We start from the raw sequence: 72089 nt of genomic DNA, 5'->3' as shown, positions 1-72089 counted from the left end.
AGGTGAGTTGACTCATTACTATGGATAGAAAATTTTATATGAGATACAAAATATAAATTATTTAGATCTGAAATTATTTTAATTTTTAAATAAATCTATCATCATAATATACTTAATTAAGAATTAAGACATGAATTTGAAATATCTAAAATTAAGAATATAAGATCTAAAATTTATTGCATAAAATATGGGTTTTAGGTATGGGTTGAACAAATTAGGTCTAGTAATTGACTACAATTAGGTTCTTTAATTAGATCAGATTAGAACCTTTATCGATTTGAGCAGTTGATCGTACTCGATTATTGACCAGAATTAGGTCAAAGGGGCTCAAAATCGAGTTTAATTGTAGTTGGTCGCATCGATTTATATTTTGATGTAGATTGATTGACTCAAGATCAAATTTGACTCAGTGGTTCAAGCCCAGATCAATAGGCTAATCTAATCAATTCTAATCAATCAATTTGATATCTAAGGTAAGTATTTAGATGGTAGTTATTTAATTGATTTCATTATCTAATCTGGCTAATTCGTTGGTGTCTAAGAAAAGCAACGGAAGGACCTCCACTCATCTTAACTTACCTTACCATTTTGGAAGATTATATTTTGTATTAGGCTACTTGTTGACTCAAGTTCACCCATGTCGATTAGGTTGGATCAGACATCAGATGTGCTGACCTGAACTAGGTTAGATCAAATATGAGATGTGCTAACCTAAACCAGATCAATCATTTACGTGAGATGTATGTGACTATGTAGAAGAGATCTAAATTAAAACATCCTTAATAATATTAAGTCGAGGGATCTTTCACTGTTGTAGAGTGCCATACCCTCTCCGATGTTGATTATTCTAGGCTAAATATAATGGTTCAGTTACATGAGGGGAGAATTAACCACTTTACTATTGCAGGGTGGAGATGGGGTTGGGCCCAAGATCTGTCAAATGAGGGTTCAATGATGGCTTCACTCGCACCAATGGTGGGTCTGACTTAACTAAAAAATGAGATCAAGATTTGTTAGATGAGGTCTCAGGACATAGAGACCTAATCTGATATAATTTGCATGAGATATATTGGACAAGAATTATCCACCTATTGACTGACATATTTATCAAGATCTGTAAGGTGAGGTGATGTGCCAATCGATGGGACCGTAGTATCTACTAGGAACTTTAACTTGCATAGAGATTTTTGTTTCCTAACCCGAGGAGTGTTAGGATCTGAAAAAATAGTGATAGTCTTAATTTATTTCTTAAAATCTCTAAAATAAATTTTTAAATCTTGTACAAACATCTAATTAGAATCCTCTTCTCTCTTCAGTTCATTACTCAGCTTCAAACCCCATAGCCCGAACTAAGTACAAATGGACTGGGAATCTCTCAAATTGCAATGGTTGCTAAATTATTTGATTTGATCAAATAATGAGATTGGATCCTGATCAAGTTAAATCAGATTTAATTTGATTAGATTCAAGTTTGAGTTTGACTCAGACTGAATTTCATTAGTCTAATGCGATTGGACTTGATAAGTGTTTAACTTATTTTGAAACCCAAATCCAATTTGATTGACCAAATCCAAGATACAACCAATTGACCAAGAAGAACTACAAAGAATTGATTTAGGACTTCAGAATGGTTCTAAACTCTGATAAGGATTAGGGTATGTTCTAGACTAGGATTCTCTTGGGTCACCAAACTGTCCAACCACGAAAACATTTAGTGTTTGAGAAATGGATGGATGATATCAATTAGGTTAGGCGCTATATCTTGGTTTTAGTGCCAACATGAGGACATCATAAATTTAGAGCTATGATAACTCACCTACAATAATTATATGGTGAGTAAAGCCAGACTACGCATTGAGTAGTTCATCTATAATCATTGTTTGACAATGACCTAGGACCTTGTGAATTCAAGATAACCATGCATGAGAAACTACATGTGGATTTGATCCAGTGGTCCCTTAATGGTTCATTTTGTCAGTTTAGAGTAAACTGCCATATGAACAAGTATGATAGCGTATTACCGAAATTGATGTTGATGATCACTAAGGAGGCCTTGAAAAGTTCAAGGGGTTGTGTTCATACTGTGAAAAATTTGGTTCTAGGAGAGAGTCTCTTAGAATAGAAGTCTACAAGAGAATGAGCAAAAGATCTTCTCAAAGAGTAGACATCAGGCAAGGAAAGGTGTTTCCACTACAGTACTAGCAGCCATTCAGATGAGAAGTGTTCTCCACCGAGATAGCCTAAGAAAAAAGGTGACACACCTTATGAAGGTATGTCAGATCTGTTTGCATATTGATGTATTCAGACAATGAGTATGCCACATGGTTTGAGAAATCTATAGATGAGATAAATCTAAGTACATGTGGTGCCTTAAGTAAAGTCATTTTGAAGAGGACAAGATATATAAACTTGGAAAGAGATCATCTCCTTGACACATGAATTCTGAGTTTGTGGGTCCTGCCTTCAAAAAAAATTGATCAAACTACCTCTTGTGGGATATGCGGAGAGGACCACTACATACAAACCCATTTGATAGAAAATCTCTTAAGATTCTTCGATTGGATCGAGGTGTATGCCTTAGTGGGAGTTTCGAATTATCTCATAAAAATAGTATAATCTCATAGTAGACTCCTCCTAGTTCATCTCAGCTCAACAAGGTATTGAAAGGAGGATTAGGACCCTATTAGATATGGTCTAGTCCATAATGAGGTTCACTCACTAACCTTTACTTCTTTAGGAACATACTTTAATTTGTTGAATAGGATACTTAATTCTACTTCTCAGCAGATCACAATGTGATTGAGATCCATCATACCATAATCTAGAAAAATAGTTTACCTAAGATGATGGTAGTGGGAGGAAATTGAGCTCGAAAAGAAAGTCTCTAAAATGCAGTAAATTGGAGATTTGATTGTACCTATTCATTTTGAGCTAGTAGTGTAGGACCTCCACCACCTTGTAGATCTAGTAAAGGTTTCCCATCCTCATAAAAGGTACTTGGATATGCTTTCAGAGGATATAGAGAAAGTGTTCCTTGATGGAGATAGAGATCAAGTAGTTGATCCTAAGACCTATGATAAGATGATGTATGATATCGATTTCGAGAAATGGATGGAAGCAATAAAGTCAAAGGTTGACTTGATACATTCCAGCGAAGTCTGACCTTAGTGGATCCACCAGAAGATATTGTACCCATTGGGTGTTAATAGATCTATAAAAAAAAAGTAGATACAGACGGATGTGAAAACTATCCCTTAATGGATATCTTCGGAAGATATCTACATGGAGTAGCCTAATGGATTTCATTTTCAGTGATAGAGATCACAAGATCTTTAAGCTACATGGATCCATTTTTGGATTAATGCAAGCATCTCGAAATTAGATTGATGCAATCAAATAGTTTGATTTCATCAAAAATAAGAAGAAACCTTGAGTTTTCAAAAGGATCAGTGAGAGGATGAGATTCTCCTAATTGAAAAAGCTGTTCCCATGCTAACTTCAGTCAAGAGTGAGTTGTTAAATAGATCCTCCAGAAAGTTCAAAGAAAAATATCTTGGATTGAAGGTTTGTGGAGACAGATCTGATAAGATGCTAGGCTTTTCATAGGTAAAGCACATAAAGGAGGTGCTGAAGGGGTTCAATATGAAAACTTTATAAAAGAATTTCTATCCCTTAGGTAAGACATGAATCTCTCCAAGATGATATATCTAAACAAATCTGAAAAGATTTAGCTCATGAGCTTGATCCCTTATGAAGTCTCATGAATGCCATACAATGTGCTTGATTTGATCTTGGTATGAGTGTCACAAGCAGAAATCAATCGAATCCAGGTGTATAACATTAGATAGCTGTGAAGAACGTTCTTAAGTGCTTGAAAAGTACTCAAGATTTGTTCTTGATTTTTTTAGGAGAATTTTGAGTTATAGGGTTTATGGGTATACTTGCTCGGATCTTAAGTCTGACATTGATGGTAGAGAGTCTACGTCAGGATATGTACAATATGAGAATTAGTAGATTTGAAAGAGTTTCAAATAATCAATCATTACAGAAAGCTGAGTTAGTCATTTTTTCAAAGGTACTAGATAAGGTCTTCTGGTTCAAGTATCTTTGTTGCAATTGATATCATGAGATGTCATCATAATAATAATATTGGCATCATAGCCCTTAGCTAATGGAGCCCTGATCTCACCAGAATATCTAACACATGGAAATGAGGATTTTAAATAATACGCGACTACCTTGACTTGAAAAAAATCAAGGTGAAGAGAATAGACCCCATGGAAATGTGGTGGACCCACTAACTAAGTAATTTGCAACTTAAAAGATTGAAATCCATCTTGAGAAGATAAGACTTAGGTTTGGATAGATTGACTTTTGGTCTTATTAGATGTGCGACCTAAAAAACTAATTGTTGATTGACACATTGTAATTTTTTAAGACATAAGCTTGTACTTGATTTAATGAAATTAAAATTATTGGACAATTATATGCATTCTAGAGTAATGTGTCTTAAAAGCATCTATGGAGTTAATGGTCAATAACACATATTCTCAAAGAGTTGAGAAATTAAGACCTGTCATTATAGATTAATTTCTATATGCTCCCAGTCAATGATCATCATAGGGATGGTGATTGATCTGAATAGACTAGTGCACGGATCATTTTTCTTTTGGATAGATGGATCTTGAGTCTACAGTGTGGGGACACTGGAGTGAGAGTATAGATAGCTGTTATAGAACAACAGTCTGAGCATGATCAAGAATGAGAAGTCATATGGATGCCTACTCACTCATCAGTGATTTTTTGATGCTGTAGTTGTATGAGTGGTTCTTTGACCCGTAATATCTCGGCTACTCACAGTGGGGTTACTGTAGATTAACTGCACATAAATATGGTCTCTAGTCATATGGATTATTGTAGTGGATGTTGGCTGCAGTAGGTTCACTGTAGGAGGAGTGCACTTATAAGGGATCTATCAGTTTTGGTAGTTGAGGAATAGTCCTATACGACCTAAGAGACTAAGTCTATAAGTCTGTGGCCACAATAGTATGATTATGAAAAGGAGTTTTTATGAGATTTATGATTGGATTCGAGCTAATTAAGTCTGACATATGATGGATGCTTAGGATTTGACGAGGTTCTATGACCTGCATCCTGTCGGGACTCTTGATAGAGAAACTTGATCACATGATAACTACACCTAAGGGTTCATCCTTCTATTCTATTGGATTGTCACTACATACTACTAGACATTATTGGTGGATTGTGAGAACTCACTAGGATTATTTTCGGATCAACGATCCTTGTTGGGGTGAGTTGGAATTGTTCCAGCCCATTGAAAGGAGTTTCGATGATACTGTGATGGAGATCACAATATATCTCACTACTAGACAAAATAGAATATGAGAGATCACACACAAAAGGAGCTCGTCCTGATCAATAGCTTGGATAATGATCAAGTTATCAATTGGATGGATGACTTGGATCAATTTGTAAAGAGTTACAAATGTAGAAACTGCTAATTGTTAGCATCAGGAACTTAATTACAAGTGTGACAATATAATTGGGCCTGATTAAATTATGGATCAAGTCTTAATTAATTTAATTAGATTTAATTTAATTAGTCTTGACTTAATTTAAAGCTAATTAAATTTAATTATCTAAATAGGATTTGGATTACAATCCTGATTGGATCAGGATTGACAGTCTTTCGAATCTAATTCGAATCAGATTTGAATTTGATTCGATTTGAACTCAAATTGGATCCAGTTGAAGAAGACCATCTGAGCCCACTTTTTCTAGGCTTTCTCTCTCTAATTTACCAACCAAAAAGAAGAGGGGCGGTGTTTTTTCTCGCATTTTCTTTTGGGAGCGCGTGTGAAATAAGAGGCGCCAACCTGGTTTGTTGGGACTCTTTCTGATAAGGCATGATTTAAATTTGATTTAAATCAGATCTTATCAGATAGGAAGATGTTTTGGCATGAAAAAGGAAGATTTTTGTGTAACAAAAATCTAAGGAGAAGAGAGAATGCACACCAATAGTTGGCGCCCCATCTTTCTAGGTCTCTTTTCTTTTTTTGGACACTTTTTCCATTTGAATTTGATTCAGATTTGGAAGAGTATCTTATCCCATATGGTAAGAGGTTGGGAGTTTTGTTTTGTGCAGCAAAACAATTAGAATATGTGGGTCGGGTAACAATGTGTGCGCAAAAACAAGAAGGGATATTTTTCTTGCCACATGCCCACAACTCCACCGGCCCAACTACCTTTCTTTGATGTCCCAACACCCCATCTCCTCTACATTTGATGTGAGAGAGAGAGAGTTTAGAGAGAGGAGAAGAAAATTTTTTCTTCCTCTTCATGGTGGTCTTAATCTGATCAGATCAGATCAGCACGATGAGATCGTGCTGCAGCCCCATTCTTCAAGGTATTGAAGAAGGAGTCTAGATCCTGACAAAGGAGTGAGGCCTGTAAGGCACTAGCACTCTGATGGCCTCGGTGTTCTGATCAAGATATCTCCGTATGGATACCAATGGAGGTCGGATACTTGCGTGGCTAATCAGAAATTAGAACATCCGTGAGAACCAATCCGACAGAAAGATGAAAAAGCGATTAAGGTAATCGATCTTTTCTTCTTCATTATTTCTATATTTTAGATCTAAATACTTTTCATACATGTCTAAACTAGATTCTTAGATGATTTTAGGATTAGATTCTTCTGCATGCCATAAATTAAAATAATTTTAATTTATGCTTCTACTGTCCTATTACATGAGATGTAGTTTTTGCATGTCGATCACTTGAATTTTCTTCAATTATGATTTTCGCCAGTGTTTTATGACTTTCAGCATTATTTTATTGATCAAAAATTTTTTTCTCAGATCATTGATGCTGGGCAAGATTTCATCGTAAAGAAATGAAAGGAATGATTAAGCTGTATCACAAATGCATTGTTTCGTCGGTTATGACAACCGGCATGTGCATAACATCCAATTCATCTATTCACGAGCTTGCTGGCACGGCGGATGGAATGATTTTTGATATAGTTAGTGATGAAGAAAATGCAATTTCAGATTTTTTTCAGCATCATCAACATTGAGAATGTGCACTGGTACTTGCTGGTTCTTAACATGCAGCAGAAGGAGTTCATACACCTGAATTCTCCAAAGTGGAATGCCAAGCAGAAAGCTAGTGCTAGAAAGTGGCAACAGATTGTTGGTTGCATAATGCACATTTACTGTGACAATACGAAAGTCATAAATTGAAAAATTTTAAATGATGTTGCCTGCCCATCCCAGCCTGTGGGTTCCCTCGATTGTGGTCTATATTGTCTTAAATATATAGATTATCTTGCTCGGAAGGACAGGCCAGAGCAATGGGATTTCACGCAAGAAGATATTTTTTGTTATCATGGGGAGCTTGGAGCCTCGGATGGGCTCACCTAAAAACTCCAAAAAGTTGTTGATGATGTTCTGTGATTGTTTTTTATTTTATAACATATACATTCAAGCATCTTTATAATGACAATGAATATTTATTTTTTATTTCATTTCTTTTAATTCACTATTGATGATGTTTGTTTTTTACAATGCTGGAAGTCATAAAATGGATATTATAAATAAAGAAAGAAGTCATGAAATGAAGCAGTGCCAAAAGTTAGAGGAAGTCATAAGGAAGGTATAAAATAGGAAGTCATTAAAAATATTTTGGAGCAAGTGAAGGTATAAAATAGGAAATCATTAAAAATATTTTGTAGAAGTGACAATGCTGGAGGTCACCAGAGGTCATGATAAAGAAGGAAATCCTGAAATTCACAAGTTTTGAAAGAAGTTTCAGTGGTTTGGAAGGAGCTTCAGATGTTTTAGAAGCATCTCGATAGATCCGATGATGTAAACAGTGACTTTTGAGACCATGGCGATGTGGACGGCGACTTGTGACTAAACCTACTAAACCCTTTGAGAATCCAGTTCAGAATCGGTTTAGTGCAAGGCACCTTCACTGTGGAAAGGGCTAAAGGTGCCTTCAGTGGAGGTGAAGGTTGAAGGTGCCTTCACTCCCAATGAAGGCACCTTCATTGGAGGTGTAGGGGCCTTCAATGCCACTGAAGGTGCCTTCTCAAGGCATCTTCAATGATCCAGATCCAATCTACAACCAAGTTCATCAAACTTTGGAATCTGACTGACCACACCGACTTAAAATTGACCAGATCTCTCAAAACTCCTATTCATCTTCTTTTTTTAGCTAAGCTTTTCCGTCTCTTCCCATAGGTTTCATTCCTCCTAGAATCCCTAGATCTAGCTCCCATCTCTCCAAACCCATCTTTCCACCCGACCTTGAGAGGACTGTCGAGGATAAACCTTCTCTTTTATCTCAAAAACCCTTCCTTCATCCCAAACCGCAAGTCATATAATTTATTTTTCTTTGGTCCATCCTCTCTAGATCTTATCATCTCCTCTCAAATCTTAAATCTCAAACCAAAAACCTCCTCCCCACCTCCTTCTCCTCTGATCTTTGGTGATTGGCTAACTTTGGGATCAAATGGCTCCAAAGATGTATCTTCTCCAACGCCAAAGAGTAACTAGAAGTACAAGAGAAAGAGGAGTAAGAGAAGCAACAACTCCAGCTTCATCACCTCCTTCAAGAACTCCAGTAAGTCTCAAAAATATTCTCTCTGATCGTATTGTAGATATGAATTTTTTAGATTCAAAAAAAATTTGGATTGTAAACTTGATTAGACGTATGGGATGAAAATTTATCTACACAACTAAAGTCCCAATATTTATGAAATTAGTTAGAGAATCTTACTAGAACATTTCATTTGGAGAAGGTGGGGTATCATCTTTTGTAAAAAGAAAGGAAATTGATTTTGATGATGAAATACTTGGAAAAATTTTAAAACTTCCAACCGAAGGAGACCTACTGGATAGTATAGAGGATAGAAGTGCAAGGATAGAATGTGTTCTTGGGACAAAGGACCACGGTCAATTCCATAAAATTTATGGACGATACTTAAATATTGACATGAGATTCTTCTATATCATTGTTTGTTGGATTATACAATTTAGAGTAGGAGGATTTGATATTGTATCGGATAAAGACTTAGCTATAATGTATCATGTAGTCCAATGCATCCTATTCAACTTTTCAAGAATGATTATCAGGACTATAAAAGAGGCGATGGATAGAACAGAGACATTCTTATCTTATACTATGATTTTAACTTATATCTTTAAACATTTTAAGGTAAGGCTTCAGAGAGAATAATCAACCAAACTAGGGAGAGGTAGCAAAATCAATGAAGGAGCCCTCCACAGAATGTATTTCTTCAAAATTGATAGTCAGTGGACTAGGAAAGGTGGAAGTAGAGATGTTCAAGAGAATATTTCAGCTGTTAAGGAAGAGAGACCTCATTCTACTAACGGTGGAACAGCAGGACCTTCTAGATCTATGAAGCTAAGAGATTTTAATGATCAAGTGGGAATGACTACTCCAGATTTGGTTAGTGTTATAGCTTAGGAGGTTGCATCTATTCTTCAATCCTCTCAGTCTTCAGGGGAGAGTTCTGCAAGGACCACATGTAGTTCTTCAGTCAATCAGAAGTTGAACAACCTTATTATTTCAATGGTGTAGGACATAAGACAGGACATTCATAAATTGATATTTCATATTGAGAAATTAGAGAAAAATTTACCTCACACAGACTTGCAACATCAGCTATCCGATGTGATATGTACTCTTAGAGTCCTCCAGACTATGGTACAAAGAGGCACAAGTGGGGTAGAAAGTCATGCCATTCTCTCTATTGGATTGGCTATAGTCTTACAGACTGTTGCCTGGATTGGCCAATAAATAAATATTCTAGTTTCGAGTCTCCCAAGTCAGGCTCAACCTAGTCAGCCTCCTCCTACTCAGCCATCCTCCTCTAGATCATGCTCATCTAATCCTACTCATACATGTAGTGGTCGTCAAGGTAGAGTTCCTCAAAGTAGAGCCCATCACTATTGTCCTATTGTGCAAGCTGATCTTAAGGATTAGAGTGTATCAGCATCATATCATAACTTTTGCTTTCAAATCTCTCATGTTTGTGTGTGTTGTGATGATGTAATGCTTTGTGTTTTATGTTTTGGTTATGCAGATATGTTATGTTATGAATGTACCAGTATTTGTATCAAACGTATCAAACATCCTCTGTTATCTATGATCTATCAGATCATATCTTTTTATGAACTGCATACTTATATTTTTATTTTCAAGCTTAATATCAAGTTTATTGGTGTTAACCAGCTGCATCTATGTTCTCATAATTGAACTCAGTGCATAACATTTAATTACTTGCTGTCACTTGGTATTTAACTATTTCAAAAGCTAAGATATTATATAATATATTCAGAAGCTTTCATTATTTTAGAGACCATTCTATAAGATAACTTGATGATCATAAAATAATACAGAAAGTCATGAAGCAGTGTCAGAAGTCATAAAATAGTGCATGATATGTCGAAAGTCAAAAAACAATGTAGGATGTCATAAAAATAGTATCGGAAGTCATAAAATAGTGTAGGATATCATAAAATTATTATAGTGAAACTCTCAAGGGGATTGTTATCCAACTGTAAAATTACTATAGTGCAAATAGCTATCCAACTGTAGTCTTGAATAAATTATAGTGAAACTCCTAAGGGATTACTTGGAGAGTAGACGTAGGTGCTGAAAGTACACCGAACCACTATAAAATTATTATGCCTTTGTGTGTGTGTGCTTGCTCTCTTCTTACTTGCATTCTCATTTGGCTCTCACTGCACTATTTCACTAAGAGTAAATTAGTTGATTGGGCGTATATCTATTTTAAATTTTAATAACCCAATTCACCCTCTTCCTCTCTTGAGTTGTCTAGCTGGATAATAGTAGCTCTTAATTATTTATGAAAATATTAAATTTTAAAAGAAATATATATCAAATTTTGCACAAAAGTATTGTTAAGATAATGTTTAAATAAGTGTAAGAGTGAAATCTTTACTAAATCTTCAAAAAAATTTCATAAAAGCATAAAATAGTAAAAGAAAATAAATTTTAAAAAATTCTCAGATAAATCTACAGCTAATTTTGTAGCAAAAAAATTTATAGTAAAATTTGCATGTAAATCCCTAGGAATAAAAATCTCCAGATAAATCTCTAGGAAAAACAATCTCCAAATAAATCCCTAGGAAACATATCCACAGGTAAATCCTGAGGAAAAATAATTCATAGGTAAATCTTTAGAAAATAAATCCTTAGGTAAAACCATAGCTCATATTCACAGAAAAATCTGTAGGAAATATTTTCTATAGATTTTTTTTGTGATTTTTCATACGGATAGAAAATCCTCAGGAAAAACAGTAGGTACTGCTTCATCCATCAAAATAATTTTTTTTTTTGCTGTATGGCAGGAATGTTTTCTGCAGATTTTTTTAAGGAATAAAAATATGTCGGTAATTACCTATATTTTTTCTTACGAATTTGATTTCTGTAGGAAAAGTTCAGCTAAACTCAATATACAAGCATATCCGCAAGAAAATCCGCAGATAAAAGCCATAGGAAATCGTGGCTTTTCTTGTAGTGAACCTTATCAGACCCCAACTCAGGTTCAATCCCAACTTGTCAATGAATGAAAATTATAGAGCAAGTCCAAGTTTGAGTTAGACCTAACTTGACTTGGTCATGACTAATTAACCATTTTATCAAAATCATTTCATCTTCAATCTATCCCACCTCACCAACCTGCTTGATCTTTAGGAGAACAACTTTTGTTGCCTGCATAAGCTATTGGAAGAGTCTCAGCACCATATCCCTTCCAAAAGGATAGGATTTCATTTCTCTTGCCTCTCTTTGATTGAAGGCCTTGATTTCCTCACCTGTAATATTAGTGTTAGTTGCAAACAATTCAACTTTTAAATTTTTGGCAAATGAAGTTTTGTTTTATAATCTAATGACATAGAATAATATATATCCAAAATAGAAACTTCAAATCCTTCTTTTATTCCAAATGACTATCAATGATTGTTAATGTCAAAAACCAAACATTAATTAAGAACAGTCGAAGAAGGGAAAGAAAAAAATCGTATCCTATGCATCATGTGGATTATATTATGCTTGACTATAATAATTGATACATAAGCAACAATGGAGCTCCTTGCTCCATCTATTGTCCACTTGTTGCCCAGCTATGCAACCCAAGAGAGGGGGGTGAATTGGGTTTTTAAAAATTTTATGCTCAATTAATTGCTTATGAAAAGTATTTGTTAAAAGCTTGATGAATGAGAAGAAAGACTTTAAATCAAGATTAATTACCTAAAGCAAGAATGCAAGGATATAATAAAGAAATAAAGAGAAACAATAAAGCACACCACAAACACAAGGATTTATAGTGGTTTGGTGCCAACCTTGCACCTACATCCACTCCCCAAGCTCCTACTTGAGAATTCCAATCCACTATACTTGTATTCAACCCGAATACAAACGTCGGAAACTCCGACACTAGCTATCCCAAGCTAGTCCACTTGTTTCCCGGGTATAAGCCAACCCAAAACACTCCAATTTCAGGTTCGAATCAACCTACCCTTGTTTTGGAAACCCTCCAAAAATAAGAACAATTACTCACAAAGAGTAAGACAGTTTAGAGCACAAATAAGTACAAGAATAGCTCCTTAAATGAGCGAATATAACAATAAAAATACTTTACTCAAATGAAGAATCCCCTTTTTGGATTTTCTCAAGGTGGATGAACGCTTGAGGAGGAGAAGGTGAACTTTGATTGAAGACTTCTTGAAGGCTTTGAAAGAGCTCTTGATCAAGGTTGAACAGTTGGCTTGAAAAACCCTCTCTTTGAATGCTCTTGAATGCCCTTTTGAACGCTCTTGCTTTTCTCTTTCACAATCTCTCGTGTATATTGTAGATCACCTGTCTCTCTCGTGTATATTGTGGATCCCCTGTCTTTTTCTCTCGTGTATATCGTTGATCCCTGTCTCTCTCGTGTATATCGTTGATCCCCTTTTTCTTTCACCTTTTGAAACCTTTTATAGCTTTAAGAAACAAGAGAAAATATTTTAGGCAGAAAAAGAGCCGTTAGAGTATTTTAAGGGAGCATAAAAGGCAATTAAAATGGGCAAAAAACTAGTCGTTGCGGATAATTCTCCTCGCAGGGGTCGACTCATGAGTCGACTCATGCTTCAGGAGTCGACTCATGAGTCGACTTCTGTTGCAACAGCCAGACACTTTGATTTCTGGATTTTTTGGCCCAAATCAGCAGAGGTTGACTCATGAGTCGACTCATGCCTTGTGGGTCGACTCATGAGTCGACTCACAGGTCATGCCAAGCCAAAAATCCAGCGTGCCAAGGAAAATTTTTGCGTGCCAATCAGCTCATTGTGCCATGAGTTGACTCATGAGTCGACTCATGCACTTCAAACATTCATAACTTCAAAAATATAAGTCCAAAAACAATGAAATTTTTACCAATAGATTACAAATCATTTGTTCTACCAAATGATACTATCAAATCAGAATTTTAGTAAAATTATGATTTTGCCCCTGAAGAGCATAAAGACTTTTTCAAATAAAAATATTTGTATCCCTTCAATCTGCTTTGTAATCATCAAAATCAATCTAGGAGCAACAATCTCCCCCTTTTTGATGATGACAAAACACTTGAACAAAAGCATTTATGTGAATGCATTATAGATGCTTGAAAAGAGTATGATTCTTTTGGCATGTAATATAAATGGTCATATACAAAAATAGTTTATCCATTTTCTTAAAGATTTAAAGATATGCTCATTGAATTATGTGATTTTGGTGTTAGAGCAAAAAACTTATTTTTGTTATCAGATCAAGCTGTATTTTGAAAATTTGCTCATTCTCATTTGATTTTAGTTTTAGCATCAGAGCAAAAAATACTTATGTGCTTTAATTGTTTTTGATACAAAAGAAATAATTATGTGTGCCAAAGCATGTTTAAGAGTTGATTTGGAAAGTGTATTAAATTATTTTGAGTTTAAGATGTATCAGAGCAAGAGAAAAATAAATTTTGCAATGTATCAGAGCAAGAAAAATAATTTTACAATGTTATCAGAAAAAATTTTACAATGTATCAGAAAAAATTTTGCAATGTATCAGAGCAAGTTAAAAAAAAATTTAAGATGTATCAGAGTAAGTTAAATTTCTTAAGATGTATCAAGGCAAATAAAAATTTAAAAAAATATATCAGAGTAAGTTGAAATTTTAAAGTATATCAGAGCATATTTAAATTTTTTTTTTTTTAAAGTAAATCAGAGCATATGTAAAGAAGTAATTTAAAAGTTACTTATTTGCATTGTACTTAGCATTGTACTTTTGATATTGTTCTTTAAATTTTCCAATTCATTCATTAATTTCTCATAATTTGTAGTTTTGTTTTTGATGGATTGCTTTTTCTTTAATTACTCATAATTTATGGTATTGCTTTTGTTGGATTGCTTTTTGTTTAATTTTTGTTTAATTTCTCTCCCTTTTTGACATCATCAAACATGGTTAACTCCTCCTTTTTCTGAAACATTCTTTAATTTCTCCCCCTTTAGAGTTTATCACTGATGTTTGCTCCCCCTTAATACAGCAATTATTAACAGCAAACAACAACAAAGAGAAGACAATATTTCAACAAGGAGAATATATATATAACCAAAATATGATCGTCATCATTACAAAAGGTAGAAATATAAGTAAAAAATGATACCATAAAACCATAATTGTTTCAATACATAGTTCATAATATAAAAGTCAACCAGCTAATTGTCAATATATGGCCCCAAAATACAGATCCTAGAACAAGACACTGACACCTAGGATCTAGTAAGGATCATGAGAAGTCATGGATCGGAGTCATCAGATATGGGATGAGAAGCTGATGGATCAGAAGTGCGTCCTCTACCCCGTCTGCCTCTGGCACGAGCAGGAGAGCGAGATGAACTGGGAGGCTGAGAACGCTGAGAGGCTAAGGACTGAACAGAAAGGATGAGTCTGATGGAATCAAGTACGTTCAGTGCTCTGGAAATAGACTGAAGTAGAGCAGTGAACTGAGTGGTTGCATGCTCACTCGATCCTCGGATCTCTTTCCTCAGTAACTCATATCCACCCTCTAGTGCTCCTCTGAGCCTGCCAGTCTCTGCAGTGAGGTCTGTGACCTCAATAGTGGACTCCTGTGGCTGAGGATGGGCCAAAGCAAGGACTTGCCCCTGCAAGTCAAGAACTCTGCCAGTCAGTCTCCAGACTGTGTCCTCAAGCTGCTGAATCCGGATGGACTGATCTGATATCATCTGAAACACAGTGGATATGTGGGGAGTCATGGTCTGATCAGAAGAAGTGGCTCCAGGTGCAAAAATAGTACTACTCCACTGACTAGATAGCAAAGAAGCCACACGCTGTGATATCTGTTCGATCTGATCGTCAGCCAGTCTGAACTCTGATTGAGGTGCTCTGCTCTCTGGCTGATACACTGGTGTGGGCATCCTAGTAAACTCTGAAGGGCCAGCCTCTGTATCAGGAATGAACTGGATATTTGGTGATGCTGCCCTGAAGTCATGGACAGGAGATGATGGACCTTCTTCTTCAGCTCTGTCTTCAGTTCTGTCTTCAGCTCTATCTTCAGTTCTCTCCCCAGCTCTCTCCTCAGCTCTCTCCTCAGATCCCTTGATCCAACCACCATCTGTCTTTGTAAATCCCATTCGGTGCAGGGTGTGTTGGTTGAAAGTGTCCACATGAGAGAGCTTAGTAGAAGCCTCCCCCTCACAGCTAACTCCAAACCTCCTAAATACTCTAGTAAGGGCCATACCATAAGGCAAGTGTGCCTTGGATCTGTTCAAAGTCTCTCTCATGGCCTCTATCATAAGTGCAGGGAGGTTCAGGGGGGTCTGAGTGATGACATGAAACATGATACATACATCTTTGCTGGAAAGCAAATCATGCCTACCACTCCTAGGAAAGAAGAGCTTCGTTACCATCTGACGTAGGATCCTCATTTCAATGGACAAAATCTTTGCTTCCAATTTGTTTAAACTTCCTGAGTAAGTTCCCCCTAAAATAACTCTGATCCCCTCTTCTTTTACTGGGAGTTCCATATAAGAGTAACCCTCACTAGGCAACTGAAGAATTTCTCCCAATATACTAGAATCCAAGCAAATATCAATACCCTTGACTGTTGAAGTCACTGACCCATTTCCATAATGTAGATTCTAGTAGAATTCTCTAACTAGGTCAACATAGGTGACTTCCTTAAGGGAGCAGTAGAAATCCCATCCTTGGTTTTTAATCTTAGTTGCAAATGTAAAGCCCTCTTTTTCAAAGAACCGAAAATCTATATTCTTCCCGGTTTCGACTTTTCTATCAGAAAGAGGATTCTTACTGGGGCTTAGGGAGGATTGAGGGGGACCTTGAGCAGATACTAAAGCTGGAGTGGGAGCAGTGGAAGACTGACCAGCTTGCCTTTTCTTTCGGACAATTTCTTCAGGCTCACGGACTGACTTTCTTCTTTGGGAAAGCTTCATCTTCGGAGCCATATTCACTACAGTAGCAGGCAAGGAGACTTGGAGGAACAAGTGAATGAGTGGAGGAGGGATCACAAGAGAGTGAAGAGGGATTTTGGTGAAGAAAAGAAGTGGATTTGGGAAGAATGGTGGAGTGCTAGGGCACGCTCCCACCGTGCCAAACAATGGGAGAAAGCACAAAAAATCCCTTTCCAAGGTGGCGATTTTTGGTGGAGAGGAGGAGGGAGAAGTGCCTCGAATTAGATCCTTGGATTTGGAGCAAAAGGAATTGGAGAAGTCGGCTTTTGGAAGGAGGAAGATGAGAGGATGAGTCATCTCACGAACAGAATCCCGTATAAAAACAATGAGCCCGTGGGAAGTTTGAGGAAATAACAAGTTTGCCATTGAGTCGACTCATGAAGTTCAGAAATTCAGAAAAAATGTGAATAAATTCCAAAAAAAATTGAAATTTTGGGAGAAGGAGTTTTGCTCAAAGATAAATTTTTAGAATGATAAATTTGAGCTTTTGAGACCAGGATAGATGTTGGAAATTGAGCTCTAAGAATTTTTGACATCAGTTCTTGGAAATTGAGAAAAATTTAGGCATATGGATCTAGAATTCCTAGATTTCTCCTAATTTCACAGAATTTATCCTCACTAAGGGCCTTTGTAAAGATATCAGCTAATTGATTTTCAGTGCAAACATATTCAAGAATTATATTTTTATTTTGAACATGTTCTCTTATAAAATGATGTCTTATTTCAATATGTTTGGATCTTGAGTGTTGAATTGGATTTTTAGATAGATTTATGGCACTTGTGTTGTCACATCTTATTGGTGTTTCATTAAGTTTGATTCCAAAGTCTTTGAGTTGTTGCTTAATCCACAAGATTTGAGCACAACAACTTTCGGCTGCAATGTATTCGGCCTCAGCCGTAGACAGTGCCACCGAATTTTATTTCTTGCTAAACCATGAGATTAGGTTAACTCCAAGAAATTGGCAAGTTCCACTTGTGCTTTTTCTATCTAATTTACATCCAGCAAAATCAGCATCTGAATATCCTAATAAATCAATTTGTGAGTCCTTAGAGTACCATAACCCTAGAGTTTGAGTACCATTTAAGTATCTAAGGATTCTTTTAACAGCATTCAAATGAGATTCTTTAGGATTAGATTGATATCTAGCACATAAACAAACACTAAACATGATATCAGGCCTACTTGCAGTTAAATATAATAATGAGCCAATCATACCTCTATAGTATTTTAAGTCTACACATTTACCTTCATCATCCTTGTCAAGCTTACATGAGGGACTCATTGGTGTGCCAATTGGTTTGCAGTTCTCCATTCCAAATCTTTTGAGTAGTTCCTTGGTGTACTTGCTTTGGGTGATGGAGATTCCCTCTTTTGATTGTTTGATTTGGAGTCCGAGGAAGAAGGTGAGTTCTCCCATCATGCTCATCTCGAACTCCCCCTGCATAAGCTTAGCAAAGTCTTGACAAAGGGATTCATTAGTAGACCCAAAAATTATGTCATCAACATAAATTTGTATAACTAGCATATCATTTTGATTTCTTTTAATAAAGAGGGTTGTATCTACATTACCTCTTGAAAAACCATTATTTAGTAAAAATTTGCTTAGCCTATCATACCATGCTCTAGGTGCTTGTTTTAATCCATATAAAGCTTTATTTAATCTAAAGACATGATTAGGAAAAGCATGATTTTCAAATTCAGGGGGTTGTTCTATATATACTTCTTCAGCAATATATCCATTTAAAAATGCACTTTTAACATCCATTTGAAATAACTTGAATTTCATAAAGCAAGCATATGCAAGTAGAAGTCTAATAGCTTCTAATCTAGCAACAGGTGCAAAGGTTTCATCAAAATCAATTCCTTCTTCTTGATTATATCCCTTAGCAACCAGTCTTGCTTTATGTCTAATTACATTTCCATGCTCATCTAATTTGTTTCTAAAGACCCATTTTGTGCCAATTATTGAATAATTTTTAGGTCTTGATACTAAGGTCCAAACATTATTTTTTTCAAATTGATTAAGTTCCTCTTGCATTGCATTAATCCAATTATGATCATTTTCAGCTTCTTCAAAAGTTTTTGGTTCAAGATGAGATACAAAAGCACAATGATTAACTATATTTCTAAGTGAAGAACGGGTTTTTACCCCATATATAGGATCACCAATAATTAACTCCTTAGGGTGGTTGTGAACATACCTCCATTCCTTGGGTAGGTCATTTTTACCTTGAGGTTGTTCTTGAATTTCTTCACCTCTCTTATCTTGTTTGTCTTCTTGATCCTTGTCTTCTGGAGTTGCTGAATCTTTCAGAGTGATCTCCTTCATACCTTCTATTAGTGGATCTGCATCATCAACACCCTCATTCTTCCTTGAAGGAAGATCGTTAGATTCATCAAAAACAACATGTATGGACTCCTCAACTACTAAAGTTCTTTTGTTGAAAACTCTAAATGCTTTACTAGTGGAGGAGTAACCTAGAAAGATTGCTTCATCTAATTTTGCATCAAATTTACCAAGTTTTTCTTTGCCATTATTTAATACAAAACATCGGCAACCAAAAATATGAAAATATGCAATATTTGGTTTTCTTCCTTTTCAAAGTTCATAGGGGGTTTTCTTTAAAAATTGTCTAATCAAGGCATGATTTAAAATGTAACATGCTGTGTTAATTGCTTCCGCCCAAAAATATCTTGGAAGGTTGCTTTCACAAAGCATGGTACGGGCCATTTCTTCTAAGGTTCTGTTTTTCCTTTCAACTACCCCATTCTGTTGGGGTGTCCTAGGAGCAGAGAAGTTATGGCCAATTCCATTTTCATCACAAAAATTTTCAAAATCTTGATTTTCAAATTCAGTTCCATGATCACTTCTAATATTTTGAATTGAAAATCCTTTTTCATTAGTGACTTTTCGGTGAAATTTAGTGAAAATATGAAAAGTTTCATTTTTGTGTGCCAAAAAGAAAACCCAAGTAAAACGAGAGTAATCATCTATAATGACAAAGCCATATCATTTTTCTCCTAGACTAGTGGTTCTAGTTGGTCCAAATAAGTCCATATGTAAGAGCTCTAAAGGTCTAGAAGTTGAAACAGTATTTTTGGATTTAAATGAAACTCTAGTTTGTTTACCTAATTGGCATGCATCACAAATTCTATCCTTTTCAAAATTCAGTTTTGGCAAACCAAGAACTAATTCTTTCTTAATTAATTTTGAAAGAGAATGCATGCTAATATATGCAAGTCTACGATGCCACAGCCAACTAGTCTCATTAACTTTAGCATTCAAGGATACTAGGCATTGCATGTCTAGTTTGGCTAAATCATTCAAATCTACCATATAAACATTGCCATGCCTATGTCCTATAAATTTAATGCCATCGTTAATAAGACTAGTCACAATGCAAACAGATGATTCAAAAATAACTTTATACCCTTTATCACAAAATTGACTAATGCTAAGTAAGTTATGCTTTAAACCTTTAACTAACAAAATATTTTCAATGTATTTGGAGGGAGTGATACCAATGTTACCTATCCCGATGATCTTTCCTTTGCCATTATCTCCAAAGGTGACCATCCCTCCATCCTTAGCATCAAGCGTGATGAATTGTGATTCATCACCAGTCATGTGTCTCGAGCATCCACTGTCAAGATACCATTTCTTGTTTCCTCCTTGGGATGCTAGACACACCTGCAAGCAAAGGTCAAGTTTCTGTCTTAGGTACCCAAGCTTTCTTGGGTCCTTTTAGGTTAGTCAAAATGGTTCCTTTTGGAACCCATATTTTCTTTATAGTTGTGTTTGCAGATTTGTTAATAAGACATGTGTATGATTTATGTCCAATTCTACCATATTTGAAACAAGTAATATTTGTAGACTTGTTACTTGAATAATTTACATAAATATTCTTCAGAAATTTTTGTTTCTTCAAGGGGTTGTAGCCAAGTCCAGCCTTATCATATACAGCTTTTTGATTATCAAGAATCATATTTAGTTTGTTTGAACTTAAGGTGAACTTATCTACTATAGGTTTCAGCTTGTTAATTTCATTCTTTAAGCTTTGATTTTCTTGAATCAAGGTGGATTTTTCAATTGAAAGGTTTTCAGCTTGTTTCACTAAGGACTGATTTTTTAATTTCAGTTCTTTATTTTTCATCCCTAGTTTCTTTAATTCATCAATTAAATCATAGAATGCTTCATGCAATTCTTCAAAAGTAAATTCACTAGGAGATTCAGAAGTTACCTCATTTTCATGTGTCATAAGGCACAGGTTGGCTTGTTCTGTTGAGGTTTCCTCATCGGAGCTTGAGTCATCACTCGCACTCCAAGTCGCCATCATTGCTTTCTTTTTGAACTTTTTGGGACCTTTCTTCAGTTGTGGACATTCGGATCTGAAATATCCCGGCTTCTTGCACTCGTAGCATATAAGGGGTTGATCTTTCTCTTTTTCTTTGCTTTGTTCCCCTTTTGTGAATGACTTCTTTCTCATCCCCTGTTTCTTTTTTCTTAGAAACTTCTTAAATCTCCGGGTGATGAGTGCCATCTCTTCATCCTGTTCTTCATCTTCAGTGTCATCCGTTTCATCATCAGGTAAAGCTGTGGATTTGAGGGCAATGGTTCTTTTCTTTTTGACTTCATCCTCTTGATGTTGCTTCATGCTAAGTTCATGAGTCATCAAGGATCCAAGAAGCTCTTCTAGAGGTAGAGTGTTCAAGTTCTTTGCTTCTTGGATGGCAGTCACCTTGGCTTCCCAAGTTCTTGGCAATGACCTGAGAATCTTCCTTACAAGCTCACTGTTAGTATAAGATTTGCCAAGACTCTTCAAATCATTAATTATATCAGTAAAATGAGTAAACATAGCAGTTATGGACTCATCATGCTCCATTTTAAATAATTCATATTTATGTACAAGCATGTTTATTTTAGACTCTTTTACTTGATTTGTTCCCTCATGGGTTACTTCTAACCTATCCCATATTTTTTTAGCAGATGCACAAGTAGAAATGCGATTAAATTCATTTGTATCAAGTGCACAATAAAGAACATTCATAGTTTTAGCATTTAATTATGCCAATTTCTTATCAACCTCATCCCATTCTTTCTCGGGTTTGGTTGACTCCTCACCATCTATAATCTTGGTGGGTGTGTGAGGACCGTTCACTATGATACTCCACATATCATAGTCGAGTGCTTGTATGAATATCTTCATCCGAGCTTTCCAATAGGTGTAATTAGACCCATTGAAAAGTGGAGGTCAGTTTGTAGATTGCCCCTCGGCTAGAGAAGTACCGACATGGGTTGCCATAGATCTTTGGCTCTTTGATTGTTAGATCAAAGAAAGGCTAGAGCACCAGGCTCTGATACCACTTGTTGCCCAGCTATGCAACCCAAGAGGGGGGGTGAATTGGGTTTTTAAAAATTTTATGCTCAATTAATTGCTTATGAAAAGTATTTGTTAAAAGCTTGATGAATGAGAAGAAAGACTTTAAATCAAGATTAATTACCTAAAGCAAGAATGCAAGGATATAATAAAGAAATAAAGAGAAACAATAAAGCACACCACAAACACAAGGATTTATAGTGGTTCGGTGCCAACCTTGCACCTACATCCACTCCCCAAGCTCCTACTTGGGAATTCCAATCCACTATACTTGTATTTAACCCGAATACAAACGTCGGAAACTCTGACACTAGCTATCCCAAGCTAGTCCACTTGTTTCCCGGATACAAGCCAACCCAAAACACTCCGATTTCAGGTTCGGATCAACCTACCCTTATTTTGGAAACCCTCCAAAAACAAGAACAATTACTCACAAAGAGTAAGACAGTTTAGAGCACAAATAAGTACAAGAATAGCTCCTTAAATGAGCGAATATAACAATAAAAATACTTTACTCAAATGAAGAATCCCCTTTTTGGATTTTCTCAAGGTGGATGAACGCTTGAGGAGGAGAAGGTGAACTTTGATTGAAGACTTCTTGAAGGCTTTGAAAGAGCTCTTGATCAAGGTTGAACAGTTGGCTTGAAAAACCCTCTCTTTGAATGCTCTTGAATGCCCTTTTGAATGCTCTTGCTTTTCTCTTTCACAATCTCTCGTGTATATTGTAGATCACCTGTCTCTCTCGTGTATATTGTGGATCCCCTATCTTTTTCTCTCGTGTATATCGTTGATCCCTGTCTCTCTCGTGTATATTGTGGATCCCCTGTCTTTTTCTCTCGTGTATATCGTTGATCCCTGTCTCTCTCGTGTATATCGTTGATCCCCTTTTTCTTTCACCTTTTGAAACCTTTTATAGCTTTAAGAAACAAGGGAAAATATTTTAGGCAGAAAAAGAGCCGTTAGAGCATTTTAAGGGAGCATAAAAGGCAATTAAAATGGGCAAAAAACTAGCCGTTGCGGACAATTCTCGTCGCAGGGGTCGACTCATGAGTCGACTCATGCTTCAGGAGTCGACTCATGAGTCGACTTCTGTTGCAACAGCCAGACACTTTGATTTTTGGATTTTTTGGCCCAAATCAGCAGAGGTCGACTCATGAGTCGACTCATGCCTTGTGGGTCGACTCATGAGTCGACTCACAGGTCGTGCCAAGCCAAAAATCCAGCGTGCCAAGAGAAATTTTTGCGTGCCAATCAGCTCATTGTGCCATGAGTTGACTCATGAGTCGACTCATGCACTTCAAACATTCATAACTTCAAAAATATAAGTCCAAAAATAATGAAATTTTCACCAATAGATTACAAATCATTTGTTCTACCAAATGATACTATCAAATCAGGATTTTAGTAAAATTATAATTTTGCCCCTGAAGAGCATAAAGACTTTTTCAAATAAAAATATTTGTATCCCTTCAATCTGCTTTGTAATCATCAAAATCAATCTAGGAGCAACACCACTTGGGTTTCTCCACACAATGATTTCCTTAAAATGAGTTTTGATGCATCCATGTCCTCTTTACCTATGTCAATAGGCATTTGTTGGGTATTTCATGATTATCAAAGTGATGTTACTCTTGCAAGAGCCAAGGGTTCTTATGTAGAACACATCACTTTGCATGCACTAGTGGTTGGAAGGAGACCATCATAGTTGTTCGATAGCTCCAATAGGAATCCTACACCCTTTCAAGGCTTGCCTCCTTTCTTCCTTAGGGCTTATTTTTTGGTGGATAAATATTACAGGAAAGTTGATCAATTTTTTCATTGACTAACTTATCTATATTTTCATATTTCTCTATATAGATAAATTATCTTTTCTTAAATAGCATTTACTTAAATAGCATTTCTTAAATAGCATTTTCTTAAATTATCTTTTCATCATAAAATATTATCCATATATGGATAAATAATCGATTATTTATGATAAAAATATTTTATTATTAAAAAAAATTATTTTTTTAAAAACTATTTATGATGAAAAATTTTAGTTATAAAAAAAATATTTACGATAAAATTTAACATTGATAATAAATAATAGATTAATAGCAACAAAAATATTTTCATCGCTATTAATTTAATTGAAAATTTTTATAAACATCAAATTTTTAAAAACTTTTAGTGATGAAAAATTTTCATCGTAAATATAATTTTTTACAACAAAAATTTTTCATCGTTAATTTACAAAAATATTAGTGACATAAATTTTTCATTACAAATATAATTATTAGTGATGAAAATATTTTTATTACTATTAATTAAATAATAATTTTTTTTAAAAATCAAATTTAAACAATATTTGTGATGTAAAGTTACATCGTAAATACAATAATTTCCAACATAAATTTTTATCACTAATAAATATCAATTATTTATAATAAAAATATTTTTATCATTATTAATTTTATATAAAATTTTAATATTTTTAAATTTATTAAAAATTTTATTTACGATCAATTTTTTATCATAATAAAATATTTTTGGTGACCAATATTTTATCAAAAATAATTTCATCGCTAATAATTTATACATATTTTTTTTAAAAATAATTTATGAATATATATTTTAATTTATATTTATAATATTTTTTATAAATTAAAAATAAAAAAATTATATAATAAACTTATAAATAAATTTTATTATTTTATTATTTTATTATATTAAATTAAAATTATAAAAAATTTAAAATAAAAATAAAAAACTACATAAAGAGATCGTCAAGTGTCAGCATCTACAGAAGGAGAACGAGCTGGGGAAGGAGAGCACTCAAAAGAGTTCGAACCAATCTACTGTTGCCTCATCAACTATATCATCTACTCTATCTACACCATCTGCTCCATCATCTAGATTTGAAGCTGTTGATACTCGTCGACGTGTGCAATCAACTCATGAGCTCGCTATCGATCCTTTGCACCTTCGTCAGTCGAGCATCGCAGGCAACATGGATGTCAACCCTAAATGAGCATGAGGATGAGAAAGCAGTGATCCCATATCCTAGACCCCTAACATAATAGAGTTTCATACTAAACATCTGATTACAAATCTCATCATCTGTGGGTGCGGTCGAGCCCTCAGGGATAGGCTGGGATCTCATATCTATCATATGATTCTGAAAATTAAAGTTATAGTTATTTTAATTTTATAATAAAAATCAGACTGTGAATAAAAAAAATAATTAAAAAAACTTACAAAGAGCTCCTGGCTCTTCATCATCCACTCTCCTGACCGTCGCTGGTCAGTTTGCTGGTAGATATCGATCCTGCTAGGAAGCTCGCCACTCTTAGCATCTCTCTGCAATTTAAGAATAATTAATAAAAAAATTTTAAATAGTTAGAGAATTATATACTAATTAAAAATTACTTACCATCTGCTCCATGTGATGAGCGAACGATCTTGAACCCCCGCAATATGGTACGATCTGTCTCGTCCAATTCGTGATGTTTTGAACACATCTTCTCTGTATAGTTACCAATCAAATTAATAAATAATAAATTTAATTTAAAAATAAATGATTCAATCATTAAACTCTAAAAAAAAAGTTTGGATGTGTAACCTGATATGTCGGATCCTCGTAATGCCGGCATATGACGATCCAATTATATATAGTGATGCTGTCATAGGGCCGCTGTCGTGTTGCCTCTTCTCCATGATCCTGTATCATATAGTACCAACACTGATGGATGCAATGGTGATAATCCTTGAAATGCAAAGATAAATGAGCATCCAATAATATCAAAAACATCCGACCAATAACAAATATTAGAAGAATATCATACTAATTAAATATTCATAATATAATTTATTTTATCTGTAAGTGAGTGCAGAAAATCTCTCTCTAAGTCAGTACAACGTGACGCCAATTGAAAAGCATCACGGGGGCATAGCTACGGCATATGATGCCCAGCTCGGTCTGCCACAGCTTGCACCATCCCCTAATGGGCCTGGTGTAGTCGGGTGGTATCTCGATACAGAGATGCTGTCCTGGATACTCGTATCTCCAACACTCTCAGCCTCCCACAGCCCCCACTCCCATGGTGCTAGCACTGTCACAAACCCTATGCCGTCCGGATCAGATCCCGATCTAGATCCCCATCCGAATCGAGATCTCGATCTTGATCCCGACCTCAATCCAAATCAGATCGTGATTCAGATTTTACTTTTATTAATCAAATAATAAAATATTTGATTAATATTTTATTATTTTTTTCTTATTATTTTATTTTTTTTATTCTTTTCTTTTATTCTTTCTTTTTCCCCCTCCTCTTTCTCTTTCCTTCCTCCCTCCTCGCCGTCACCCACCCCTCCCTGACCGACCCCCTCCCTCTTTCACCGTCGATCGTCAGCAGCCCCTTCCCTGGCACTATCTCCTCTGACCGACCCCATCCTCGACCCGATGGCACCGACGGCCGCCCACGGCCCCCTTCCCACCTCTGTCTCACCCCCGGCCTTCCATGGACCCCATCCCGCCTCTATTTCACCCCCGACCACCGGCTGCCCCCTCTCCGACCCCGTCTCTAGCCCCCGACCCCCTCCCTGGCCCCATGGCGCCGCCTGCCGCCCCCCTCCCCTCCCTACCCTCATCTCGCCCTTGGTCGCCCCTCGACCACCTCCCCATCGACCAACCCCCTCCCCAGTCTCGTGGCACCATCGCCCCCCCCCACAACCCCCTTCGCCCCCTGGTGGTCCGATCAACACAAAAAAAAGGGGTTCAAAGAATCTTACCTCCGACAAACGGTGATGGCAACGGCAACGACAATGGTGGTGTGGATGACGAACGGCAATGGCGACGGGCCACCGGTGGGAAGAGGGGGGAGAGCATGGAGAGGGAGAGGAGATAGGGAGAGAGGAGAGGGGAGATGGGAGAGTTCAGAGAGAGCACAAAGAGGGAGAGGGGAGAGGGAAAGAAGAGAGGAGAGAGGGGAGAGGGGAGGGGGAAGTGGGTTTGGCACGATGGGATGTTGAGTTGTTGAAAACTATTAGCGATAAAAATTTTCATCGCTAATATAATTATTAGCGATAAAAAATTTTTTCATCGTTAATAATTTTCATCAAAAAAAATTTTTGCAAAAAAAAATTTTCCTCCAAAAAAAATTTATTTACGATGAAAATATAATTTTTGTCGCTAATAATTTCTGCCAAAAAAATAAAACCTCACTAAAAATTTTTTTCTCCAAAAATTATTAGCGACAGAAGTTTCATCGTTAATAACTTTATTAGCAATAAAAAAATTATATTCATCATCAATATTTTCTATCAAAAAATATCCACAATAAAAATTTAAAAAAATTATTGATGATGAAAAATATTTTCATCATTAATAAGTTATTAGCAATGAAAATTTTATTTTCATCATTAATAATTCAAAAAAAAATCTCAATAAAATAATTTTTTTTAAAAAAAATTATCAAAAAAATTATTGGCGATGAAAGATTTCGTCGTTAATAATCTTATTAACAACGTAAATTTAAATTTCATCATAAATAATTTCTATAAAAAAATATTTCTCCACTAAAAGAACTTTCTCATGTATATTCATGAATTCTAGCAGCCTTGGGATATGTTCATGTCAATCAGGATTTATGAAGATTACAGATCTGTGTGGAAGAATGAGATGAATATGAGACAACCATGATATGGATTAATTTGATTCTCCTTGATCACAAAATAAGGCAAGTTTTTTGATATTCTACTCCAATCAAATATAATTTATAATTAAAAAATCTAACTAATTAGATTTATTTTTTTGGTGGCAACACTATCATGAGTTGATCGAAAGATTTGAATGGACATCTGAACTCAAATTTAATCTGCAAGCAGCTAAGACTCTTGAGATCCGATGTAAAAGGAAGATCTTTAGGTGATCTGTTAGTCTTAGTTTCTATATAGAGTCTGATCTTTTTGATGAAAAATCAACATCAATTGATGGATCTAGGGATCGGATTACTGTAGTGCATCATCTGTTGCAGATTAAGGACAGCATTCAAGAAGTTATATTTTTCTCTTAAAGATGATATAGGATTTTGTTGTCACAAGAGATTATTGGCCAAATTTTTTTGAGATGATTTAAAAGTAAATAACATAATTTAGTCCATCAAACAGTTGATAAAATTTTATTCTTTATATAGTTAAAAGTTGATATTTTTTTTAAATCAAATTTCTTGCGTTTAATTTTTTGAGGCGGTTTGCTTTTGGATCTTAAAGATGGTTGATTCGATTGTAGGTGAAAAATTTTATTACATCATCCAACAAAGTCTGAATACTGAAAAAATAATTTTTTTCAGTATCAAAAATAATTTTTTTTTTAATTTTAATTTTTTAATTATTAGTGATGAAATTATTGCATCGTAAATAATGGAGTATTTATGATGAAAATTATTTTTCATCATAAATAGTCAATTATTTATGATGAAAAATTAATTTTTATTTCAAATACTAAGTTATTTATGATATAAAACTTTTATCATAAATACTCTATAATTTTTATATTTTTTAAATTTTTTTTGAAAAATATTGATAATAAAAATATTTTCATCATAAATAATTAAATATTTATGATAGAAAAATAATTTTTTATCATAAATAATCTATAATTTTTGAATTTTTAAAGTTTTTTATTTTTTTAAATATTAGTGATGAAAATTTTTTATTATAAATAATTGAGTATTTACAATGAAAAAAAAAATTATCATAAATACTCAATTATTTTTGATGTAATATTTTTATCATAAATAATCTATAATTTTTAAATTTTTTAAATATCTTATTTTTTTAAATATTAACGATAAAAATTTTTCATCATAAATAATAAATATTTATGATGAAAGAATTTTTTTATCATAAATACTGTATTATTTATGATGTAATATTTTCATCATAAATAATCTATAATTTTTAAATTTTTAAAATTTTTAATTTTTTTAAATATTAGCAATAAAAGTTTTTCATCATGATTAATAGAGTATTTACGATGGAATGATCTTTTCATCATAAATAATCAATTATTTATGATATAATATTTTTATCATAAATAATCTATAATTTTTGAATTTTTTAAATTTTTTATTTTTTTAAAAATATTAGTGATAAATTTTTTTATCATAAATAATAGACTATTTGCAATAGAAAGATATTTTCATCATAAATACTCAATTATTTTTTATATATATTTTTATCATAAATAATCTATAATTTTTAAATTTTTTAAATTTATATTTTTTTAAATATTAGCGATGAAAGTTTTTCATCATAAATAATCGAGTATTTATGATGGAAAGCTATTTTCATCATAAATACTCAATTATTTGTAATGAAAAATTTTTATCATAAATAATTTATAAATTTATAAATTTTTTTTATTTTTTTTAAATATTAGCAATAAAAAATTTTCATCATAAATAATGAGTATTTATGATGAAAAGCTATTTTCATTATAAATACTCAATTATTTATAACATAATATTTTTATCATAAATAATCTATAATTTTTAAATTTTTTAAATTTATTTTTCAAATATTAGCGATAAAATTTTTTTATCATGATTAATAAAGTACTTATGATTGAAAGATCTTTTTATCATAAATAATCAATTATTTATAATGTAATTATTTTATCATAAATAATCTATATTTTTTGAATTTTTAAAATTTTTATTTTTTTTAAAAATATTAGTGATGAAAATCTTCTATCATAAATAATGGACTATTTGTGATGGAAAGATATTTTTGTCATAAATACTTCATTATTTTGATATATATTTTCATCATAAATAATCTAGAATTTTTAAATTTTTAAAATTTTTCATTTTTTTCTACTATTAATGATGAAAATTTTTCATCGTAAATAAGTATTTATGATGGAAAGCTATTTTTTTCATAAATACTCAATTATTTATGATAAAAAAAATTTATCTTAAATAATTTATAATTTTTAAATATTTAAAATTTTTTATTTTTTTAAAATATTAGTAATAAAAAAATTTTATCATAAATAATCGAGTATTTATGATGAAAATATTTACATCATAAATACTTAATTATTTATAACATAATATTTTTATCATAAATAATTTATAATTTTTAAATTTTTAAAATTATTTTTTTTAAATATTAACGATGAAATTTTTTTATCATGATTAATAAAGTATTTATGATGGAAAGATCTTTTCATCATAAATAATCAATTATTTATGATGTAATATTTTCATCATAAATAATTTATAATTTTTAAATTTTTAAAAATTTTTTATTTTTTTTAAATATTAGTGATAAATTTTTTTTATCATAAATAATTAAGTATTTATGATAAAAAGAGCTTTCCATCATAAATACTCGATTATTTATGATAAAAAATTTTCACCACAAATAAACTATAATTTTTTTAATTTTTAAAATTTCTTATTTTTTTAAATATTAGTGATAAAATTTTTCATTGAGAATAATATTATTTTTGATGAAAAAATATTTTCTATCATAAATATTTAAATTATTTATGATAAAAATATTTTCATCATGAATATTTAAAAATTTAAAATTAAAATAAATATTTTATTATTTATGATAAAAATTATCATCATAAATAATAATTATTTATGATAAAAACTTTTTTCCATCACTAATGTTGGGTATAAAATAACCCCAGCCGAAGTTCGTAAAAGGCCGACCCTCCTAGGACTCTACCGGCTTCCGACCTTGTGCGGTGTCTTTCTGAACTCTCCCGACTGTCTGAGCTTCTATAATACCATCCAGACTTCTCCAATAATGAGCTCCTCCATTCATCTACCGAACTGCTCCAAACGCTCTCTGAGCTTCACTATCAGTCAATTTTCTACAGTGATCGACTATTCTTCGAATCTCTTTCAGACTTCTTCTAGCCACGATCGACTCTACTCTGAACTTCTATTGCAAGCAGATTTCATTCGAGCTCTTACAAGAGTCGGACTCTGTCTGAACTTCTACAGTGGATGGATCCCAGACGAACTTCTACAACAGATGGGCTCCACCAACCGGATCTCTACTCCGAACTTCTTTCGGACTTCGTCAATGATCAAGCTGTTGGAGCACGATCCCGGCTCCTCCCACGGATCTTGGGTGCAGTGGAACCAGCAACGAACAGATCTGGAGACTTCTGGACTAGATTGAAGGCCCTTGACGAAATCAGCCTGGTTGCTGTCTTCTTCGTCAGCCTTTTGTTCCAGATGAAGAACGCCTCTGAAATCAACTCTAAAAAATCCAAGATCTACCCAACTAGATCAGACCTGGATCGAGGTCTTCCAATTCGTAGATCTCGAATCGAGGCATTTTAGATAGGGAAGAAGGTAGATGGAGACAGACCTTGCAGATCTGTCCTGCTACAGCCTTTCCTGTAGATCTGTTGATGGAGATCTCACCCGCACCTCAAACGACCTCAGATCAACTCCAGATCTAAGAGGGACTTGTATCAACCTCTTCTCAAGAGATTCTAGGTCCTAGACCTGATGCTTGGGTGGCTGCAAGAGAGGGAGAGAAGAAAATGGCTGGCGGCTGCAAGGGGGAAGGAGCTAGCGCCTCCTTGCTTTTCTTTCCTTTTATGGACCTGGCGGCAAGAAACCCTAGGGTTTCTTGCTCCTGGGGCATGGAGAATGACTGGAGAGAGAGGGAGAAGAGAGAGAAAGATTTGGGAGAAAGAGTTCCGTATTTTCTTGGCTTCATCAAACCTATACACAGTACATGTATATATATAAACACAGGGTCAAGTGACCCAAACCCAAAACTCCCTTGACCAACTCTATGGGAGATTAGATTAACCCAAGCCCATGTACACCCATGACTGGACCTAATCTCACCTATCCTGGGCCCAGACCTAGCCCATAAAGAGTTGGTCCCTTGAGGCCCACATAACCTAGACCTCAAGAACCTGAAAGGCCCACAGCCTTTCAACATAGGGCCCAACTAGCCCTAAAGCCTCCATGAAGCCCTCATGAATGATGGACCTTGGCCTTAGCCTTGGTTCCCTGGGCCTTGGGCACACCACCTGGATCACAACAATCTCCACCTTGGTGTCCCAAGGCTTCAACCAGCTCCACTCTGTCCATCAGCCGCATCAGCTCAACACATCTCTGAAAGCTGTCCTGTGGAAGTACCTTCGTAAGTGCATCAGCTGGGTTCTCCTTAGTGTGTACCTTTACTAGCTCCACCTCGCCATCCTCCACAAGCTCCCAGATCCGATGATATCGAATGTCGATGTGCTTTGTCCTTGCATGATAGACTGAGTTCTGTGCTAATAGAAGTGCACTCTGGCTGTCACAGTGCACTCTAATGGCCTCCTGAGTAAGGCCCATCTTCGTCAACAAACCCTTCAGCCAAATTGCCTCCTTAGCTACTTCTGTCAGCTCGATGTACTCTGCCTCTGTAGTGGATAGGTCCATGATAGGCTGCAGACACGATCTCCAAGAAATAGGACCTCCATACAGGCTAAAGATGAAGCCTGTCATAGACCTCCGGGTATCCACATCTCCATCGAAGTCTGCATCTACATAACCGCCAATCAGCCCCTGAGCCTCCTTTGACATGTCAGAGTATCCCACTGCACCTCCTCACTATCCGTAGCAGATGCCAACTCCAACTGAACCTGCCAGGTATCTGAATATTCACTTCAGAGCTCTCCAGTGCTCCCTGCCAGGCTGCGCCATGAACCTGCTAACCTAACTCACTGCATGAGCGATGTCTGACCTACAACAGACCATCGCATACATCAGGCTCCCAACTCCTGAAGCATAAGGGACCTTCTCCATCTCCTGAGCCTCCACCTCAGTCTGTGGTGCCATGGTCTTCAAGAGTCTGAAGTGACCGGCAAGTGGCAGCTCCGTCGACTTTGCTCCCTTCATCCCGAATCTCTCTAAGACCTTCTGTATGTAGCCCCCCTGAGATAGATGCAGCACCCTCCGAGCTCGGTCTCTGAAAATCTTCATGCCTAGGATCTTCCTTGCAGGGCCCAAATCCTTCATCTCAAACTCCCGAGATAAGGATGCCTTTAGATCCTGCACAACCTTCCTACTCTTGCATGCTATAAGCATGTCATCCACATACAAGAGTAGGAACAACCTAGAACCATCCTCAAGAGACTGAACATAAACACAGGGATCAAACTCACACCTGAAAAGTCCAATGCTGCACACATAGGAGTTGAACCACTTGTACCATTACCTCGGTGACTGCTTCAGCCCGTACAGCGACTTCTGCAACAATCAAACATTTCCCTCTGATCCAGGATCCCTGAAATCGGGTGGCTGCTCCATGTAAATCCTCTCCTCCAAATGCCCATGGAGGAATGCCATCTTGAAATCCATCTGCTCCAGCTCTAAATCTTGAGCTGCTACAATGCTCAGCAACACTCTGATGGAAGTATGTCTGACGACGGGAGAGAAGACCTCGCTGAAGTCGATGCCTTCCTTCTAGGAGTATCCCTTGGCCACTAACCTCACCTTGAATCTGATACCTCTCTGCTCTGAAGGCCCTTCCTTACGACTGTAGACCAATTTACAGCCAATGGGCCTCTTCCCCTGTGGCAACTGCACCAATCGCCACATCTGGTTCTTGTGGAGAGACTGCATCTCCTCGGACATCGTCTGGACCCACCACTCTCTGTCCTGGCTCTCAATAGCCTCTTGATACATATATGGGTCTCCATTCGCTATCACCAGGGCATATGACAGCATCTCCTCGAAGCCATATCGATCCGGTTGCCTGATGGTCCTCTTGGGCTTGTGTGGGCAACATCGATATCAGTCCTCGATCCAGCTCACTCCTGCTGGACCTCTCCACCTCGATCATCCGTCCGAGTCCTCTCCACCTATGGAGACACCTTAGGTAGGTGCTCCACCTGAATGTCATGTCCTCCAGTAGTACCTGCAAGAGGCAAAATCAAAGAGGTTAGCTGTCAAGCAGCGCCCTGCTGGACCTCCTCCTGCTCGCCTCCATAGGACTGACTCCTCATCAAAAGTCACATCCTGACTAATGATGACCTACTTTTCCAAGGGATCCCACAGCCTGTATCCCTTGACTCCTCATGGATAGCCTAGAAACACCGTCTTGCGTGATCTGGCGTCTAGCTTGCTCCGCTCACCAGCTCCAATGTGCACATAGGCCATGCACCCAAATACCCGTAGATAGCCCAGCCCAACTGTCCTCCCAGACCACACCTCCTCTGGAAGCCTGCCATCCAACCTGGTGTGAGGTGACCGATTGACCAAGTAACCCGCTACGTCAACTGTGTCAACCCAGAACTCCTTTGGAAGCCCTGCCTGCAGCCTCATGCATCGTGCCTTTTTCAAAAGTGTTCTGTTCATCCTCTCGGCCACCCCATTCTGTTGTGGAGTCCCCTTAACTGAGAAGTGTCTCCTGATCCCACACTCCTCACAGTAGTCCTGAAACTCTCTGCTGGTGTACTCCCCGCCATTGTCTGACCTCAGACACTTCACGCTCCTCCCCTACTCTGTCTCCACCTCAGCTCTCCAGATCTTGAACTTGGTGAAGACCTCTAACTTCTCTCTCATAAAGTAAATCCAGAGTTTTCTTGAGAAATCATCAATCAGGGTCATGAAGTATCTGGCCCCATTCTTAGCTAAAACTGGGGCTGGTCCCCACACATCCGTGTGTACTAACTCTAGAGGGGCTGCACTGCGGGCTGTACTGATGTTGAACTGAACTCTCCTCTACTTTCCCATCTGGCAAGGCTCACAGATCTCTCCTGTAGCACCATCCTCTAGATCAGAGATGAGTCCTCTCCTGTCAACTCCCTCAGCCCCTTGTCACCCATGTGGCCTAGGTGGTAGTGCCACATCCTGTAAGCCCCCTACTGGTCCTGTCCTGCAGCTGCTGCATCAGACTCTCTGGTCACCACAGATCCCTCCATGCAATAGAGGTTATTGTCCAACCTCCTACCTCTCATCACTACCATAGCTCCATTGGAGATGTTCAGTACTTCGCGTCTAGCCCTACTGCTGAAGCTGTATCCACTGCGCTCCAAGTAACCTAGTGACACCAAATTCTTTTCTAGCTCCGGGATGAGCTTTATATTTGTCAATGTCCTCACAATCCCATCAAACATCCTCACCCTGACTGTCCCTATCCCAGACACCTTGTGATTTATGTCACAAATTGACATAAAAAGTATCAATTAATATCTAAATTATCTAACTTTATTAAGAAATTGATACTTGTTATTATATTTTGCAGAAGAAGAGATCATCAATAGAAAGAACAAGGAAAGAGGATTCCAACGGCGCAAATTTTATGCAAAACGGAGTTAAATTGACCCAGGAATTGAAGAATGAAGAAAGAAGACTCAATTGGGTCAAACCCGAGTCAAATCAGATCAAAATTGGTCAAAAATCAACTGATTTGGTGATCTGGTTAGCCGCCTGGTCCACAGCAACAGGCGCATGGACCATGGACCCATCGGCGCACCATAAACCCCCTAAAACCTCTTAGTCCCACATCGAAAGTTTTGAAAACCTTATAACCCCCAAATGCCTATAAAAAGCCCCCAAAGGCCCTTGTTTTATGTATTCTTCCTTGAGATCAAGCTTGTAACCCTAGATAGTGGGGTTTTTAGCTCTCTTTTCAAGCCTCGAGCTTTGAGGTTTTTGTAATAAATTTTTTTTTATATATAAAATCTTATTTTTATGCAATTTCATCTCTTTACATTATGCAATTTATTTTTCTTGCAATTAGGATAGTTTAATTTATGCAATTTAATTTTATGCAATTAGGTTAGTTTAAATTATGTAGTTTAAATTTATGCAATTAGGATAGTTTAATTTATGAAATTAGGGTAGTTTATTTTTCTGTATTTAAATTTTGCAAGTAGATTTAGATCATGTCTAGCTAAGCATCCCTTCTAGGGTTTGCGATGAAGCTAGATCATGAGTAGGGATTTTACATAGGGTTCTTTCTTTTTCTTAGGGTTTCTTTTTCTTCCTCTTTTGCCAAGAATTTTTGATGAACTACAGTTGGGTCAGAGTCCCTTCATAGTTCATGCTTGATTCAGTGCATAGGAGGAGAAAACCCTAAGGGATCCTAGTTATTACTCCCCTGTAAAGAATCTTGATGGGTTATCGTTGGGCCTTAGTCCCTTCATAATCTATGCTTGGGAAAGACAAGAGGAGTAGTCGTTAGGATCAATAAGAAAAATTCTAGGTAGAATTCCCTAATCTAGATCTAGTGGATTCAAAAACCCTAGATCCTTAGTCTTATTATCTTTAGCAAACAACTTTCGACTTTCGATTTTTGTTAAAGCTCGCTTGAGCATAGATTTGAAAATTATTTTTAAAACCAAGTCTCTGTGGGATCGACCCGTACTCGCTGGTCGTGCTACTCTGCACACCGTGCGCTTGCGGTTTTATTTACAAATTTTAAGATTTGCACATCAAGTTTTTGGCGCCGTTGCCGGGGATTTGGCATTTTAAATTGTTTTCAAATATTTGTTCTTCGTGCGTTATAACTCTCTTTCTTTTTTCTTTAGGTTTCTATATTTAGTTGGTGATTGCTGGAAAACTCAGGTACGCTTCTAATTTCTCTTTTATTATTTTTAGTTAATTACTTTTGCTTTTAGACCTAATCATTTGAATTTACTTAATCACAAAAAAAAAAATATATAAAACAAAACAAAAGACATTTCATAATCGTGAAGTAAAATATCAAAATAAAAAAAATTCTAAATTAAAATCTTTTACATTCTTGGTCATCTTGTTTATTTGTATTTGCATTTTCATAATTAATCTAAGGGCATCAACCCATTAACAAGATAAGGTGGGGATTTCATTACCCTTCCTTAGCCCAAAAACCATCTCCATCATATTGCATTACCTAGACTTTTAATCTTAAAATCAATTAGACGTCAACCTTAAGGAATTCGAGCTCAATAGGACAAAGAACCCTAAGAGTTCTACCAAGTTTGAGTTGTTTGATTAGTTGGTGTCTAGGCAAGTCCCTGAGGGTGGTTTGTTAAATTGGTTCAATTGCTGGCCTGGCCAACTCGTTTGGTGTCTAGAAAGGCAACGATGAGTGAACGTCCCACCTCTTATACTTACCTGGCTAACTAGTTGATCAATCTCCACTTGGAAGGTTTGAAGGGTCATCTTGGAACAGTTAGGAGCTGTCTAGATTTAGGTTAACCCTAGGATAGATTGAGTTTAATTTATTGATTCACTTGTTTGAAAAAAAAAAAAAAAAATTAAAATTTAAATTAATTTGGTTACTTTTCTTTAGATTTAGGACTCCTTAGGATCTTCTCTTTAGAACTTTTTCTCTTTTCTTTCTTTTCCTTATACATAAAAATTTTATAAAAAAAAAAAAAAAATTGTATAAACATCGAGAACCGTACACCTCGTGTGTGGAGAAGAGTGTCGGGTCGTCTAGTTAGAATTGAGTCAATTCCTGTTGTTCCAATGGCTGAACCAATCCAACCCATGACCCTTAAGGATTTGTGTTATCCAGTTGGCTCCATCCAACCATCTTGTATCAGGTTGCCACAACCCACAGCTAACAATTTTGAAATCAAACCTCAAATCATAAATATGCTTCCAAAATTCACAGGATTAGAAGATGCTTATATATTTATTAGAGAATTTGAGGAGGTATGTGCAACCATGAAACTGCAATTAACAGAGGATGAGGTCAAACTTAGATTAATCAACTTTGCCCTTAAGGACAATGCTAAGAAGTGGCTTTATAGTCTGCCAAACTATTCTGTCACTACTTGGGAGGGCTTTGTGAGAACATTTTTAAAAAAGTATTTCCCCCATCATAAAACAGCTAGGATTAGGAATGAAATAAATCAATTTTACCAACTAGCTGGTGAATCATTTTGGAAGTACTTTGATCGTTTCAAGAATCTTTTGACCCAATGCCCACACCATGGAATAGAAACTTGGAGACTATGCCAGATCATCTATGAGGGGTTAGATTCAAACTCAAGAACCATGCTAGAGTCCATGTGCCAAGGCCAATTTATGGACAAAGAAACTACTGAAGCTTGGCAATTCTTAGAAGACCTAGCCGAGAAAAATTTACAGTGGGAAACAACTAGGGAACCTGATAAAGCTACACCTTCAAGAGGAGGAATGCATCAAATTCAACCAACCCTAGCATCAGAGGCCAAGATTGCAACCTTAACACGTAGATTGGAAGCCTTAGAATTACAGAGACCAGCCAATGTAAATCAAATATCTGCACCCATGTGTAAAGGGTGCAATGCACCAGACCATGTCTTAGAAGAATGTTCCTACTCGAATGAGTGTGCACAGGTGAATGCCACCTATCAAGGACCATTGAACAATCCTTATGCACCCACATATAACCCAGGTTGGAGGAATCACCCGAATTTCTCATGGTCCCAGAATCCTAATGTAGGTAATCCAAATTTCAATCAGCAAAATCTAAGGTCCAACCCAGTGATGAACAACTCGCCAGGCTTCCATGATAATGACAAAAAAATTACCTCTTTAGAGAAAAGCCTAGAAGCCATGATGAAAACACATACCAGCTTTATGCAAACTACGGGTCAACTCATAAATAATAACACCCAAGCTATAGCCCGTCTGGAAATGCAAGTAAGTCAGCTGGCTTCGACCATTAGTGAACGAGAACATGGTAGGTTACCTAGCCAACATGAGCCAAATCCTAGGAACCAAAATGGTCCACGACCCCAACAAGGAAACCAAGTTAATGGTATAAATGCCATTCATACCTTAAGATCAGGAAAACAAATAGACAATAAGGTAGTTGCACTTGATGATATAGATGACTCATCTGCCGAGTCACCTTCTAAAACTACTACCTTTCAACCTCAAGCATCAGAAACTGAAAATTCACCTAGTCCAGTACTTAAAAGTCCTAGAGCTCCTTTTCCCAACAGACTGAAATCCAATAAATCTGAACATTTAGACAAAATTTTAGAGGTATTTAAACAAGTCCAAGTTAATATTCCTCTTTTAGATATAATCCATCAGGTTCCAACTTATGCCAAATTTTTAAAAGATCTCTGCACTAGGAAAATGACCACTAATGTACCAAAGAAAGCATTTTTGGCTGCAAGTGTCAGTTCATACCTATCTAGCCATGTGCCAATTAAATATAAGGACCCTGGAGCTCCAACAATTTCTTGTGTTATTGGAGAAACCAATATAAAAAAGGCCTTGCTAGATCTAGGAGCTAGTGTGAATATCCTTCCATATTCGGTGTATGAACAACTAGGATTAGAAAAACTTCAACCTACTGGGATCACATTACAGTTAGCCGATAGATCTCTCAGGATCCCTAAGGGAATGGTCGAGGATGTTCTGATAAAGGTTGAAAATTTCATTTTTCCTGTAGATTTTATTGTTTTAGAGACTGAGCCAGTTGCGAATCCTAAAGGACATATACCTGTCATTTTAGGAAGACCATTCTTAGCTACGGCCAATGCTGAAATCAATTGTCGAAATGGTCTAATGAAGTTATCCTTTGGGAATATGACCATTGAGCTTAATGTTTTTAACTTAGAACAGGAATCCTCTTCTCATGCTGATGTCAATGTAGTCCAAGATGGTATTTATGAATCCATTGACATTAGTGATGATGAAGTCGACCTAGAGTCTAACCCCTGGTTAATCCATGAGTCTGAGGATGTCAATGAAATACTTAAAGAAAATCAGATTAATCAGGAATCGACACTTCCTACTGAACCAATCATTAAGATGGTGAACTCATCACCTAAACCATCGATAGAGGAAGCACCCATTTTAGAACTGAAGCCCCTCCCAGAACATCTCAAGTATGCATATCTAGGACCCAAAGAAACTTTGCCTGTAATTATTGCATCAGACCTAGATCCCAAGCAAGAGGAGGAGTTATTGTCAGTTCTAAAAGCAAATCAAGAGGCAATAGGTTGGACCATAGCAGATATCAAAGGAATAAGCCCTTCTATAGTTCAACATAGAATATACTTAGAGGAAGAGGCTAAACCAACAAGAGAAGCCCAAAGAAGGCTTAATCCAGTTATGAAGGATGTAGTTAAAAAGGAGATTCTGAAACTCCTAGATAGTGGAATAATTTATCCTATTTTTGATAGCTCTTGGGTAAGCCCAGTTCAAGTAGTACCCAAGAAATCTGGGGTAACAGTGGTCCAAAATGATGCAAACGAACTTATCCCAACTAGGACCCAAACGGGATGGAGGGTCTGTATAGACTATAGAAAGTTGAATGCTGCGACAAGGAAAGATCACTTTCCTTTGCCATTTATTGATCAAATATTGGAAAGACTAGCCGGACAAGAGTTTTACTGTTTTCTTGATGGATACTCCGATTACAATCAGATCCCCATAGCCGCTGAAGATCAAGAAAAGACTACATTCACCTGTCCATTTGGTACTTTTGCCTATAGACGAATGCCCTTTGGACTATGTAATGCACCGGCAACCTTTCAGAGATGCATGATCAGCATGTTTTCAGATATGATAGAACGATTTCTAGAAATTTTTATGGATGACTTTTCTGTTTTTGGTCTAACCTTCTCCGAGTGTCTGAATCACCTGCAATTAGTTCTAGAACGATGTAAGGAGAAGCACCTAGTTCTCAACTGGGAAAAATATCAGTTTATGGTCAAACAGGGAATAGTTCTTGGCCATGTCATTTCTAAAAAGGGGATTGAAGTGGACAAGGCCAAAATAGATCTAATTGCAAGTCTTCCACCACCTAAATCTGTGAAAGAAATACGTTCATTTTTAGGTCATGCTGGATTCTATAGAAGGTTTATTGCCAACTTTAGCAAAGTAGCACGTCCACTGACTAATCTTTTGGCAAAGGATACCAAATTTGAATTTACTCATGAGTGCTTGGAATCCTTTGAATTTCTAAAAAATGCACTTGTATCAGCTCCAATCATTCATCCTCCTGTCTGGTCTGAACCATTTGAATTAATGTGTGATGCGTCCGATCATGTTGTGGGCGCAATCTTAGGTCAACGAATAAATAAGCTGCCTAGAGTGATATATTATGCAAGTAAAACCTTAAATGATGCGCAGCTTAACTACACCACAACTGAGAAGGAGTTCCTTGCCGTTGTCTTTGCTTTAGAGAAATTTAGATTTTATTTGGTTGGGACCCACACCATTGTTTACACCGATCACTCAGCCATTAGACATCTCCTAGCAAAGAAGGATGCCAAGGCACGTTTAATCAGATGGATTTTGCTCCTTCAAGAATTTGACCTAGAAATTAGGGACAAGAAAGGCACTGAGAACGTTGTAGCAGATCATTTGTCCCAAATTCCAGTTGCACCATCTAGTGAACCACCCATCAATGAATCTTTCCCAGATGAGCAACTCATGTCTTTGTCTACTGAACCTTGGTTTGCTGATATTGTAAATTATTTAGCCATAGGCAAGATACCTTCTCATTGGACTAAGCAGGATAAATATAAATTCTTTGCCCAAGTGAAGTATTTCATTTGGGATGATCCTTATCTTTTTAAACAATGTCCTGATCAAATTATTAGAAGGTGTATCCCAGATAACGAAGTCATGAATATTTTATCTTTTTGTCATGATCAAGCATGTGGGGGTCACTTCGCGTCTAAGAAAACTGCTGCTAAGGTTCTCCAATGTGGTTTTTATTGGCCCAATTTGTTTAAGGATGCTCACGAATATTGTAAAAATTATGCTCAATGTCAGAAAATGGGCCGAATCACCAAGCGACACATGATGCCACTCAACCCAATCTTGGTAGTTGAAGTTTTTGATGTTTGGGGAATCGATTTCATGGGACCATTTCCAAATTTCTTTGGAAATAAATATATTCTAGTAGCAGTTGATTATGTTTCAAAGTGGGTAGAAGCAATTGCATGTAGAACACCCGATAGCAAAATGGTCATTAAGTTTCTTAAAAAAAATATTCTCTCCCGTTTCGGTATTCCTAGGGCAATCATTAGTGATCGGGGAACCCATTTTTGTAACCGACCTTTTGCAACATTGATGAAAAAGTATAATGTCACCCACAAATTGGCCACACCATATCATCCTCAAACTAGTGGGCAAGTTGAAGTGTCAAACCGACAAATCAAACAGATCCTGGAAAAAACTGTTAATGCCAATAGAAAGGATTGGTCTTTAAAATTAATTGATGCACTTTGGGCATACCGAACCGCTTTCAAGACCAATCTAGGAATGTCTCCTTATAGGATTGTGTTTGGTAAACCATGTCACTTGCCTATTGAGATAGAACACAAAGCCATGTGGGCCATCAAACAACTAAATACAAATTTGAACGATGCTGGAAACCATAGGAAGCTTCAATTGAATGAATTAGAAGAACTTAGAAATGAAGCCTATGAAAATGCAAGGATATACAAGGAACGAACCAAAGCATTTCATGATCAATCAATTATAAGAAAAACTTTCAATATCGGACAAAAGGTGCTCTTATATAACTCTAGATTACATCTGTTTCCAGGAAAGCTTAGGTCTAGATGGACAGGACCATTTTTAGTAAAGGAAGTTTTTTCACACGGGCTGTTGAGATTGAAAACCCAAGTAATGGTGTTATCTTTAAAGTTAATGGTCAACGATTAAAACCATTCTTGGAATTACCTGTCAAGACTGTTGAAGATGCCATGGTTCTTTATGAACCAACTTATTCTGATTAAGTTGCTTCGAGGTTTGGTCTGGCTGAAGACATAAAACTTAGCGCTTCTGGGAGGCAACCCAGCTTATTTAATTTCTAATGCTTTCTTTGTTTTCAGTTTGCTTAGGACAAATAAATTAGATAAACTCCATTGGGGACAATGTCGGTCAAGTTGAGGGGAGAGCTTGAACAAAATCAGGTGTTATCATTTCCTTTTTCTTCCACTATGAGTTATTTCTTGCATTTAATATATTATGTAAAAAAAAAATAATAATAATAAAAATATATATATATATATATGAAATAAATTAATCTATAAAAGAAATAAGAGTAAGTTAGAAAGTATTTGCTAATGTAGTGAGTCACGGAGAAATTAGCTGGTTAGACTCTTGGTGGCTTAGGTCATTTAAAGACTATTAGCACTTCCAATTGCACATGCACACTAACAAGGTAAAGTAGGTGTTAATTGTAAGGTCAATTAAGGATTTGAGTATTATTTAAATTAGATAATTTTCTCTACACCCCAATTGAAGAAATTTGAATTTAAGGAAAGAGCTACCTGCCTGAAATAAAATGCAAAATACAAGTAAATGTGGATTGCCCTAAGCCTAGTAACCGGGTCTCTTCACCTAAGTCAAGTGTTGAGATTCGCATCAAACGGTGGTGAGAAGGCCAGGATGCTCAGCAAAAAAAAAAAAAAAAAAAAAAAAAAAAAAAAAAATAGTGTGAAAGCTACTTTAGTTCTTTGTTTAATCTGGGGTGTATAGAAAATTAATCGAACTAAGTTATGAAAAATGATACAATTGGCCTGTACAAGTTAATACTGAAATACTAAGTTAGTTATCACTCACACAAGTGCTATAAAACTTTAAGTGTACTCTAAGAAAGCTTCTAAGTAGACTGACTACCGATTCTAATTCGAAGCTCATTACTTAGTAATACTAGAAAACTTCTTGAATTTCGATCTTAAATTAATTTGCAAAGGAAGGATCTTTTTGGAATATGATCTTATTTTGGTACATTGCTAAGGGACTAGCAATGATTAAGTTGGGGGGTGTGATTTATGTCACAAATTGACATAAAAAGTATCAATTAATATCTAAATTATCTAACTTTATTAAGAAATTGATACTTGTTATTATATTTTGCAGAAGAAGAGATCATCAATGGAAAGAACAAGGAAAAAGAATTCCAACGGCGCAAATTTTATGCAAAACGGAGTTAAATTGACCCAGGAATTGAAGAATGAAGAAAGAAGACTCAATTGGGTCAAACCCGAGTCAAATCAGATCAAAATTGGTCAAAAATCAACTGATTTGGTGATCTGGTTAGCCGCCTGGTCCACAGCAACAGGCGCATGGACCATGGACCCATCGGCGCACCATAAACCCTCTAAAACCTCTTAGTCCCACATCGGAAGTTTTGAAAACCTTATAACCCCCAAATGCCTATAAAAAGCCCCCAAAGGCCCTTGTTTTATGTATTCTTCCTTGAGATCAAGCTTGTAACCCTAGATAGTGGGGTTTTTAGCTCTCTTTTCAAGCCTCGAGCTTTGAGGTTTTTGTAATAAATTTTTTTTTATATATAAAATCTTATTTTTATGCAATTTCATCTCTTTACATTATGCAATTTATTTTTCTTGCAATTAGGATAGTTTAATTTATGCAATTTAATTTTATGCAATTAGGTTAGTTTAAATTATGCAGTTTAAATTTATGCAATTAGGATAGTTTAATTTATGAAATTAGGGTAGTTTATTTTTCTGTATTTAAATTTTGCAAGTAGATTTAGATCATGTCTAGCTAAGCATCCCTTCTAGGGTTTGCGATGAAGCTAGATCATGAGTAGGGATTTTACATAGGGTTCTTTCTTTTTCTTAGGGTTTCTTTTTCTTCCTCTTTTGCCAAGAATTTTTGATGAACTACAGTTGGGTCAGAGTCCCTTCATAGTTCATGCTTGATTCAGTGCATAGGAGGAGAAAACCCTAAGGGATCCTAGTTATTACTCCCCTGTAAAGAATCTTGATGGGTTATCGTTGGGCCTTAGTCCCTTCATAATCTATGCTTGGGAAAGACAAGAGGAGTAGTCGTTAGGATCAATAAGAAAAATTCTAGGTAGAATTCCCTAATCTAGATCTAGTGGATTCAAAAACCCTAGATCCTTAGTCTTATTGTCTTTAGCAAACAACTTTCGACTTTCGATTTTTGTTAAAGCTTGCTTGAGCATAGATTTGAAAATCATTTTTAAAACCAAGTCTCTGTGGAATCGACCCGTACTCGCTGGTCGTGCTACTCTGCACACCGTGCGCTTGCGGTTTTATTTACAAATTTTAAGATTTGCACATCAAGTTTTTGGCGCCGTTGCCGGGGATCGAGCCGGGTCACCTAGTGGTGAGTATTCCCGCCTGTCACGCGGGTGACCCGGGTTCGATCCCCGGCAACGGCGCCAAAAACTTGATGTGCAAATCTTAAAATTTGTAAATAAAACCGCAAGCGCACGGTGTGCAGAGTAGCACGACCAGCGAGTTCGGGTCGATCCCACAGAGACTTGGTTTTAAAAATAATTTTCAAATCTATGCTCAAGCGAGCTTTAACAAAAATCGAAAGTCGAAAGTTGTTTGCTAAAGACAATAAGACTAAGGATCTAGGGTTTTTGAATCCACTAGATCTAGATTAGAGAATTCTACCTAGAATTTTTCTTATTGATCCTAACGACTACTCCTCTTGTCTTTCCCAAGCATAGATTATGAAGGGACTAAGGCCCAACGATAACCCATCAAGATTCTTTACAGGGGAGTAATAACTAGGATCCCTTAGGGTTTTCTCCTCCTATGCACTGAATCAAGCATGAACTATGAAGGGACTCTGACCCAACTGTAGTTCATCAAAAATTCTTGGCAAAAGAGGAAGAAAAAGAAACCCTAAGAAAAAGAAAGAACCCTATGTAAAATCCCTACTCATGATCTAGCTTCATCGCAAACCCTAGAAGGGATGCTTAGCTAGACATGATCTAAATCTACTTGCAAAATTTAAATACAGAAAAATAAACTACCCTAATTTCATAAATTAAACTATCCTAATTGCATAAATTTAAACTGCATAATTTAAACTAACCTAATTGCATAAAATTAAATTGCATAAATTAAACTATCCTAATTGCAAGAAAAATAAATTGCATAATGTAAAGAGATGAAATTGCATAAAAATAAGATTTTATATATAAAAAAAATTTATTACAAAAACCTCAAAGCTCGAGGCTTGAAAAGAGAGCTAAAAACCCCACTATCTAGGGTTACAAGCTTGATCTCAAGGAAGAATACATAAAACAAGGGCCTTTGGGGGCTTTTTATAGGCATTTGGGGGTTATAAGGTTTTCAAAACTTCCGATGTGGGACTAAGAGGTTTTAGGGGGTTTATGGTGCGCCGATGGGTCCATGGTCCATGCGCCTGTTGCTGTGGACCAGGCGGCTAACCAGATCACCAAATCAGTTGATTTTTGACCAATTTTGATCTGATTTGACTCGGGTTTGACCCAATTGAGTCTTCTTTCTTCATTCTTCAATTTCTGGGTCAATTTAACTCCATTTTGCATAAAATTTGCGCCGTTGGAATCCTCTTTCCTTGTTCTTTCTATTGATGATCTCTTCTTCTGCAAAATATAATAACAAGTATCAATTTCTTAATAAAGTTAGATAATTTAGATATTAATTGATACTTTTTATGTCAATTTGTGACATAAATCACACCCCCCAACTTAATCATTGCTAGTCCCTTAGCAATGTACCAAAATAAGATCATATTCCAAAAAGATCCTTCCTTTGCAAATTAATTTAAGATCGAAATTCAAGAAGTTTTCTAGTATTACTAAGTAATGAGCTTCGAATTAGAATCGGTAGTCAGTCTACTTAGAAGCTTTCTTAGAGTACACTTAAAGTTTTATAGCACTTGTGTGAGTGATAACTAACTTAGTATTTCAGTATTAACTTGTACGGGCCAATTGTATCATTTTTCATAACTTAGTTCGATTAATTTTCTATACACCCCAGATTAAACAAAGAACTAAAGTAGCTTTCACACTGTTTTTTTTTTTTTTTTTTTTTTTTTTTTTTTTTTGCTGAGCATCCTGGCCTTCCCACCACCGTTTGACGCGAATCTCAACACTTGACTTAGGTGAAGAGACCCGGTTACTAGGCTTAGGGCAATCCACATTTACTCTGTATTTTGCATTTTATTTCAGGCAGGTAGCTCTTTCCTTAAATTCAAATTTCTTCAATTGGGGTGTAGAGAAAATTATCTAATTTAAATAATACTCAAATCCTTAATTGACCTTACAATTAACACCTACTTTACCTTGTTAGTGTGCATGTGCAATTGGAAGTGCTAATAGTCTTTAAATGACCTAAGCCACCAAGAGTCTAACCAGCTAATCTTCTCCGTGACTCACTACATTAGCAAATACTTTCTAACTTACTCTTATTTCTTTTATAGATTAATTTATTTCATATATATATATATATTTTTATTATTATTTTTTTTTTTTTTTACATAATATATTAAATGCAAGAAATAACTCATAGTGGAAGAAAAAAGAAATGATAACACCTGATTTTGTTCACCTTGCAAGGATGATTGTCGCCTAGAGTCACTGATCCCTCATCTGTCTTGGTGTATGTCGCAAACCAAGACCTGTGTGGTGTGTAGTGATGTGAGCACGCAGAGTCTAGTGTCCACTTCTCTGTGTAATGCCTGTGACCATCTGATACCATAAGTAGATCATCCTCCACCTGCTGCCCAGTAACTGCACTCATTGATTCTGAGCTACTTCTTTCTCCCTTCTGGCTCTTTCATAGTGGACATTCTCGCTTGAAGTGCCTGAACTCGTTGCACTTAAAGCATTTCACCTCTTTCTTTCCCTTCCTGGACTTGGACCGCCCCCTGGACTTGCTTCTGCCTCTACCTCTACCTGTCCTCTCCCCTACTGCCAAACCCTCCTGGGGAGCCCGATCTCTGGTCAACTTTTTTCTTTGCTCATTAAACCTCAGCACCGAGACCATGTCCTCATATTCTAGAGTCTCCTTGCCATAGAGTAGTGTAGTCACCAAAGAGTCATATGATCCTGGGAGCGAACACAAAAGCAACAGGGACTTGTCCTCCTCATCCAGCTTCACCCCGATATTCATCAACTCCGTGCACAACTGGTCGAACCTCTGAATGTGGTCAATCACATCAGACCCCTCCTACATCCGAAGACTGTACAACCTCTTCTTCAGCATCAGCTTGTTGCACATATTCTTCCCCATATACATGGTGTGCAACTTCGACCAAAGGCCCTTCAGAGTTTTTTCTTCCAGCACCGAATACAACGCCGCATCCGCCAAACATCCTCTGATCACCAAGCATGCTTTCTTCTCCAACGATGCCCACTGTCTATCTGTCATTCCCTCAGGCTTCTTATCCAAAGCTTGATCCAGATCTGCTTGCACCAAAAGATCCTCCACCCGAATTTTTCACATAAAAAAATTCCCTTTGCCATCAAACTTCTCGACATCGACCTTCATATTGCTGCCAATGACTGGATCCAAGCCAAACAAGCAATATAAAATCAAGAAGTGTAGAATATACCTTGATGGTACCTTGCTGAAAATTTTCAGCACTTGGGATCTTCAACTTTTCATGCTTGGAACCGCTTCCTCACCACCGTGGCTCTGATACCAACTATTGAAGCATGATCCTGGTGACCTTTGGTGCAGTAGATCTAGCAACGAATAGATCTGGAGACTTCTGGACTAGATTGAAGGCCCTTGACGAAATCAGCCTAGTTGCTGTCTTCTTCGTCAGCCTTTTGTTCCAGATGAAGAACGCCTCTGAAATCACCTCTAAAAAATCCAAGATCTGGTACCCAACTAGATCAGACCTGGATCAAGGTCTTTGAATTTATAGATCTTGAATCAGGGTATTCTATATAGGGAAGAAGGTAGATGGAGACAGACCTTGCAGATCTGTCCTGCTGCAGTCTTTCCTGTAGATCTGTTGATAGAGATCTCACCCGCACCTCAAACGACCTCAGATCAACTCCAGATCTGAGAGGGACTTGTATCAACCTCTTCTTAAGAGATTCCAGATCCTGGACCTGATGCTTGGGTGGCTTCAAGAGAGGGAGAGAAGAAAATGGCTGGCGGCTGCAAGGGGGAAGGAGCTAGCGCCTCCTTGCTTTTCTTTCCTTTTATGGACCTGGCGGCAAGAAACCCTAGGGTTTCTTGCTCCTGGGGTGTGGAGAATGGCTGGAGAGAGAGGGAGAAGAGAGAGAGAGACTTGGGAGAAAGAGTTCTGTATTTCTTTGGCTTCATCAAACCTATGCAAAATACATGTATATATAAACACAGGGTCAAGTGACCCAAACCCAAAACTCCCTTGACCAACTCTATGGGAGATTAGGTTAACCCAAGCCCATGTACACTGATGACTCGACCTAATCTCACCTATCCTGGACCCAGACCTAGCCCATAAAGAGTTGGTCCCTTAAGGCCCACGTAATCTAGACCTCAAGAACCCAAAAGGCCCACAGCCTTTCAACCTAGGGCCCAACTAGCCCTAGAGCCTCCATGAAGCCCTCATGAATGATGGACCTTGGCCTTAGCCTTGGTCCCCTGGGCCTTGGGCACACCACCTGGATCACAACACGAGCTTCTCCAGCAGTGGGACTTCTACAATAAGAAGTCTCCATCCGAGCTTCCACGGCAACTGGTCTTCGTTCGAGCTTCTACAATAAGCGGCCTCCTTTCAGACTCCTACAAGAGCCAGACTCCATTCGATCTCCTACAACGGAATTGAATCCTGGACTCCTCCAACGTTCGACCTTCTACAGTGTCCTCAAGATTCCTCCAGCAGATGAACCTCCACAGCGCCATCCGAACTCTACTGTCGATCGACCCTCTGCCAGATTCCTCATGAAATCGGACCCCTCCGACGGACAATCTTCAGATGAGCTTCCACATCAGATAAATTTTAGACGGACTTCTCTAGCAATCGGACTCCTACCGGACTTCTCCAACAGAATTTCCTGTCCGAGCTTCTACAGCAAATGACTGCCGCCTGCAGCATCAATGCCTAAGGCACCCCACAACTGAGGACTCGTCAGCAACCTCAAAAATATCCGAGCTTCTCTTAGATTGCTAAGACAGAGAGCCGTTCCGCTCCACCAGACGTCTCAGCCGAGCTTCAGCCGTCCAGTCCGAACTCTCTGGCAAGTCACAACAACGGACACCACTCCACTCTCTGTAATAGATTCCACGTGGCCCCACCACTCTCTGACAAGTCACGACAACAGACACTACTCCACTCTCCATAACAAACTCCACGTGGCCCTGAACGGCCCACTGATGCTACTACTCTCCGTAACAAACTCCACGTGGCCCCGAACGGCCCACTACCAGACAGTTACGGATGTCGCTGTTAATCAGTTACGCTCTCCTATCTATAAAAGGGACCCTCAGATACGTTTTTCTCTAAGCTCTAAACTCTATCTCAAAACTCTGCTAAAATTCCATTCGAGGGCTCCATTTCTATTGAGGCAGAGTACTGACTTGAGCATCGGAGGATCTTGCCGGAACACCTCCAACTCTGATTTAGACTTTCCTTGCAGGTCCCGGTGGCGACCGCGATCCCCTCAACTCCAGCTTCTCCGACGTTGGCAGAATTCTGCACCAACAGAATTGGCACTAGAGGAAGGACGTGCCTTCGCAAGACCCTTGTTCTTAAAGGAGCACTCAACGGGACTGTCTCCAGTCATCTTCTTCTTCTTCTCCTACCAGATCCCCACCTGATGCCTCCCCGAAAGGCATCCATCAGGCGATCTACGACCTCCGTGGCCAGATCTCAGCGAGATCCGCAAGCTCCGATCTCGTCTCCAATTTTTTAGGCTCCTCCTCCTCCGGCAACGGCAGTCAGCATGGAGTAGTTTGACCTATTGGTTCAGCAGGTCAGGGGCCTCACTGAAGTAGTGCAGGCCATGCAGCAGCAGCAGCAGCAGCAGCAGCAGCAGCCGCAGGCATCTGTGCAGTTGAAAAAGCATCATCGGAGTTTTAGAATCCAACGATCGGGCGGGCCACTTGGGCCAGTCACCCTGTCTTCCCTGGAAAGGAGAAGTGAATAGTGGAGAGCCCTCCGTCTGATCATGATTCCACCCCCGGAGGGTCCCTACCTCCGTTCTGCCAGAAGACCCTCGAGACTCGCAGTCGAGAGGATCTCCTGGATCAGAGATTCTAGGAGATGAACCGGCGGATCGAAGAGCTCCGCCATGCTCCCCCTACTTACGGTGAGAATATCTGTACTGACTCTCCTTTCTCTCAAATGATTATGCAGAAACCGATCCCACCGAACTTCAAGCTCCCCCAATTTGAGAGCTATGACGGGACCTCGGATCCCGTTGACCACCTGGAGGCCTTCTGGATAATGATGCTGCTTCATGGTGCGCCAGACGCCATCCTATGCTGAGCCTTCCCATCCACCTTGAAGGGAGCAGCAAGAAATTGGTACTCAGCACTGAAGTCGGGTACTATTTTCTCCTTCGATCAGATGAGCCACTAGTTTGTGGCTCATTTCATCAGCAGCCGGCATCTCCGGAGAGGTTTGGAGTCTCTTATCAACATCAAGCAAAAGGAGGGAGAATCCATCTGAACCTATGTCAACCGATTTAACACCGCCGCATTGGAGGTCCGGAACTTAGACCAATCAGTTGCAATGGCCGCCCTGAAGAGCGGTCTTCAAAAGAATGATCTTTTGTTTTCCCTGAAAAAGAAGTACCCCAGGGACTTTGCTGATTTGCTGGCTCGGGTCGAAGGATATGCCCGAGCAGAGAAAGCCTTCAAGCTGAAGGATAAGGAGACCGCGAAGGAGCGGTAGGTGGGTGACTCCAGTAAGCCCACAGCTGAAAAAGGGTCGAGTGAAGCTCGGCCACATTCTCGAACTCCCCCCGGACACAAGCATGTCCGAACTCCTACCCGAGCTCGTAGGCAGCAGAGCCAGGACCGTAGAGTTTGGTAGAGCTCTCCCCCAGGAAGATTCCATAGCTATGCCCCTCTCAATGCTCCAAAAGCCCAAGTGCTGATGGAGGTCAGGGAGAAGCTGTCAAGGCCGAAAAAGATGTGCGCACACCCCAGGAAGTGCAACCCTAATAAGTTCTGCCTCTATCATCATGACCATGGCCACGATATGGAGGAGTGTATTCAGCTTCGAGATAAGATCGAGAAGCTCATCAGATGAGATCAGCTCAACAGATTCATCCAACGCCGACCTGAAGGTAGGGAGGATCGATCGAGGGCCCTACCACAGCCAGAGCTGCCAAAAAGGGAAGAACAGTCTGAAGATCGGCCTCCAATCAGGATCATCAACACCATCTCTGGAGGACCCCACGGGGAGCAGACCTTCCGTGACTATGGGATTTGAAAAATCTATGAATGTATTACCATTAACTTTGCCTTAAATAAAAGTTTCATATTTGCATATCTTTTCTTTTGGCATAAGCTTGTAACGACATGGAGTAGCTCCTTCAGACAATCGAAATTAAGCATGTCAGGAACAAGAGGAGAACCTCGTCCCGACACAAATGAAAGCCTGATTATTTAGAGACTGGATGGGGGGAGAGGCCCTTGCAACGGCCCTTATGTGCCCCCACAGCCATGTTAGGAACAGGAGGAGAACCTCATCCTAACATGAGCAAAGTCGAAGGTCTGGTTATTTAGAGACCGGATAGGGGGAGAGGCCCTCGCAACTATCCTTATGCACCCCCACAGCCATGTTAGGAATAGGAGGAGAACCTCATCCTAACATGAGCAAAGTTGAAGGCCCGATTATTGAGAGACCGGATGGGGGGAGAGACTCTCGCAACGGTCCTTATATGCCCCCACAGTCATGTTAGGAACAGGAGGAGAACCTTATCCTAACATGAGCAAAGTCGAAGACCCGATTATTTAGAGATCGGATGAGGGGAGAGGCCCTTGCAACGGCCCTTATGTGCCCCCACAGCCCTGTTAGGAACAGGAGAAAAATCTCATCCTAATATGAGCTGAAATTGATTGTGCCAGAAATAGGAGGAGAACCTCATCCGGACACAAACGAAGACCTAATCGTTCAAGATCGGATGAGGAGAAAAACCTCCTCAACGGCTCCTCTACACCCCTACAATCTTGTTAGGAACAAAGGAAAAACTCTCATCCAAACATAAAAAAAAAGAGGAGAGAGAAAAAGAAAAAATGATGAGCTACGCCAGTGATAAGGAAAAAATGAACTACATCAATGACGCAAGGGACCTTGTCTCAACGAGGAAGGAGATTCTTGTCAAAAACCCTCAATCTCTAAGGGGGAACCCAATACTGGTCAGAGAAAATATACTTTCTCAAGATAACGAAAAGTTCGGACCCCCAAGCTCGAGCATCGGAAGGAAGTGTCAAACTCGAATGGCCTCGAAAAGATCTTTGGTCATGAATAAAAAGGGCAAATTGACACAGCGATGACCAAGAACCTTCCAAACAACGTCGACATCGAATAAGACAAAAGATAAAAGAAGCTCGGTAAACAACACATCAAAGCAAGAATAGACAAGGTAATGAGAAAATTTCTTTTCATTTCATTAGTAAAGTATGCATTACAAAGCCTTTGAAGGCCAAAAAAGAAAAGCAGCAAGAAAAGAAAAGAATACATGGAAGGATAAAAAGTAAAAGAAGCTCTAAGGAAGCTCGACTTCTTCCGACTTCGAACTCTCAGTTCCAGCCATTGTCAGGGATTGCTTTAAATTTTTGACTTCTTCTTCCAGTTCCTTCTTTCTTAAAAGCATCTCCCGATATATTTGATGGAACCACCGGCTTTCACCCTCCGACTCCTGAAGCCTCTTCCTCAGAACCTCAGACTCCACCTCGGCATCCTTGACCGCCTGCTGCTCGTAGGCCAGTTGAATCTTCAGTCGCTGTAGTTCGGCCTTCTCTTGCCCGAGGGTCATGGATAGTTCTTCCATGGTCCCCCTCAAGGAGCGGAGCTCGTCGGAGCCTTGTACTGAAGCGATCGGGACTCTCTCAGACAACTGCCTTTGAAGGCGGGCAACCTCGTCGGTCGTCGTCTTGAGCCTCCTTCGGTAGTCATCTACTTGCCCACACCAGCCGACTCGATAGGCATCGTAGTTCGCCTTGACGTCCTGCAGCTGCTTCTGAAGGTCGGAGAATTTCTTCGACCAGTCTCGATCGTGTTCGGCCTGAGTTGTGAGCCAGGACGAGCTCCCTTCCAACTGGCCGATCTTCTCCTGTGCAGCCGCCAGCTCGACCTCAAGGGAGCTGATCTTGGAAGCCTGAGTCGAAGAACGATCGCTGGCATGTTTTTGGAGTTCCTCAAGCTCCTTCACGAAGTCAGCCTTTCCCCGGGTATAGTCCATGAAGGCCTTCTTGTGGAGGTCCTGAAGCTGAGTAGCCTCCGCAGTAGCTTCCGAATGGCTCTTCCTCAGCTGGTGAAGTTCATCATCCAGTTTCTTTGATTTCTTCGTTAGGTGATGAATTTTTCTTTTGAGATCCCAGATCATCGACTTCAGAGGAATCCCCTGTGGTAAGGGAAGAGCTTCGGCAGGACACTATCGTTGGGAGACAAGAGCGCCACAACATAAATTAGTGCAAGAAAACAAAAGAGAAGAAAAATAATGCAGAGTAAGAAAAAGGAGCTATCTGTAAAGAAGAATCTGATTCCATTGATTAAATAGTTCTTAAGTACAAGAGAACAAAAAAAGTCATAAAAAAAATAATATAAAATTAGAGATTTCGGACCTCTGGGGCAGAAGTGGGGGAGCTCGACATCCTCGGAAGGTTGGCTACGGCAGCCGCGGCAGTCAAGGAAGTCTCGGCTGGAGGAAGACCGACAGCAGCTTCAGAAGGTCCGGCTTCATCGTCGGATGCCTCATCCAGGAAGCCGAGGTCCAGCTTGGGAAACTTCCCGACCACCTTCTCCTGACAGAGCTCGAAACCCTTGATGAAGGCAGCCTGGCCGAACTGGACCTTCAGATCCCTCATCTCGAAGGAGGTTTTGAACTCCTCCATTACTCGGACCATTGCCTCTGAGACCAGGATCGAGATCTGCGCCTTCAGCTTAGAGACCTCGGGCTCTGCTTTCTTTCTTTCCTCCTCCAAGGTGGCCCTCAGGTCTGCCGAGGTTTGCCCCTCCTTCTGCAGTGCCTCTTGGAGACTCGCGACTTCAGTGATTTTCTCCTTAAGGCGGGCGGCCTCGGCCAGACAACCTTCCTCTGCCTGGACAGCCTCCTTTTTGGCATTGTTCATCGCCTCGATGTTGGCGATGAGCTGGTATCCAATCTACAAGAGCGGCCAGGGAGTCAATATAAAAGTTGAGGAATAAGCTAAGTGAAGAGGTGAGAAAAAGAAGTAAATTGACCTACCTCGAGAAAGGACCCCAAAGAGTCCTAGACCCGCTGCTCAGGATCGGCGTGGACGATCCTGTGGATGATCTCGGGCAGGACGCACCCGTCGACCAATCTCTTTATTAAATTCTTATTGTTGAAGGGATTCTCCCCCAGATTTTCTTCGGAGCCATCGGCCCCCTCGATGGCAGCCCTACTGCTGCGGCTCTTGCGGGCTAATATTTTCTTTCTCCTCCTCCGTTCGGCCCCTGATTCCTCCTCGGGCCTAGCCTTTGGGGTGGGAACCTCGATCGGGGGGCTTTTTGAAGAGGTCCGAGGGACTATGAGCTTGACGTCAGAGGGGGTGTCGACGGCAATGGCCACCTGGACAGGCACGGTCGAGCTAGTCTCTTCTGCCCTTGCCCTCTTCACCACCCCCGAGGGTGCGGCGTCTTTCCTTTTGTGGGTCTTGAGATCCTGGGCTAGCATTCGAACTGCGTCAGCATCCATATCTGCAATGAAAGATGATCAACATAGCTTAGCAAAAGAACAAGAAGAAAGGGGAAGCAGCGACTGACAAAAAAAAAATAATATAAAGTACCGACAGGATTAAGAGGGCTTAGGCCGACATTAAACAAGAGTTGTTATTTCAGGACATTAGAGAGAAGAAGAGCTGGATAAGCCTCGAGTTTATTGGAGGCTTCAAGGTCGTCCTGCCCCAAGCTAGAAGCCCGACGGACCGAATCCCTCAGGGAGCCCCAGGGGGGCAACCCCAGCTCCAAAGTCGGACATCGAACGTAGAAGTACCTCTCCTTCTAGTTGTGGATAGAAGAAGGGGCACTTTTCAGCAACCCCTTTCTACCAAACTGGGGGGAGAAGTGTGGGGAAAAATCAGTGCAGGGGTAAAATGGTAATTTTAAAACTTTTTTAAAATCACTATTTTACAGTAAAAATTATTAATTAATCTAATTAATTAATAAAAATTTACCCTACACTAGGATCTAAATATGATATATAGCATGCATGTATTTAAATTTGAAATTCGAATTTGAACAGTAAACACTTTACTGTAATATGTTCAGAACACAATACCTTTGTGCGGGTAGTAGATCACCGCAATCTGATCACCGTCGGAAGATTCTGATTATCGTGATGCAGCCACACAGCATGTCTGGCCTCTGCGGATCATCGACATAAAGCTTTCGATCTGATCAACTCCTCACGAGTGCTAGCTCGTTGTAGAGCCCTTTCGACAGCCGATGTTGATCGAACTCCTTCGATCGATATCTGCTGATTCTTTAGATGCTTCAGATCATTAGCAGACGTGCTTGAGAGGATGTTGAAGATCTTTCTGAAATTTTGTGGGCTCACGATACTCGTAGCTTACCTTCTCACTTCTCGAACTCCAGGCTGAAACCCTGAAGAACTCACTGAAACCCTGCGCACACTTTTTCTTTCTTTTTCTCTCGAAAGGATATTGACCTTCACCTTGCACATAAGGATTCCTCATGCCCAGATTTTCTCTCCAAAATTTTTCTTGCACACGCCCCACTCTTCTCCTCCTTTTAAAATAATGTCAAACGTCTTATCCACGTGAGAGGATAAAGATGAGTAATTGCACATTTGAATTCAAATCAAATTTTGAATTCAAATGGAAACCAATTTATCCCTATCCACTAAGGGCATGAGAAGAGGAGGGCGTGGCTTAATTTGTGTGTGAGTGATTTCATGAGAAATATTTTCTCGTATAATAAATAGAGCTTTAAAAGAGGATAAGGTCAAGGTGCTAAGATTGGTTACTCCTTCAAATTCAAACTTTGTTTTGAATTTGAATGGCCAACCAATCATCCTTATCCACTCATTTGGTGCATTAAAGTAGGGCATGAGGAGGGATTTGTGTGAGAAAAAATTCATGCGAACTTCCTTCTCGTGAATTCAAATGGGCGCAGTGGAAGTGAGGTGGCGCAGGGAGAATGGGTCAAGGTGGTTTCATTATTTAAACCAACCTAATTGAACCGAATAAGTTAGGCCCAATTAGACTAATTTAAACCCAACTAAATTAGGCTTAATTAGGCTCAATAAAATTTTAATCAAATCAGAAATTGATTAAGCCCAACCCCTGATCGAATTAGGGACCAAATCATCTTGACGATTAGGTCAACTCTTAACCTAATCGGGTCAAACCCAACTGAATCAAATTCAATTGAACTTGATCCAAAAATAATTACTCAATCAAATTGAGTTAATTAGTGATCAAATCACTAATTAAATCTCTCATAAATATTGAGTCCAAATTCGATGAGTAATCGGACATCAGAATTCATCGATATGTAACCCTGATCGAAGAGTCCCAAACTAGTGGGACTCTTGACCCCGGTACCCAAAATGTGTGGGACTCATGATCAGAGAATCCTGATTCTCGATCATAGAGTCCCAGACACGTAGGACTCATAGTCCACGAGCATTAGGACTCCTCATCAGCCATCAGATCAGATAGGAACCTTTAATGTGTGTGACCCCGCAGGTTCGAACCTAAGCCGGTAGCACAGGAACCAATTCCTGTACTAATCGAAGTGACCATCTAGCAATGGTACCCGATGATCGGATAGGCCAAATAGTCACAATCACAACACTCAGAACCTATGTGAATATGGTTACTGTATAATTCATCTTTTTGACCTCTGTGTTTAGGACGACTCAGGGTTAAACTGTCAACCCTGATTAGATCATCCGAATCATGCTCAACTCAAACAGTCCTGTGACTCCTCACAAAGACTACCCTGGTTAAGGTTTTGCTAAATTGAAACATGACTATACACAGCTCCTAAACTGGAGTGGTCAATCCCATCTTGACACACGCATCGACAAGTCAAGTACTTGACTACACCCAGCAGCCTTCCGTCACTGAATTAAAAATTCAGGTAGTCCAGTGCCTAAGTGCAGTGAGTTGCTTGCAAGTCACCATGACGGTCTCAGGTCGGAGGGACATTTATACCCATATTTCATCAGAGCAAATCTTGACAGCAGAAATAGCTCCAGAGTCGGTCACGTTCAGTGCAGATGTATCCTTACATCTCACCTGTATGCCATACCAGTGTCTCCACACTCATTGGTTAAGAGGACAACCAACCTATATGGCACACAACGACCTATGCTTGATAAATATTGTCATCCTTGGTAACAACATATCATTTGGTCGTGAACAGATTTAAGGACTAAACGACAAATCCTCTTTTATCGAGTCTAAATAGTCCTAAGGACTTCACCACAACATAGGAGTTCATTAGAAGATGAAATATTTTATGATGAAAAATATCAAAATAATTTTTATTAATTAATAATTTATGTACATATATAAAAATAAGCACAACCGTCAACAGACTGACGATTGACTTTGGGACACTATTCCCAACAATCTCCCACTTGGCCTAAAGTCAATCGGTGCAGTATCTAATACCCATCTTCGACTTGTAGTCGTCGAACTCCTTCACCGCAATGGCTTTAGTGAATGGGTCGGCCAGGTTCTCTTTTTCGTCGATCTTCTGAAGGTCGACGTCATGTCGATCCATAATTTTTCGGATGAGATGGTAGCGGCGCAGAATATGCTTCGTCCGCTGGTGTGCCTTGGGTTCCTTCGCCTGAGCAATGGCTCCAGAGCTGTCACAATAGAGCAGAACTGGACCAACAAGGAAGGGTGCTACTCCGAGCTCGATGATGAATTTCTTCAATCACACCGCTTCTTTGGCAGCATCTGATGTAGCGACATACTCTGCCTCGCAAACTGAATCAACCACAGTGTGTTGCTTGGAACTCTTCCAGCAGATAGCCTCACCATTAAGGATAAAAATAAATCCTGACACACTTTTGCTGTCATCGTGATCAAACTGAAAACTAGAGTCTGTAAACCCTATAAGTCTCAAGTCCGATTCACCATAAACAAGCCACTGGTCCTTAGTATTTCTTAAATACTTCAGGATATTTTTAACAACCTTCCAGTGATTCTCTCCTGGATCAGATTGGTATTTACTCACTATCTCTAGTGAGTATGCCACATCTGGTCATGTACATGTCATGGCGTACATGATAGATCCCACTGTCGAAGCATATGAAATCCTATCCATACGCTCTGTCTCTTGAAGTGTTGTCGGACATTCTCTCTTCGAGTGAGATATTCCATGGCCTATCGGTAGATAGCCTTTCTTGGAATTCTCCATGCTGAACCTCTTCAGCATAGTATCTATGTACGTAGACTGAGATAAACCAAGCAATCTTTTAGATCTATCCCTATAGATCCTCATCCCTAGGATGTTGAAAGCTTCTCCCAAATTCTTCATGGAGAACTATGACGATAGCCAAATCTTTATTCCCTGTAATACAGGGACATCATTTTCGATTAAGAGAATATCATCCACATACAATACAAGAAATACCACTACTAGACCATTAGCCCACTTATAAATGTAGGGCTCTTCTCCATTCTTAATGAAGCCATACGTCTTGATCGTCCTATCAAAATGTATGTTCTAACTCTGGGATGCCTGCTTAAGTCCATAAATGGACCTCTATAGTTTGCACACCTTAGACTCATCAGTGGATGTGCATCCTTCAGGTTGTATCATATACACCTCTTCATCCAGCTCTCTATTTAGGAAAGCTGTCTTCACATCCATCTATCAGATTTCATAGTCCAGATGGGCAGCTATCGCAAGCATAATCTGAATGGATTTGAGCATTGCCACAGGAGAAAATATCTCATCATAGTCTATACCATAATGTTGACGATATCCCTTGGCAATCAGACAGGCTTTATAGGTTTCCACCTTTTCGTTTGTGCCCCTTTTCCTCTTGAAGACCCACTTACACCCTATGGGTTTTACTCCTTCGGGTGGGTCAACCAATGTCCACACATCGTTGACCTTCATGGACTCCATTTCAGATTTCATGGCCTCTAGCCATTTCTCAGAGTCGGGTCTCTGTATTGCATCCATGTAAGTGATCAGATCCTTATCATTTTCATCAAGTTCGATAGGATCGTCATCCCGGACCAAGAAACCATAGTATCTGTTCGGTTGACGTGGTACTCTACCAGATCGCCTTAAGGGTGCTTGATCAATGGGCTCCAGATCTGATCTAATCAAATCCGGTTCAGCAACTTGCGTCGGATTTTCCACCTATCGAATTTTGTCAAGTTCGACCTTAGAGGCAACAGTCCCTTCACCAAGGAACTTCCTTTCCAAAAAGATTGCCTTAAGGCTAACAAACACTTTTTGCTCATCAGCTAGGTAGAAGTAATACCCTTTGGTCTCTTTTGGGTACCCTATAAAATTACACTTGTCAGACCTAGGTCCAAGCTTGTCCGTAATTAAACATTTAACATAAGTCGGACACCCCCAAATCCTAAGGTGTGAGAGTACTGGCTTACGTCCTATCCATATCTCATATGGTGTTTTGGTTACAGACTTACTCGAAACACTATTTAGAAGGTAACAAGCCGATTCGAGCGCATATCCCCAAAGGGAGATCGACAGACCAGCAAACCCCATCATGGATCGAACCATGTCCAATAAGGTCCGATTCCTCTTTTCAGACACACCATTATGCTGTGGTGTTCCAGGAGGTGTCCACTGAGAGAGAATCCCATTCTCCCCAAGATATGTCAGAAAATCATTGGAAAGGTATTCACCTCCTCAATCAGATCGAAGAGTTTTAATACACTTTTCAGTTTATTTTTCTACCTCATTTCGGAATAGTTTGAACATTTCAAACGACTCCGACTTATGCTTCATTAAATAGACATACCCATACCTCGATAGGTCGTCTGTGAAGGTTATGAAGTAGAAATATCTACCTCTTGTACTTGAGCTCATGGGTCCACATACATCAGAATGTACCAGAGCCAAGAGTTCACTGGCTCGCTCACCTTTTTCAGTAAAAGGTGACTTGATCATTTTACCAAGAAGATAGGACTCACAGGTTGGAAGTGATTCATAATCACCTACTTCAAAAATTCCTTCTTGAGCCCACCTGTTTATCCTATTCTTATTGATATGACCTAGCCTATAGTGCCAAAGGTAGACTTCTGACACATTATCTATTCTAGGGCGTTTACCAGAGGTTTGAACCACATTAACAGGTTGTGATAGAAAGTAAATTCCATTATTAAGTTATCCAACAAACATTGTAACACCATTCAAAATGATATTGCAAATATTTCTTTTTATTAAAAATTGATAACTGTTCATGGCCAAAAGGCCTACAGAAATAATATTTAATAAAAAACTTGGACAATAGTGACATTCACTCAGAATTATATTTCGAGAATTGATTACAAGGTTCATGATTCCTAATGCTAGAACTGGAACTTTGCTTCCATCTCCAACGTTCAGGAATCTCTCACCTTCATCAAATCTCCTACTGACCTGCAGACCCTGCATCGAATTGCAAATATGATAAGGGCTTCCGGTATCCAATACCCAGACAGTAGTATCACAAATGGAAAAGTTGCAAGGTATTATCGTATAAGTACCTTGCTTCTTCTTCGGCCTGTTCGGGTCCAGTGAGGCAATGTATAGAGAACAGTTTCTCTTTCAGTGCCCCTGCTTCTTGCAAAAGAAGCACTCCACCTGGCTCTGGTCGGGCTTGCGCTTCTTGGTCTGACCCTGTGCAGACATCCCAGCATGCGGCTGCACCTTCTTATTCTTCTTCTTCTTGTTCTTCTTCCCTTTCTTAAAGGGTCGATGACCAGAAGAAGACCCTCCCACAATATTTACCGATTCCTTATGGAGCTGGTGGTCCTTCTCAAAGTTCTGCAGCAACCCTAACAAGCTGTGGTAGTTCACTGCAGGCTTTGTCATTCGAAAATGAGTAAGGAAAGGAAGGTAGGACTTGGGCAGAGAATTAAGGATCGCATCCTTACCAAGTTGCTCGTGCAGAAAAAAGCCCAGTTTACTTAGGCGCTCAATCATTTCGATCATGTACAGTACATGATCAGTGACTGAGGCTCCATCTCTCATCCGAGCATTGAAAATGACACAACTAGTTTTGTGCCTTTCAACATCGTCAGGCGTGCCAAAGGAGTCATTCAACATTTGAAGCATCTCCTGTGGTTGGGTGTTCTCGAACCTACGACTGAACTTATCATTCATTGCTGCCAGCATAATGCACTGAACGGTGGTACGATCATTGAACCACTTCTGGTAAGTGTCTCAGACCATCCCTTTAGCGTTCGGGGCTGGCTCCTCAGGTGCCGGATCCGTTACTACATGAAGAATCTGCTCATGCTCAAGGATGATTTTTAATTTTTGATACCAGCTATTGAAATTAGATCCCATGAGCTTGTCATTATCTAATAATGATCGGAGCAAAAGGGTAGTGGCCATAGCTGCATAAAAAAAAATCAGACCTATATTAGTACATAAATTATTAATACTAAAGACTTGGACTTTAGTCTAAAGTTTCTCTCAGTATTTTTACGAATTGGTAGCATCAACCTCCAATTCGAGGAATTACTTTAATTTCTTAGTGGGTACTAGAATCCACACAGACTACACACTAGCCCAACTTTGGTTGGTCAACCCATGTGCATCTATGGGTAGGTTCATAACCAGTTGTTTCTCCAAACAACTTCTAGTAATTAATTTTGCCCCAGAACCTAATCAGTAGGCTTTGGCCTCCACTGAAAAAATCTGGTTAGGTCCAACCATTAACATGATTTGATTTGATGAATCGGACCAATAAATGATCAAGCCCGACTTTGGTCAGCCAACCTAACCACTATCAGAAAGACTCAAACCAAATTATCATACTATGAATAATAATTCTATTAGTCAATAAGCACCAGGCCTTTGGGCCTCTAATGATTATTAAACTAATGGACTCATTATCACTCACTTAATGGGAGGCTATGACTTAGTTATCAATATAACTTAATCATTTTAGAGACCTAATAATTTTGAAGATTTTATTAAAGAATAGATGAGAAGAAAATATTCAGCCAATTTCAATCCTCCCACTGACTTCACCAAGTCAGATTAAAAAGGATTTACTTAAAGCTGGCATTAGGAGCACCTAAATCAGTCAAACTGATTTACCTAATGACATGGGAGAGCCCTAATCACCAAGTGATCTAATTAAAACCTAATTCACCAGGTTGGCCAGGTAAGTGAGATCAGTGGTGGGGATAAGCCATTAACTCGTCAAAGATCGAATCACTGCGAGTAGCTCCCGCTTAAAAACCACTGGTCAAACTACCAAACTTACCTTAGACACCAACCGGTTCATTAGTTTTAATTTGATCAACTTAGTAAATAGGGTTCCACCGCGTAGCCATGAATTAAGTCCATCTTGGTCTAGTTAAAGACATGGACCCATTCAACTACAACTATTGGAGTTGAATCTAGAGTATCCTTGACCTAATCTAATTCAACTTTTGATTAGATTTGACCAATTACTCTAATTTAGTCCATTTCTTTAAGCTAACCTTAGGTCTAACCCAATTATGGACCTAATCCATCTAACCCATTGATCCACAAGTTTATGCAATTGTCTTAGGTCTTAATTCACAATTCTAGACCTACTAAACAACACTTAATTCTTTTAATCAAGTATTTGGGCTGATAGGTCAGGGTTTGGTATTTCAAAAATAATTTTTAAATTTGAAAGGTTTTATTTTCTGTTCACCAAATATGTTGACTCATTTCACAAATATATCAGTACATTTCATAAATAGCAATACTATTGCTAATTACATAACAAAAAATAACTCAATCAAAATAAATCATAAATATTCTTTTCGCTGCTTCATCTGTATGGGATATAATCGCATCGGCACCCCTACCGCCATAGGAGACCCCATCGAATGGGAAGAGAGGGTCTTTAAACCCTACTTTTTTCCTATGATCGAACGGCCATGGCAACCAACCCAATTCGATTACTTGCTACTTGGATCAAGTATATCTAAATATACCAATTTCAAAATTTAAATTTCAAATTTTAAATTTTAAATTTCAAATTTCAAATAAATTTCAAATTTTAAATTTTTGAATTTTAAATTTTGAATTTCAAAATTTGAATTTTAAATTTTGAATTTCAAATTTAAAATTTCAACCAAATTTCAAATTTTAAATTTTGAATTTTGAATTTCAAATTTTTGAATTTTGAATTTCGAATTTCAAATTTTGAATTTTGAATTTTTGAATTTTGAATTTCGAACAACTTTCAAAATTCAAATTTTAAACTTTAAACTTTTAGATGCATGCAAATATATATATCATATCTAAGAACCCACTCTGATACCATATCTGGGGAAAAATTAGTGCAAGGATAAAATGGTAATTTTAAAACTTTTTCAAAATCACTATTTTACAATGGAAATTATTAATTAGTCTAATTGATTAATAAGAATTTACCCTACACTAGGATCTAAATATGATATATAGCATGCATGCATTTAAATTTGAAATTCGAATTTGAACAGTAAACACTTTACTGTAATGTGTTCAGAACACAATATCTTTGTGCGGGTAGTAGATCGTCGCAATCTGATCACCGTCGGGAGAGTCTGATCGTCGCGATGCAGCCACATAGCATGTCTGACCTCTGTGGATCGTTCACATGAAGCTCCCAGTCTGATCGACTCCTCACGAGTGCTAGCTCATTGTAGAGCCCTTTCGATGACCGATGCTGATCGAACTCCTTCGATCGATGTCTATCGATTCTTTGGATGCTTTGGATCATCAGCAGACATGCTTGAGAGGATGTTGAAAATCTTTCTAAAATTTGGTGGGCTCACGACACTCGTAGCTCACCTTCTCACTTCCCGAACTCCAAGCTGAAACTCTGAAAAACTCACTGAAACCCTGTGCACACTTTTTCTTTCTTTTCTTTCTTTTTCTCTCGGAAGGATATTGACCTTCACCTTGCACACAAGGATTCCTCATGCCCAGATTTTCTCTCCAAAATTTTTCTTGCACATGCCCTACTTTTCTTCTCCTTTTACAATAATGTCAAACATCTTATCCACGTGAAAGGATAAAGATGAGTAATTGCACATTTGAATTCAAATCAAATTTTGAATTCAAATGGAAATCAATTTATCCCTATCCACTAAGGGTGTGAGAAGAGGAGGGCGTGGCTTAATTTGTGCATAAGTAATTTCATGAGAAACATTTTCTCGTGTAATAAATCGAGCTTTAAAAGAGGATAAGGTCAAGGCGCTAAGATTGGTTGCTCATTCAAATTCAAACTTTATTTTGAATTTGAATGGCCAACCAATCATCCTTATCCACTCATTTGGTGCATTAAAGTAGGGTGTGAGGAGGGCTTTGCATGAGAAAAAATTCATGAGAACTTCCTTCTCGTGAATTCAAATGGGTGCAGTGGAAGTGAGGTGGCGCAGGGAGAATGGGTCAAGGTGGTTTCATTATTTAAACCAACCTAATTGAACCAAATAAGTTAGGCCCAATTAGACTAATTTAAATCCAACTAAATTAGACTTAATTAGGCTCAATAAAATTCTAATCAAATCAGAAATTGATTAAGCCCAACCCCTGATCGAATTAGGGACCAAACCATCTCGACGATTAGGTCAACTCTTAACCTAATCGGGTCAAACCCAACTGAATCCAATTCAATTGGACTTGATCCTAAAATAATTACTCAATCAAATTGAGTTAATTAGTGATCAAATCATTAATTAAACCTCTCATAAATATTGAGTCCAAATCCGATGGGTAATCGGGCATCAGAATTCATCGATATGTAACCCTGATCGAAGAGTCCCAAACCAATGGGACTATTGACCCCGGTACCCAAAATGTGTGGGACTCATGATCAGAGAATCCTGATTCTCGATCACAGAATCCCAGACACATAGGACTCATAGTCCATAAGTATTAGGACTCTTCATCAGCCATCAGATCAGATAGGAACCTCTAATGTGTGTGATCCCGCAGGTTCGAACCTAAGTCGGTAGCACAGGAACCAATTCCTGTACTAATCGAAGTGACCATCTAGCAATGGTACCTGATGACTGGATAGGTCGAATAGTCCCAATCGCAACACTCAGAACCTACGTGAATATGGTTACTGTATAATTCATCCTTTTGACCTCTGTGTTTAGGATGACTCAGGGTTAAACTGTCAACCCTGATTAGATCATCCGAATCGTGCTCAACTCAAACAGTCCTGTGACTCCTCACAAAGACTACCCTAGCCAAAGTTTTGCTAAATTAAAACATGACTGTACACAGATCCTAAACTGGAGTGGTCAATCCCATCTTGACACATGCACCGACAAGTCAAGTACTTGACTACACCCAGCAGCCTTCCGTCACTGAATTAGAAATTCAGATAGTCCAGTGCCTAAGTGCAGTGAGTTGCTTGTAAGTCACCGTGGCGGTCTCAGGTCGGAGGGACATTTATACCCATATTCCATCAGAGCAAATCTTGACAGCAGAAATAGCTCCGGAGTCGGTCATGTTCAATGCAGATGTACTCTTACATCTCACCTGTATGTCATACCAGTGTCTCCACACTCATTGGTTAAGAGGAAAACCAACCTATATGGCACACAATGACCTATGCTTGATAAACGTTATCATCCTTGATAACAACGTATCATTTGGTCGCGAACAAATTTAAGGACTAAACAATAAATCCTCCTTTGTCGAGTCTAAATAGTCCTAAGGACTTCACCACAACATAGGAGTTCATTAGAAGATGAAATATTTTGTGATGAAAAATACTAAAATAATTTTTATTAATTCATAATTCATGTACATATACAAAAATAAGCACAACCGTCAACAGACTGACGATTGACTTTGGGATACTATTCCCAACAAGAAGTACCACTAGTCCTTTGTCGAGGGATGACGCTTGAAGGTATAAAAATTTCTAAACAAAGAAAGGGTTGGCCGAACTTCAGCTAAACTACAGAGGGAAAGAAATCCTATCAGAAATCTAAAGGAGTTCGACACTACAGAAACTAAAGAAATATTTAAAAAATGAAAAAGAGCAATAACAAAAGGTGAAAGCGGAAGTCGAAGCCCGACGCAGAAAGCTTCTTGGTATAAATAGAAGCAGCTGGGGGAGGAGCACTAGCCCGGCCAGTTGGCCCGAGAAGCTCTAACTCGTACTCCAGAGGAACTCCATACTGAATCCTAATCAGTGAGAGTTCTTTCGAAGTCAGAGAGCTGGAGATGGTATCCAGTATAAAGACCGGATGAGGTTAATCTACAGAACTAAGATTCTGGGGGGCTGGAATGGACGAACTCCTAGAACTGCTAGAGGAGGAAGTGTTGGAGGATATTTTGAATCAAGTGAAAATCCTAAAAATTCCAAAAAAAATAAAAAAAATAGGAAACGGGATGCTCATGGAAAATTGAACAAGTGGAATGTAAAGGAGGCAAAACGGAAGAAGAACAGCAAGAAAAAAAAAGGGAGAGTTCTGAAACTAACCTAGGCTGGTCCAAGGGATGCAGAGATGCAGAGATGGGGATGACTCGAAGAATGCCTAAGGTCGAGAAGGATGCTGGAGAAGAACAGAACTCTCAGGAAGAAGGAGGGATCGAAGAAATTCTCAGGCAAAGTGAGACCCCTGAAGGAGGGAGGCGGATTTAAATAGGCGATGAGGTCTGATGCAATAATGATTGCAGATCTCCTCTGACCGATCTACAACTGCCATGTGTCCCACTCATCATGACAGGCAGCTGAAGGCGGCTGACAACTGACAGAATCATTATTGCGTCATACCTAGAGCAACACTCCAGTGAGAATTTCGAAAAAATCTTTTCGAATCATCTCAATTTGAAAAGACTCCAGCACCAGCGCGCCAAACATCAAAATATCTGGAAACAATCGAGTACGAAAATCGAGAGAGGCAATTTTGGCTGTGAAAATTTTTCTGTACTTCCTTCATTCGAAACTCGAACTTGAAAGTAGGGGGACTGGTGTTGGGTATAAAATAACCCCAGCCGAAGTTCGTAAAAGGCCGACCCTCCCAGGGCTCTTTCGGCTTCTGACCTTGTGCGGCATCTTTTTGAACTCCTTCGACTGTCCGAGCTTCTATAATACCATCCGGACTTCTCCAATAATGAGCTCCTCCATTCATCTACCGGACTGCTCCAAACGCTCTCTGAGCTTCACTATCAGCCGATTTTCTATAGTGATCGACTATTCTCCGAATCTTTTTCAGACTTCTTTTAGCCATGATCGATTCTACTCCAAACTTCTATTGCAAGCGGACTTCATCCGAGCTCCTACAAGAGCCGGACTCCATCTGAACTTTTACAGTGGATGGATCTCAGACGAACTTCTACAATAGACGGGCTCCACCAGCCGGATCTCTACTTTGAACTTCTTCCGAACTTCGTCAATGATCAAGCTTCTCCAGCAGCGGGACTTCTATAATAAGAAGTCTCCATCCGAGCTTCCATGGTAACTGGTCTTCATCCGAGCTTCTACAATAAGCGGCCTCCTTTCAGACTCCTACAAGAGCCGGACTCCGTCCGAACTCCTACAATGGAATTGAATCCCAGACTCCTCCAATGTTTGACCTTCCACAGTGTCCTCAAGATTCCTCCAGTGGACGAACCTCCACAGCGCCATCCGAACTCCACTGTCGGTCGACCCTCTGTTGGATTTCTCATGAAACCGGACCCCTCCGATGGACAATCTTCAGACGAGCTTCCACATCAGATAAATTTCAAATGGACTTCTCTAGCAACCAGACTTCTCCAACAGAATTTTTCGTTCGAGCTTCTACAGCAGATGACTTCCGCCTGCAGCATCAGTGCCTAAAGCACCCCACAACTGAGGACTCGTCAGCAACCTCGAAAATGTCCGAGCTTCTCTTAGATTGCTGAGACAGAGAGCCATTCTGCTCCACCAGACATCCCAGCCGAGCTTCAGTCGTCCAGCCCGAACTCTCCGGCAAGTCGCGACAACAGACACCACTCCACTCTTTGTAACAGATTCCACGTGGCCCCACCACTCTCTGGCAAGTTGCGACAATGGACACCACTTCACTCTCCATAACAAACTCCACGTGACCCTGAACGGCCCACTGACGCCACTACTCTCCGTAACAAACTTTGCGTGGCCCCGAACGGCCCACTACCAGGCAGTTACGGATGTCACTATCAATCAGTTATGCTCTTCCATCTATAAAAGGGACCCTCAGATATATTTTTCTCTAAGCTCTAAACTTTATCTTGAAACTCTACTAAAATCCCATTCGAGTGCTCCATTTCTTTTGAGGCAGAGTACTGACTTAAGCGTCGGAAGATCTTGCCGGAGCACCCCCAACTCTGGTTTAGACTTTCCTTTCAGGTCCCGATGGCGGCCGCGATCCCCTCAACTTCAGCTTCTCCGACATCGGCAGAATTCTGCACCAACAACTAATATAAAAGTATTGATGATAAAAATTATTTTCATCATAAATATTTTATTATTTACAATAAATTTTATTTTTCATCATAAATACTTATTATTTATGATGAAAATATTTTTATCATAAATAATTTTATTGTAAAAATTTTTTTTATAGTGAAACCATCGATGGATTCAAAAATTTACAATGATGATTTTGGTGATGTTTGTAGTATACTATTAAAATTTTACTTCAATCAGACATCATGATCATAGTCAATTTAGTATGAAATAATTTAGATCATAAAAATCAAATGATCGAAAGGCCAAATGGTGTCAGATTATAACATAATTTTTTAGATAAATGATCTTTGCTACTACTTTGATTATTTGTACAGTGGTGATCGTAAAATTCAAACTGTACATATATGAATGATCTAAAATTATTTATCTCTTGATACTTATTCTTAAAGTTCTTAAGTAATTATACTTGTGCTTTTGTAAGATTTGCTTAACATGGATGGTTCATATATGTGCAGTTTGAATTTTATGATTACTACTATACAAAAGATTAAAATAGTAGCAAAGATCATTTATCTAAAAAATCATCTTAATCGGATGTTGTTTGGCCTTTTGATCACTCTTTTCTCATTTAACGATCGAAATCATCTTATGCTAAATTGATCATGATAATGACATTTGACGTAAGTAAAATTTTGATAGTATGCTACAAAAGTCATTGAGATCATCGTTGCAAGTTTTTGGATCCATCGATAGTCTCCACCTATCAGATCATCATACGATGATTCGTGATCGTTGAAATCGAATTTTATTGATCGACATAGCTAGAGCTATCGAATCGAGATAATTTTTTATGATGATACTCTAACGATAATTATTTAGATAATGAATGATGAAGATAGGCTTTAAATTTTAAATTTATACCATATTCAGATGATCTTTTAGGGATGGAGTTATGGTTATTAGCGACAGATTTTAATGACGGCAAATATGCCGTCGGTAATATCTTTACTAATGGCATTAGTGACGGCGTGTTTGCCATCGCCAATAGTCCACTATATAAACCACCATAGGAAAAAAAATTTTTGCTTGCCCACTCATTCTCTCCCATTCCTGCCCCTCATCCTCCTCTCGTTGGCACCCTCACCCCCCCAACCCCCCTTCCTCCCATCTCTCCGGCATTCTGCGGCTGCTCTAACATCGCTGGCCCCATCCCTGCATTGATCTGACCTTGAGTCGGCCCCGCAGTCCCTACCCTGGTTGGCCCTATGGCCTCTGCCCCAGCTCAACCCCAAGCCGACCCCACCGACCTTGAGGCCCCTGCTCTACCCTGCCACCCCCAACCTGCGGCCCCACCCCACTCGCCATCGAGCCCCCGCCCCGACCTCGACATCCCTGGCACAACCCCACAGTTGCCTCGAGCCCCCGTCCATCAGATCTCAAGCCCCTCGGCCACCTCCCACCTCTTTGAGCCCCGACCACCTCCCCTTGCCCTCGACCCACCTCGCCCCGACTGCCTCTGGTCCCCTCTTTCCCCCATCATCGAATCTGGCTTCTTCGAGTAGTCGGCCGCCTCTCCAAGCCCCAAGCCCCTGACTTTCCTCCCTGAGCCCCAAGCCCTCGGTCGCCCTCCCCAAGCCCCTGGCCCCCCTCCCCTCGACCACCTTCGCAAGCCTCCATCCATCAGATCTCGAGCCCCTCAACCGCCTTCCCGAGCCCCCAGCCCGCCTCCCTCCGATCGGATCACCGATTATCAATATGTGATGGTTTAATTTTTTGGATCTTTTTTTGATGGTTTCTTAATATTTTGTTTGGTAGTTTATTGTTGTCTAGGTATTAACATATAGAATAGAGAATTATAGTGATAGCATGGTTGGATTGCAGTCAAAGGAGTTATTGGATAATTCCATACTGCCCATTCATGTATCATGATTCTGAAAACCTGATGTAGTATTTTATTTTTAAACTTTCATTATTCATATGTGTATGCTTTTATATTTTATTTTTTTAATCCATTAGCTAGTTTCATGTGCACACTATCTTCTTTATATTATCAGATCTTGTTTTGTATCCAAGGGCTTAGATTAATGTTTGCTTGTCCATGATTCTGAAAATAGTTCTCATGCTTGTAGATTAACCAAGTTGGGTGTATGCATTCAAGGGCCTGGTCGTAAAGCAAATCAGGTACATTATTATATTACATTGGCTCTACTTTCTTAGTGTTTAAGAATATGAATTGTATTTGTTAGTCTGATGCTGTAGCAGAACTTGTATATTTTTATGAATAAGTTAGTGTCAAGATTTTGATTCATCCTACTTGATCATAGATTGATGTTGTTAAATAGCAAATTTTCACTAGTTATGTATTGATGTCTTCTACTTCCCAAATCTAAATGTCTTGATATTAGTTTTTGCATGTTCAATTTGATTGATTCACTAATATCAATTAATGTTGGTTGTATCTTGGACTGCTTTTTATGTATGATGATCAAAATAAGAAACAATGTTGGATTGCTTGAAACAATTTGTGAATGCAAGGGTAGAAATTCTTATATAGTCAAATTTTTGAAGGAGAATTTCTGCATCTTCAAAAAAAATTCACTTTTACAGGGTTTACTTTTTGACAATGAGCTCACAATTTTATTTGACATTTCCTTATCTTGATCTCAAATAATT

General features: G+C 38.5%; 1 non-coding gene across 1 annotated transcript; it reads right to left on the bottom strand.

Annotated features, from left to right (window-relative positions):
* Positions 1–37795: 37795 nt before the first annotated feature.
* LOC140852272 (small nucleolar RNA R71) lies at positions 37796–37902 on the bottom strand. Its single transcript, XR_012135174.1, has one exon. It is a non-coding gene; the product is annotated as a small nucleolar RNA R71 (small nucleolar RNA).
* Positions 37903–72089: the final 34187 nt, after the last annotated feature.

The sequence above is a fragment of the Elaeis guineensis genome, chromosome 10, assembly GCF_000442705.2.
Source record: "Elaeis guineensis isolate ETL-2024a chromosome 10, EG11, whole genome shotgun sequence".
NCBI classification, from domain to species: domain Eukaryota; kingdom Viridiplantae; phylum Streptophyta; class Magnoliopsida; order Arecales; family Arecaceae; genus Elaeis; species Elaeis guineensis.
Note: the sequence above shows the minus strand (reverse complement) of the source record. Positions and strands in the feature narration are given on the sequence as shown.